This window comes from Phragmites australis, chromosome 15 (genome assembly GCF_958298935.1).
Source record: "Phragmites australis chromosome 15, lpPhrAust1.1, whole genome shotgun sequence".
Taxonomy (NCBI): Eukaryota; Viridiplantae; Streptophyta; class Magnoliopsida; order Poales; family Poaceae; genus Phragmites; species Phragmites australis.
In genome coordinates, this window is record NC_084935.1 from 10839175 (window position 1) to 10910960 (window position 71786).

General features: G+C 42.7%; 4 protein-coding genes across 5 annotated transcripts; 2 read left to right on the top strand and 2 right to left on the bottom strand.

Moving 5' to 3' along the window:
* Positions 1 to 23879: 23879 nt before the first annotated feature.
* Positions 23880 to 27817, bottom strand: LOC133892783 (uncharacterized). The gene is made up of 8 exons (XM_062333732.1): positions 27291 to 27817; positions 26543 to 26682; positions 26240 to 26339; positions 26045 to 26143; positions 25593 to 25940; positions 25133 to 25225; positions 24846 to 25052; positions 23880 to 24278 (listed from the first exon to the last, which is right to left on the bottom strand). The coding sequence occupies exons 1-8, from the start codon at positions 27693 to 27695 to the stop codon at positions 24015 to 24017; spliced, it is 1656 nt and encodes a 551-aa protein (XP_062189716.1). The 5' UTR covers positions 27696 to 27817; the 3' UTR covers positions 23880 to 24014.
* Positions 27818 to 39074: 11257 nt separating this feature from the next.
* LOC133892803 (probable (S)-ureidoglycine aminohydrolase) lies at positions 39075 to 44471 on the top strand. The gene is made up of 13 exons (XM_062333756.1): positions 39075 to 39254; positions 39398 to 39511; positions 40222 to 40309; positions 40387 to 40463; positions 40838 to 40877; positions 41108 to 41174; positions 42059 to 42144; positions 42467 to 42548; positions 42869 to 42925; positions 43255 to 43293; positions 43548 to 43618; positions 44019 to 44072; positions 44153 to 44471. The coding sequence occupies exons 1-13, from the start codon at positions 39194 to 39196 to the stop codon at positions 44223 to 44225; spliced, it is 909 nt and encodes a 302-aa protein (XP_062189740.1). The 5' UTR covers positions 39075 to 39193; the 3' UTR covers positions 44226 to 44471.
* Positions 44472 to 46084: 1613 nt separating this feature from the next.
* On the top strand, positions 46085 to 49149 carry LOC133892637 (putative casein kinase II subunit beta-4). Of its 2 annotated transcripts, none has more exons than XM_062333526.1 (5): positions 46085 to 46502; positions 47258 to 47476; positions 48012 to 48121; positions 48199 to 48361; positions 48714 to 49149. In XM_062333526.1, exons 1-5 carry the CDS (start codon positions 46298 to 46300, stop codon positions 48842 to 48844), a joined length of 828 nt encoding a protein of 275 aa, XP_062189510.1. In that variant the 5' UTR covers positions 46085 to 46297; the 3' UTR covers positions 48845 to 49149. The 2 variants fall into 2 exon arrangements, with proteins under 2 accessions (XP_062189510.1, XP_062189509.1); XM_062333525.1 differs by having other exon boundaries at positions 46086 to 46502; positions 48199 to 48364.
* A 1786-nt stretch (positions 49150 to 50935) lies between these two features.
* LOC133893176 (ATP synthase subunit delta', mitochondrial-like) lies at positions 50936 to 53359 on the bottom strand. Its single transcript, XM_062334148.1, has 2 exons — positions 52978 to 53359; positions 50936 to 51508 (listed from the first exon to the last, which is right to left on the bottom strand). Exons 1-2 carry the CDS (start codon positions 53236 to 53238, stop codon positions 51164 to 51166), a joined length of 606 nt encoding a protein of 201 aa, XP_062190132.1. The 5' UTR covers positions 53239 to 53359; the 3' UTR covers positions 50936 to 51163.
* Between the last annotated feature and the right edge of the window lie 18427 nt (positions 53360 to 71786).

The window sequence follows — 71786 nt, forward strand, 5'->3', positions numbered from 1 at the left end:
GGGGAATGGGACCGGACGGGCACGCCGGTTGTTCTGCGGCTGCCCGGTGGGCCCTCTCCACGGCGCCCGTTGCCAGGGTGTTTATGGTGACAGGTGACCGGGCGTGCGACGCATTTTCCACCCCCGGTCACTTCGCCCAGAAGAAATGATGACGCCTTTTCCAGTCATGGTGTCTTGGAACTTGTGCCCCCTCCTTCCCGTTCGGGGCATGTCTCGGCCGGCGGGTACTTAAAATAGCCGGCAACTCAGAAGCAAGGGGCACTTGACACACTTGAAAAAGACCCTCTCGAAGAAGACCAACAACGGCGCAAGAACACCAACCACACAACGAACCAGACCAACGAAGAGAGACACTGTGAGCAAGGCTGAACACAGTTCCAGCCGAAGAACAAGGAGCCTCAAGCTCTTAGTTAGGCCAACATTCTTGTAACCAGCAACATCCTTGAGGGACTTCCTCAGGACAGTTATAGCATCCATACAGGAGTAGGGTATTACGCCCCCGTGCGGCCCGAACCTGTCTAAATTCCGGTGCATTTACTTCTTCTTGCACTAGGTCGACACCCCCACCACCAGCCGTTGCATTCATTCCCATTTATTTCTCCGACGAACTTATTCAGGATCATCCCCCCGGCCGAATCTCTAAAAAGGGGTCTCTCGGGATCCCTGCGACAGGAGTTAATCCTCCGACAGTGACTGTTTGGATCCCTGGATTATGAAGTGCCTGGATTGTTGCTTTATGGTGTCAAATGTCTCTAATGCCCTTCATTTATTGATGTTGTCACCCCTGTTGTTTGTTGCTGCCGCTCAGTTCCTTTGGCACAGTTTTTTACGGCTCCCGCCCCTGTTTGGCACCCTTTTTTTGGCCGCTGCCACCAAGCCTTTTATGCTGATGCTGCCTACTGATGCTATGAGTCCTACTGCTAGTGTCGTGACATGCTAGCCATGTACAAAGAAAAATGTTCATGTAGCATGAATAAAAATTTAAATATTTGTCAATACAAATTAAAAGGTTCACATGGCATGAATTTAAATATTAAAAGGTCCATACAAAACTTAAAGTGCATGAATTTAAATGTTTGTCCATACAAATAGCTCTCACAATCATTCTACTCTCTCATGGCAAACAAAACATTAGCAATATTATCACGAAAGACATTCATGTCTCGAACTTCATCACCTAAATGACCATTAGAACCACTTTGTTGAGATGAAGATGCCGCCGGTATTGGCATGTAGTTTTCATCACGATCACACATGTCAAAGTCTGCATCCCTCATTGCACTTTCTTGGATGAAATTATAGAGGGCCATGCATGCAAGTATTATTTTGGATTGTTTTATCATAGGATAACTTGGTAAGTCCAACAAAATCCTCCACTTAATCTTCAAAACACCAAATGAACGCCCGATGACGTTGCGAAGGGTTTTCATAAGATGCGTGGGAAGAATCAGCCATCGTAGCTTATGAACTGACAGTGAGGGTCATCACTGCCGGCCAATGGCTTGAGCCGACAGTGATGCCCATCTCCATCATCACTGCCCGCTGAAGCCATTGGCCGGCAGTGATATATGGACATCACTACTAGCTGGTAGTATGAACCGGCAGTGATGTGTATAGTATAAAACAGTGGCCCTCCCCCAAGCCCGAGCATAACACGCGGCGCCAACGACCTTCCTCGCCCTCACCGACGCACCACCGCGAGCCATCTCTGTCCAATTCTATTGCTTTGTGAGCTTCACAGCGCCACTCCCAGTCTTTTGCGCGCGCTAGTTCGGTCATAGCCTGTCGTAGGCCCAGTGCTCTGCGCGCGTAGAGCACCACCGCGAGCTCGCCCACCTCGCCGACAAACTCCAGGCCATGAGCCACCTCTGACCCCCCCCCCCCCTCTTCCCTTCCACTCTTTCCCTCTGCAGCACGCCACAGCCCTCGGCCTAGTTCCACCGCCGGCCATGGTTGCCACCGCCCGTGCTTGCCGCCATGTATGCCACTGTCGATCCCTCAAATGAGTTCGCCTTAGTGCGTTGAGCATTTTGGTACCCCTCCCTGGCCAAGCTCCACCGCCATTCACCGCCTGCGACTGGTCCAAGTCGACCAACAACTCCAAAAAATCCAGAAAATATCGAATACAATATTAGTTGTATTGATAAATTGGCTGAAATAATATATAATTTGTAGAAAAATATCTAGAGCTCAGAAAAATATGAAACTAAGTTAGTTATTTTTTTTCATGATCTACATGATAAAAATACAAGCATGCATAAAATGTCCACTAAAGTCATACCTCGATTTCATTAAATATGGTGTAACTTGTTAATCAATAATTTAATATTGAAATATTCAAAATTGGTCAATCCAACTTTGTTAATCTTATTTTGTCTTGATCTGTACAGGAAAAATATATTTCAAGCATGAAATGTTTGTTTAGCACTAATTCTTTGTTAATCTTGATTAAGCCATTTAAACTTGATTAATTTATACAAAAATTAATAAAAATCATAAAATGTGAAACTATTTTTTTAGGTCTTCTCTATATATACCTTACACAGTAAAAAATACATTTTGCCATGTTGAGTACTTCCCTCGTGTGAGTTTGTTTGAACTACCTCATTTAATTTTGGATTTAAAAATAACAAGCACATAATTTGGTTAATTAAGTGGGAAAATGAACTTCAATTCATGTGATTCTTCCTCTAACCACATGCACTACATCTCTACCAAATTTCATGTCGTTTGGATCACATCGTATGACATTTCATTCATTCTCATTTCGATGCACTTTATTGCTCTTTAGAGAACAACATGCAGAGTGTCACGAGGTTGATACCGAGGGTGAATGTGCTCTTTAATTTTCATAAGTTATTGCTATATGTATGTCACGTATGTAAGGGTTGAATAATAATGAAAATTTCTAGAGATGGCACCAACAAACACTCATCAGAAGCGGACGCGAAATCATACAAAAGGCAGCTCTTCCAACCCAGGCCAATTGTCGGTAGGAGATGGTGAGGTAATTTATTTGTTGGTGATTGCAAAATCTTCTAGATATTATAAATATGGATTTACAATAATGATATAATTGTAGATGGATAGGAGATGGATGTACGATGCGAGTCATGTGAGCGTAGAGTACAAGAACGGCGTGAAGTATTTCCTGGTAGCAGCCACGGCGCACAAGTCAAATACACAGTCTCAATACATATGTTATTCATGCATCGATAGCGAGAACAATAAGCAGTTTTCCACCACCCAGCAGATACATTCTCACTTGATGCCAAGGGGGTTTATGCCTGGCTATACCCGTTGGACCGAGCACGGTGAAGCTGAGATCATACAGGAAGGGCAAACACATTTGCAGAGAAGATGAATACTTGTGCACCGATATGCCAGCTGATGAATACACCGATATACCACATGTCAGAGATACGTTGGTCGAAATGATCTAGAGCAGATGTCGGCCGACGCTGACGACGATGATCTGAAGCAGATGTTGCACAATGGGGAGGAGAACTTCACCAATGAAAGAGAGTTTCAAAAGTTCCAGTGTATGATATAGGACTCTAAAACACCATTGTTCCTAGGTTGAGAGAAGAAGCACACAAAGTTGTGTACCGTGCTTTCACTGCTACAATTGAAGGAAAACAACGGGTGGTCTGATACAAGCTTCACAGAGTTTTTACTGTTCTTGAAAAAATTGCTTTCATGCAAAATGTGCTGACAGAAAACACATACCAGGCCAAGCAGATTATATGTCCATTGGGGTTGTAAGTGCAGAAAATGCATGCATGTCCAAACGATTGCATGTTGTATCGCAGACAGCATGCAGACTTGGAATCGTGTCTTGTTTGTGGTGCAGCACGGTACAAACGTGACGGTGATGATATCGATAGTGAAGGAAAGAAGAAAAGTCCTCCCATTAAGGTGATGTGGTATTTTTCTATAATCCCCAATTGGGAGCGTTTATTCACGAATAAAAGGCATGTTGAACTGATGTGATGGCATGTCGAGGAGCGCAAGGATGATGGAATGCTGAGACACCCCACTGATTCTACGCAGAGGAGAAACATCGATAGGAAATATAAGAAGTCATTTGCAGAAGATGTGAGGAATATAAGATTTGGGTTGAGTATGGATGGGATGAATCTATTCAGCAATATGAGCAGTAGTCATAGCACTTGTCCTGTGACTCTATGTATCTACAACCTTTCTTCTTGGTTGTGTACAAAGTGAAAGTACATTATGATGTCAGTGCTGATACCAGGACCGAGGCAATCTGGCAACGATATCGATGTCTACTTGAACTATTAATGGAAGATCTTGTAATAATATGGAACGATGGTGTGCAGGTATGGGATGAATACAAACAAGAGAACTTCACCCTACGCGCCATGTTGCTCGTAACAATCCAAGATTGGCCAGTCTTTGGCAACCTATCGGACCAGACTGTCAAAAGCTGTTGTGCATGCATGCATTGCTTCGATGAAATAGAGAGCTTGTGGCTGAAGAACAGCTGAAAAATGTGTACCTAGGTCATCGTAAATTTCTTCGCAAGTATCACTCGTACCACAACAACAGGAGAGCTTTTGATGGAAAAGTTGAGACTCTATCACCTTCTAAGCATCCACTGGGAGTTTGACCTCACCGGATAATTCGGTGTGTGGTAGATGTGAGCACTAGAGCTTTTCAACGCAGAGGCAGAGAAAATTTCATTCACCAGAAGGTCCGGTGTGGGTGAGAGTGAGAACCAGACTAATTTTTCCAGAGAAGGGTGCAAATGTGAAAGTCTGGTGCGGTAGCCTCACCTGATGGTCCGGTGTGTGCACGGGTGATCACCGGAGGCTTCACTAGACAAATATTTCTAGAGAGATTGAAAAACTAAGTTACAGTGATGATGTACTCACCGGATGGTCTGGTGACGGGCGTGTGAACACCAGAGAATATCACCGAAGCCTTTCAGTTCTGAGGCAAATGTTGAAGTGTTCACCGGATTATCCGGTGTTGGGATTTTATGATCATCGGACTAATTTTTCCAGAGAGGAATGCAAACTGGGTCAGTGGAGTTGTACTCACTGGATGGTCTGATGTTGCACTAGTGTGATCGTCAGACCATTCGGTGTTCACATTTTTGTTACATATGATCTTTTTCAACTTGATTTCGATTTGGACTAACATTTGATGATGTTATATGGTTCTGCAGATGCATATTTGCTGGTATCATGGTGTGAAGGTGATGAATGCAACTTGGCGATCGACGGCGGGTGATCGAGGCTAAGCGGGTTGCTTGGTGCCGGGCGATCAAGGAGGCCGGGCGGAGTCAAGGATAATCCTAGTACTAAATGTATAGGTCAATCAAGACAAGAGATGAAGGTTGATAAAGGCGGCGTGTTAACAAAGTCAAGCAAATGGGATGTCGGTACAAGTGACAAGGCAACCTAAGGGATCGGGAGTAGGAGAGACTTGCCAGTGGTCAAGATCGTAAGATGGAGGACACGCGTCATCATCGAAGCACTTGCATCAGGTGGAAAGAAGTGGTGGCTAGTCACATTATGAGAAGCGTGCTAGGGTTTCACGGTTTGGCCTCAAAACCATGGGAGGACTGGAGGTCCACATGGTATCATCATGAAGCTTGCATCGAGCCAAAGCTAAGTCATGAAGGCACCACGGTTATCCGATGCATGGAGGAGAAAATTGACCAAAATTCCCCTGGTGGTAGGTAGGAGTGTACTACAAGAGAGGAGTATTTCGGGAACAACCAAGATAACTTAGGGGTCAAGTTTCCTAGGCTATAAATAGGGGTATGGCTGGTTGGTAAGAGCCCTCTTGAACCATCCATATGAGAGCATTGTGCTAGGGTTTTAAAGAGAGGGAGATGAGTGCTTAGCCTATGTAATATGTGAGAGTTTTGAGAGATAAATCTTTATAATCCGCCTAAAATAGGACTGACCTCTTTGAGTAATGAAGTTTAAGTTTTTGCATATGCTTGAATTCCCCTTCTTCTAGTTTCCTTCTATTGGTTCCCTTGTAAGTTTGTAAGTTCTTGGTGTTTTGTTGTTGATTTTTGTTTTTCTTTTTGAGCTGAAATTTAACATCTTGGGAAGTTGTTTTCTTTATGCTAGGGGCATAGAATTCACATACATATACATATGTGATGGGGTCTTGAATTCCCTTGCCTCTAGACCATCATCTTGGAGAGTTTACTTACCCTGTGATCTTGTCTATGTTTCGTCCATCTTCAAAGTTGCGAGCTTTTGCGCATAAAGATACATGGAATGGTTTTGAATAGAACTTTTGGTTCACATTCCATCCGTTGAGTCATATTGCCTTGAAACTTTGCATCTTGCTTTGTCTCTCTGAGTATTTTGTTTTCGCTCAAGGTTTGAGATGCGTTGGGTGATTAAAAATAGGAGAAGATTATCTATTTTGTAAGAAATTGTTGAGATGCCTATTCACTCCCCTCTAGTCGCCACTTTTGGTCCTACTATTGGTATCAGAGCCGGTTTAATCACTTGTTGACCTTAACCAGCTTTGTGATCCGTAAGCGACATGGAGAAAAGTGGGAAGATTCCCATTATTTGATGGCCATGATTTTTTGTACTGGAAGGTGCGCATGGAGGCTTATCTCTTAAGCCAAGGAAGTGCAATTTGGGAGGTAGTTGATTCCAACTACGAGATCCGTACTGTTCGCACGACTCAGGTTCAAATCGAATAGTATGAGGCCAACAACAAGGCTAGAACTATTTTGTTCACAAGCCTGAGATGGAATGAGTTTGACAGGGTTCAGCACCTTTGTACCGCCCGGGAGATTTGGACTACTCTGAGTGTCTTTTATGAAGGCACTAATCAGATTAAGGCTAGACGTCAAAGCACATACAACCAAGAATATCAAATGTTTATGCAAGGCCCCAGAGAGTTTTTGGATGCCATGTTTGCTCGCTTTGATGAAATTGTTAGCAATCTTTGATCAACTAGTGTTTTACCCTATTCTGACCACAAGAGAGTGATCAAGCTTCTCTATGCTCTGGATTGTAGCATATGGGAAGTGAAGATCTTGAGCATTAAAAAGTCATCAAGTTATGACACGTTAACTTGTGATGAACTCTTCAGCAAGCTCAAGTCCACCGAGATAGCTAAGGTGGCTCGGATTGGTCACGAAAACCCATTGTCTTATAACATAGCGTTGGTTTCCGGACCTAGCGGTGGCAACCAGTTTGGAGTTGGTGTTTCTTGTGCTAATACTTTATCTGGTGGTTTTATTTTGTCTTCCTTGGTCTCTATCACAGAGGAGCAGGTGGATGTGCTTGATGATAAAGATCTTGTATTGATCATGAAGAAATTCACTTGCTTCTACAACAACCATCGAGACCAGAGGAGGGGCAGTTCCTGTGCCTACTTTGAGTGTAGTGACACCACCCACTTCAAGGCAGACGGCCCCAAGCTCAAGAAGAAGGAAGACCGCGACTACGACTACGATAAGCACAAGAAGAAAAACAAGAAGCCATCCTTTAAGAAGAACCGTGACAAAATGGCTAAGAAGACAGCCAAGGCAGCTTCTATGGCGTTCATGGCAGCTCTCAGCAACATCGACACCTCTTCAAGCAAGGAGGAGAGCTCGGAGGAGGATGAACTGTGAGTGAAGAGCAAGAAGAAGCCAAGGATCTCACCAGCCTCTGCTTCATGGCAGATGACAACAACGATAGCGACTCCGAGCTTGATCCCTCCGAGGTATTACCTTCCTACGACCAGCTTTCCATCCAAGTCGATACCTTGAATGATGCTCTCGTTAGCCAGGATATGTTACTTAAGAAAGCTATGCGTGAGTTAAAGGAGCTTAGGCCTAAGTATGATTCTATTTCTTCTGAGCTTACATTGCTTAGGTCTAGGAGTGATGATGAGGAGTGATATTTGTTTGGTGGTTATGACAGAACTTGCCGAGCTTCAGGCTTTGCATGCTCAAGTTGCCAGTCGACTTGAGACTACTAAGAAGAAGTCTCTTGAGGAGGAGTCTAGGTCCACTCTCTTAGGTGCTTGCAAGAATTTCCCTTTGCTTGCAAAGGATATTGAACTAAATTGGAATCTAGATTGGATACTGATGCGAGTTCAAAGGATGTGCAGCCAAATTGCTCCACCTGCACCATCTTTCAGGATAAACTTAGCTGGGTTAGAGGGCAACTTGAGAACCTCTTGGTCAAGAATGAGTATCTCTTTTCTCTAGTGGAGAAATGCTCAGAGGGCAAAGGCAAAATTAACTTGATCTTGGCCAAGACCAAAATGTGTGCTGATAAGGTGGGTCTGGCTCTTGGGTTGGGTTTTGAGAGGGTGGCTTACAATGGGGAGAGTAAGACTGTGTTCACCACACCTACTACCCTAGAAGCTGAGAAGTCCAAAATAAGTACCACACCACAAACCATCAAGAAACCCATTCCACAACCCATAAAGAAAAAGTCTACATCACAACCCAAGAGAGCTCCACAGCCTAAGATGAGAGAGCCCCGAGTGACCGGCAGTTGAGTTCCCGAGAGATGTTACCACTGCACCTACTGCCAGAGAGAGGATTACTTATTTGGGTTTTGCTTCCACTGTAGGAGAGATGAGCGGTGTGAGTGGGAGTGAAGCACCCGGGACATGTACCGCCCCTCTGTAGGTATACATGAGCCTTTTCCTCGCTTGCACTCATGAGTCCCTAGTGCTTTTCAGTCTCTTCCTAGAGGTGTTGCCCGGCATGGATTCTACCATAGCTAATTTGGTTTTGGTTCACGTGTAAGAGGCTTTGAGTCATACCACTTTGGCAGACCACGCTCTCCTCGACGTGGTACTCGCCCTCAGCATTCTAGTGCTAGGATTGATTTGCATGCACCTGCTCTTACTACCTCATGGTGGATGACCAAGTACTGGATTCCCAAAAAGTTCATGACTAACCCTAGTACTGAGCCATCCACCTACTACTCTTCTTGCATGTAGGTGGTAGGCGGAGGCCTGGAGAACAAGTGGCTCATTGACTACGATTATTCGCGTCATATGACCGAAGATGCATCATGGTTCTCCAGCCTTACCCCGATGAAGCGGCACGAGTACATCACTTTCGAGGATGATCGGAAAGGAAGCGTGAAAGCCAAAGGTATGGTAAGGGTGAATGAGAGTTTTACTCTCAAGGATATGGTTTTGGTGGAGCATCTGGGATACAATCTTCTCTCTGTATTTCAGTTGCTAGATGATGACTTGGAAGTGCGTCTCAAATGTGATACTTCTCGAGTTCTTAATTCTTCTAGCACTTTGATTTACAAGATTTCCAGAGTTTGGAGAGTTTTTGGAGCTAATTTTTCTGAGTCTCTTGGTTCTTCTCATTGTTTGATTGCTCAACCTTCTTCTGAGCTTTGGATGTGGCATAGGAGACTAGGGCACATGAGCTTTGATTTGTTTACTCGTTTGAGTGCCCTAGGCTTGATCTGAGAATTTTCCAAGCTCAAGTTTGAGAAGGATATTGTTTGTGCTCTCTGTCGGCATGGCAAGATAGTTGCTACCTCCCACCCACTAGTCAATCTGGTGATGACTGAACAACCGGGAGAATTTCTCCATATGGACACTGGTGGTCCTTCCTGGGTTTGTTCGGTGGGTGGAAAGTGGCATGTACTTGTCATTGTTGATGATTTCTCTCACTACTCTTGGGTCTACTTTATTGTGAGCAAGGATGAAGTGTTCTCACGCTTTTGGAGCTTGGCTTTGAGATTGTTCAAGGAATTTTCTAGTGCATTGAAAGCAATTCACAGTGATAATAGCACCGAGTTCAAGAACTATCTCTTTGATGCTTTCTGTCTTGAGCATGGCATTGAGTACTAGTTTTCTACCCCACGCGTTCCTCAGCAGAATGACGTGATTGAGAGGAAAAATCGCACTTTGGTGGAGATGGCTAGGACGATGCTCGATGAGCATAGGACTCCTAGGAAGTTTTGGGCTGAGACCATTAGCACAGTGTTCTACATCTCCAATCAGGTTTTCTTGCGCTCGATTTTAAATTTAACTTCTTATGAGTTGTGCTTTGGAAGGCTGTCTAAGGTCTCACGCTTGAGAGTCTTTGGTTGTCAATGCTTCTTCCTAAAGCATGGCAATCTTGACAAGTTCGAGTTGCGTTCTTCCAATGGCATTTTCTTGTGTATTCTCTTCATGGTAATTCTTATAGGGTTTTTAATCTTGACACTAACACCATCATGGAGTCCTGTGATGTGACCTTTGATAAATCAACCCCTTGTGCTAGCCTTATCTTTGAGTCTGCAGGTGATCAGGAGATGAGTGAGAGCATCTTTGTAGATGGCAACCTTCTAGCTCTTGGTAAGGAAGAGGATGATCCACTACTCCCCTTGACCACACCTACTTCAAAGCTGGTACCTGCTTCTTTTACTCCAGCAAAGGGTCCTGTAGTGTCTATTTGCATTTAAGTTGCTTTTGAGCCTGCACCAACAGTGTTTGAGGGAGAGGTCCTCTCACAGCATGAGGCCCCTCAGCATATTCAGCGGTGTCACCCATCACACCAAATGATTGGTGATCTCAGTGAGGGGGTAACTCGTTCTAAACCTGCTCATCATACTCACTTTACTGATTCTGCATTTGTTGCTTCTTTCAAGCCCCATGATGTTGGACATGCTTTATCTGATTTAAATTGGATCAATCCATGCATACAGAGTTAGAAAATTTTGAGAGAAACCAAGTTTGGGTCCTCCTAAAACCACCTCCTAATGTTCATACCATTGGCACAAAATGGGTTTTCAAAAACAAACAGGGGGAGGATGGGCCTGTAGTGAGAAACAAGTCTAGGCTTGTGGCTTAAGGTTTCACTCAAGTAGAGGGGATAGACTTTGAAGAGACCTTTACACTAGTAGCTAGGTTAGAAGCCGTTAGGATTCTTCTTGTATTTGCAGCATCCCAAAATTTTAAGTTGTACCAAATGGATGTCAAAAATGCTTTTTTTTAAATGGTTTCATAGAAGAAGAGGTCTATATCAAGCAACTCCCAGGTTGTGAGCACCCCAAATACCCTCATAGAGTGTATAAGCATAGGAAGGCTTTGTATGGGCTTAAGCAAGCTTCTCGAGCTTAGTATGATAGGTTTAAGTCTTTCTTGCTATAGTATGGGTATGAGATGGGGTCTGTAGATAAAATTTTGTTCACTTTCAGGCATGTCAATGATTTCCTACTTGTTCAGATTTACGTGGATGTCATCATCTTTGATGGTTCTTCTCATGCTCTTGTGGTCAAGTTTGCAAAAACTATGAGCAGGGTATTTGAGATGTCGATGATGGGCAAGCTCAACTTCTGCTTTGGACTACAAATCAAGCAATGCAAGCAAGGTACATTCGTCCACCAGACGAAGTACACCAAGGATTTACTGAAGAAGTTCAACATAAGCAATGCGAAGCCCTTGGCCACACTGATGGCTACCTCGACAATGTTTGATCCGAATGAAGATGAAGAGGAGGTGGACCAGCGAGAGTACAGGAGCATGATTGGCTCCCTCCTGTACCTAACAGTGATAAGAACGAACATTCACTTCGTCGTTTGCTTGTATGCGCGCTTTCAAGCTTCACCAAGGACGTCTCACCGCCAAGCAGTGAAACACATACTCAGGTACCTCAAGCACACCTTAGAGTATGGTCTTTGGTATTCTGCCACTTCTTCTTCTTCTTCTTCTCTCTCTCTCTCTCTCTCTCTCTCTCTCTCTCTCTCTCTTCGAAGTTTTTCAGATGCGGATTTTGCTGATTGTAGAATTGCCAGGAAGAGTACTTCAGGTACCTGTCATTTCTTGGGTACTTCTCTTATATATTGGTCTTCTTGCAAACAGTCTAGTGTTGCGCAGTCTACTTCTAAAGCTGAATATGTAGCTGCTACTAGCTGTTGCTCACAGATTTTTTGGATGGTTGCTACCTTGAGAGATTTTGGGTTGGATTTCAAGAGTGTGCCACTTTTGTGTGATAACACTAGTGCTATCAGCTTAGCCAACAACTCAGTTCAGCATTCAAAAACCAAACACATAGATGTGAGATTCTACTTTTTGAGAGACCACAATGAAAAGGGAGACATTGAGTTGAGCTACATTGATACCCAACACCAGTTAGCCGACATATTCACTAAGCCTCTAGATGCAACCAGATTTTCCTATTTGAGAGGAGAGCTTGGAGTGTGCCGTCCCTATAACATTGTGTGAGGGGGAGTTGCCCTTGTAAATACTCTATCTTGCTTTTGAGCATTTGCATTGCATCTAATCATGTAAGATTAATCATAGTAATTGAGCTTTGACTTGTATGTTTTTAGCATTTTCTTGTGTTAGGCTTAAATTTGGACTAGTTGAGTAGTTGTGTGGAGCAATCTTTTAATCTTAGGCTCTTCTTGATGCTTTGACATGAAACATCTTGAGCAAGCTAGATTTCCCTAAGATGAAATTTGGTAATTTTATGAATCATGTAGGCTATAAAATTCTACTTTCTTGATCACCATGTTCGTAATTGCTTAGGCTTAGTCAATGCTTGTGTTAAGATTAGTTTGATGAATTTCTTGCTCTAGGACTTCTTGGTTCAAGGCAGTGGATTGGGGAATATTGCACTACGTTTTCTGTCTTTGTTAAATGTTAGGTCGTGATAGAACCTTGGGGGAACATGTGTTCCTTGTGTCCCAAATGCACTACTTAACTCGATCTTGTGACCATCTTGATAACTTGTGCAAATTGAATAATCATGAAAAATCAAGTCTCGTGTGCTAAAATGTGATCTAATACAGTTGTCTTGAAGCCTCAAGGTGTTTGTCATAGCCAGTCAAGCGACACTTTGCTTGAATAAGAGGCAACTTGAGGATAAATTGAAAAGGAGAGAAATATGCCTAAATGTTAATTCTTTTTAACCACTTGATCAATCTAAGTCTTGGTTTCATATGTGAGCGTTTGCAAAGCCTTGTGTCCTAAACTCTTGTTTGCCTAGTTTGAGGTTGAAATTGGCTAGTTCTTAATGCTTGTATTGCCTCGGCACGAGTGGATACTTATGTGGTTGTCACTTTGAACATGATTCAGCTATGTGAACTTCAACGCGCCAACCAATTCATCGGGTTTAGCTTGTAAAGCTTTATGTCCTTGTGTCACTATCTCTTTTTGAGCCTCTATGCAATTGTGAGCTCCACCTTCTCCGTTTCACTGCCCTTTGACAATTCTAGCTCTTGCAAATGCTTTGTGGTATACTTGTGAAAGCTCATTAGGATTGCATATTCATGCATTGCATAATATTTTATCCTTAATGTTTGCATTGCCAAAGGGGGAGAAATCAAGAAAACAAGTCTCAAAGGGGGAGAAACTGTAACATGTGCATTCATCAAGGGGGAGCGTAAGGAGAGTATCTTTTGGATTTTTGCGTTTTTATTTGCTTTTTGGTTAGTCTCTTCTTCTCTTCGAGCCTTTGAAATCTTCTTATGCCAAGTGACATGTTCTTGCTCTTTCTGGAGTTTTTGGTCACTTGGATAAGCTTCTTGTGCGATCTTCAAACCTTCCTTTGTTCTTTGTGATGTTGTTAATGCACTCATCAAGGGGGAGACTGAGAAACCAAGTTGAGATGTGCCTTGGTTTATCTTGTATGACGAGTGATTGACATTTGTGTGGCTTTTGTTGGTTAGCATATGCATAGTTATATAATGCAATGTTAATTTTGTCTAACTAAAGTTGAAAAGAATTAGAGCTTGTATTGTTGTCTCGGTGCAGGAAGCTTACACTCACCAAATAGTCAAGTGTGAGGGTTTTTGACCTCACCGGATAGTCCGATGTGTGGTAGATTTGAGCACCAAAGCTTTTCAGTGCAGAGGCAGAGAAAAATTCATTCACCGGAAGGTTTGATGTGGGTGAGAGTGAGCACCAGACTAATTTTTCCAGAAAATGGTGCAAATGTGAAAGTCTGGTGCGGTAGCCTCACCGGATGCTCCAATGTGCGCACGGGTGATCACCGGAGGCTTTACTAGACAAAGATTTACAGAGAGATTGAAAAACTAAGTTCCAGTGATGATGTATTCACCGGATGGTTTGGTGATGGGTGTGTAAACACCGGAGAGTGTCACCAGAGCCTTTCAGTTCTGAGGCAAATGTTGAGGTATTCACTGGATTGTCCAGTTTTGGGATTTTATGGTCACCGGACTAATTTTTCCAGAGAGGAATGCAAACCGGGTTACAGTGGAGTTGTACTCACTGGATGGTCCGGTGTTGCACTGGTGTGAACGCCGGACCATCTGGTGTTCATATTTTTGTTACTTCTGATCTTTTTTAACTTGATTTTGATTTGGACTAACATGTGATGATGTTATATGGTTATGAAGATGCATGTTTGCTGGTCTCATAGTGTGCAGATGATGGATGCAACTTGGCGGTCGACAACGGGTGATCAGGGCTAAGCGGGGTGCTTGGTGCCGAACGATCAGGGAGGCCGGACAGAGTCAAGGATGATACTAGCGGTACACATGGAGGTCAAACAAGGAAAAAGATGAAGGTTGATGAAGACGGCGTGTTGACAAAGTCAAGCAAAGGGGATGTCGGTGCAAGTGACAAGGCGGTCTGAGGGATTGAGAGCATGAGAGACTTGTTGGCGGTCAAGATCGCAAGACGGAGGACACGTGTCATCATCGGAGTGCTTGCTTTAGGTGGAAGAAAGTGGTGGCTAGTCACGTTGTGAGAAGCGTGTTAGGATTTTGTGGTTTGGTCTCAAAACCGTGGGAGGACTAGAGGTTCACGTGGCATCATCATGAAGCTTGCGTCGAGACGAAGCTAAGTCGTGAAGGCGTCGCGATCGTCTGATGGATGGAGCAGAAAATGGACTAAAATACCCCCGGTGGTAGGTAAGAGTGTAATACAAGAGATATGTATTTTGGAAACAGCTAAGAAAACTCAGGGGTCAAGTTGACTAGGCTATAAATAGAAGGTATGGATGGTTGGGAAGGGCTCCCCTTGAGCCATCCATATGAGAGCATTGTGCTAGAGTTTTAGATGAGAGGGAGAGTAGTGCTTAGCCTATCTAATAAGTGAGAGTTTTGAGAGATAAATTTTTGTAATCCGCTTAAAATAGGGCTGACCTCTTTGAGTAATAAAGTTTAAGTTTTTGCATATGCTTGAGTTCCCCCTTCTTCTAGTTTCTTCTATTGGTTCCCTTGCAAGTTTGCAAGTTCTTGGTGTTTTGTTGTTGATTTTTGTTTTTCTTGAGCTGAAACTTCAACACCTTGGGAAGTTATTTTTCTTGATGCTAGAGGCATAGAATTCACATACATATGTATATGAGATGGGGTCTTGAATTCTCTTGCCTCTAGACCATCATCTTGGAGAGTTTACTTGCCCGATGATCTTGTCTCTTCGTTCATCTTCAAAGTTATGCGCTTTTGGGCACAAAGACACATAGAATGGTTTTGAATATAACATATAGTTCATATTCCATATGTTGAGTCATATTGCCTTAAAACTTTCCATCTTACTTTATCTCTCTGAGTATTTTGCTTCTACTCAAGGCTTGAGGTGCGTTGGGTGATTACAAATAGGAGAAGGCCATCTATTTTGCAAGAAATTGTTGAGATGCCTATTCATCCCCCCCCCCCCTCTAGTCACCACTTTCGGTCCTACAGAAAGAGATACGGATTCTTAGCCCCATGTTTCTGCATTAGATGCACCCTTTCGAGAGGTTCATGGAAGTTCTGAAGAAATATGTTCGAAACCGAAATCGGCCGAAAGGTTGCATGGCTGAAGGCTGGGGAACCAAGGAGGTCATTGATTTCTGCATTGACTACATGAATCTCAAATCGATTAGTGTACCTATATCTCGCCATGAGAGGAGGCTATAGGTACACCCGTATGTCGAAGAACACTAGAAGATGTTACACACCAAAAATCCAGGGAAGTTTGATGTTTGGATCGTGCGAGAGCACCGAGATCATTTTGGTGCCTGGTTACATAGACAAGTGATGGATAAGCAGATAGAGTGTGCTTAGTTGAATGTGTTGGCTCACAGACCTCAACTGCAATCCTCACAATCCAAGGATATGATATAAATGGCTATATATTTTATATGAGAGCTCAGGGTAATAAGAGCGCCAGCCAAAATAGCGACATCCATATAGATGCCTACGACTACAATGGAAATAGGGAGACCTACTACGGATTCATAGAGGAGATCTAGGAGCTCAACTATAGTGTTAAAGGTTCCACTTTTTCAGTGTCAATGGGTCAGACTCCTAGGAGCATGAAAGATTGATAAGTACGGTATGACTATAGTAGACCACAAACTCGTTGAATACAACGAAGAACTATTCATACTTGCGAATGATGTTATGCAAGTCTTCTATGTAAAGAACCTGGACCTAGCTAACAAGGAGCGCCACATGGTTCTTCAAGAAAAAATAAGGATTATCGAAGTGAAGAATGTCGTTGAAGAGGAAGACTACAATCAATTCAACACGCTACCTCCTTTCGGAGAGGACATCGACCTATGTCCCATGGAAGACACCGACAAACCACCCTATATATGTCGTGATCATAATGAAGGGCGAATCGTTAAAACAGATTAAGTAGCTTTATTTTTCATATTAATGAAGGGCATGAACTACTATGTATGAATTTGTTTTAGATGCAATTATACCTTACTTATGTTATAGAAGCTTCAATTTGTAGGTTATGCTGGAATATGTCTTCATTATTGAGCATAATGATTTTTTATTTTTAATAAATTAGCAATAGCACAAGCACAATTGTTATGTATTACTATATATTAATGAATGTGTCTTTTCTATTGATTTACATTATGTAATGTTATCGGCATATTTCTTTTCAATTTTAATGATTTAAAATATTTATCTAATAAATTAATATAAATATATAGGAAGTTCCAATTATATTTTTTTAATTAATTCATGGGTCGGCAGTGAAGGTTCACTGCCAGCTCAAATGTGTGCCGATAGTGAAGATGGGTTTTTCACTATCAGCTGATGTTATGGGCCAGCAGTGAATCCCCCCTTCACTGCCGGCACACTTGTTGAGCCGGTAGTGAAGCACCCCCTATATAACCGATGCGCTGCCTCCATCCTCCGGACTTAGAAATATTTCCCCCTTCCGCCTAATTGCCTCCCGCACCGTCCTCAAGCGTTGGTGCCTCCACCTTGTCCTTGCCCACGCCACCGGAGGACCACGTGCCCGCACCGATGACCCCAAGCCCACCATCAACGCCCTCCTCGACATCATCATCATCATCCTCCTCCTCGACGCCATCATCATCCTCCTCCCTGACGCCATCTCCGTCCTGCTCCCCAACGTCGTTCCCATCCTCCTCCCCAACGCCGACCCTGTCCTCCTCCCCGACGTCGTCCTGTCCCTCTCCCCAAGGCCTTTGCCGAGGAGCAGCACCTAGTCACAGCCATCTACTCCCCCTCCATCGTCGTCACCCGCGCCGACGACCCTGCCGTCTTGTCCCCCTCCATCTCCTCCCCCTCGGTCTAGGTACTGTAACACCCTAGTTTTCAGAATTTACAATATTTTAAAATTTTCCAAGATTATTGAATAGCTTCACCAGTAGCATAGATTTAAAACTTATTTTCTTAATCAATCAATCAATCAATATAGGTTATTATTTTGTGTGCATTGCATGCTGAGTTTTGTTAGGAGCCAAGTAAATGCATTAGAGTTCTTTTTCTTTTTCTTTCTGTTTGGTGTTTTGAGTGAAAAATATTATGAAAAGTTTTTTACAAAACTCAATAGTGAATTAGTTAAGGATCTTAATGGTTGAAATTCAAAATCTTTGAATTCATCTTCTATTCAATCCTTGATCATACCTGATCCTTCTTCAGTTCAATTCAAATCTTATCCAAATCCTTGTTTAAAGCTAATCTCTCATGTTTCTCAAATTCTACCCAAATCCAAATTCGAATTCCTTATCTACTCCTATTCTTGTTCAACCTCATTTTTTGTTTCTCTTAAATTCACTCCAAGCTCAATTCAAGTTCAAACCCTATTCAAATTTCTTTGCAAGAGTTTCCTAAACCCTAGATATACCTAAAGTGTCTTTGGGTTCAATATTTCTCAAGTCTAAACCCTTAGCCAAGTCTTCTAGATGGCCCAATAAAGGATCCACGAAACCTGCAAATTTTCGCGGAGTCCTGGACAGCCTCATATTCCCATGAAGTTTCGGAGTTCAAAACAGTCTCAAATGCAAATCTTGACAATAACAAACTTGTAGGTATCGTCGAAAGCTTCGATTTGAACCTATGGAAGTCCCTTTTTGGATAATGGAGCTTGGAGTTATGGCCCCCGAAATCAGTACTGCGCAATAAGTCCGAGTTCAAACAGTTTATCTCATGGTGCATTTTTGGAAATCAAGATGATGTTTTCAGAAGTTCCAACGAATACCAAAGTTATAGATATTTTCGAGTACTATAATATAGAGTCTAGAAACGTCCTTGGAGGCTAGACGATGGAAATATCATCCTCGGAATAGAGAGCTGCAAAAAAGGAAACCGTAACCGATTCGAACTTGAATCCGATTCGTGTTTGGCTTGGACTGCACCTCAACCAGCCACCCTTAGCCCTATAAATATGAGTTGCACGCCCTCTCCTACCCCTATTCCATGCCACCGAGCCCTAGAAGTCGCTACTACCCTATCCGTGCGCTGCCGTTCGCAGGAGCCGTCGCCCATGATACGCTATGTCGTCTTCTCTGTGAATCCTCCTTCCTCGACCATCAAAGCAAGATGAGGACCCCTTCTTATCCTACCTTACTACTGTTTTAGCATCATACTAAGTCCCTAGCCAAACCCTAGCCCCGGCCAAAGCCCAATCTACGCCGCCATGGGCGTCGCCGTCGCGGACAGCTGTGTTGTAGCAGATTGGCATCGATGGTCATGGCCAACTAGTGCACCGTTCGCCAAGCCCTTTTACCGGTGCATGTACCATGATGTTTCCCACACCCTCACCAACCGGTTCGGCCAGTAGAGCAGCCGAACCACCAAAATCAAGGTCGACATACCTGCTGTCCAGTTTCTGGACGCATTCTGCGCGTGCACCGAATTTGCATTCGCGTTCCCTGTCAATCCAAAAGATGTATGGATGCACCAACCATGTCACGACGTGTCCCATCGAGTCTTCTACATGACCCTAGGAGCCCATCCCTGTTTGTGCAGCGACACGACTAGGACGCCATTGCCAACAACAGCATATCGCAACTGTCACCCATCTCATCTCCGTTGATCGTTCTTCCTCTCAATGGATGATCTACCAAAACCCATACCATAGCACTGTGTTCCCGAGATATATGAACATGTCTGTTCAAACGGTTTATCAACTTTAATAGCTAATCTCTAGAAACACGAGCATCTTCGTTGCTGCATCTGTTCACGGTCACCACCAAACCTAACAGTAGTCATCACTGTTTTGCCACTACCTCGGATAACCCCTTCCAAAACAAACTATACCGCCGAGTTAGTCTTTCCACGTTCTACGCTATGCTTCCCTCATTTCACTGAAACACCACTAAAGCCTGACATCGATGTCAGTGGCCACGTGTCCAATCGCCATCTCCAACAAAACCTGAACCACCGCCACTACATAGAGTTACCGGTAGTATCCTTAACCTAGAAGCGTAACTTTCGGCCTTTTTGATCCATCATAGGTGGTCGAGACTAGATTTTAGTGTATCCCTTCTTTAATCCAAGATGGTACTTGCATAGCATGCCAAGTCAGCGCCACATCATTCAACTTAGCCTAGTCAGCGAAGTCTGGTCTGCCACTTCTTGAATCTTGTGCAATGATGTTGTCAATCCTGATACAGTGATTGTGCAATAAAGCCTTTTCCCATAGGATGATAGTTCTGATAAATCAGGATTTCCTTTTCCATCTCCCGAAAGCTCATTCTCTTTTTATCTTAACTTCGATTTAGGCGATTCTTGCGTCTAAATATTTCTAAAATCATACATATCTAACCATAGTGTTTTTAAAGTGTTTTAATGATATTTGGTATGTTGTTCTTAGTGTTTTCCTTTGTGTTGTTTATCGGTAGTTCTCGCGATTAGTCAATAACATTCCAGAGCAGTTCGAGGGACTTCAAGACCAAGATTTTGACAATACTGAGCAGCATTGGGAAAAAGGCAAGTGTCCTTGATCATATTGAACCTATGTTTTAAATATTTTGTTTTATAAAATTGCATGCAATGTCTAGTAATTTGATGTGTAGTCACCTATGTTAGGGTTTACCTAGTTCTTCCTTTACATTCCTTGAAGCCTAAGTGGTAGTTGATATGAGTCTCTTGGGTAGAATTGCTTAGCCATGCTTTTGTGATGTTGGAAAGTGTCATATACATGTTCAGTGGATAAAAGAAATGGTGATGATGAACTTGTTAGTAACATGGAACCAAAGAGTTGGTTTGATTATGGTGGTTTATGTGATGGGCTTGTAGATATGTTCCAAGAAATTTGTTAGTTATTTTTCCTGTTGGTTTGATAATGGTGGTGGGCTTGTGGATAAGTTCCAAGCAGAGATGTTAGGTTTTGTTAGTTATTTCTCTGTTGGATAGTCTTTACCCAAATATCACATATAAGGACCAGTTCGTGGAGCGACAATCCAAGAGATACCGTACCAAACATGAGGCCGATATGGGTAAGGCTTAGCATATCAATTAAACACCTAGCTGGCATTCGTTGGAGTACCAGGACCTAATTGATGGACCATGTTTCATAGTGATTCTCCTGGCGGCATACCACTGGCGTGTGTTAAGTGTTTCGCGAACACGACAGCATGGAAATCACGACTCGTGGCTAAAAGTTGGACAACCTCTACAAAGTGTAAAAAAATTGTTATAACAGTCGTACTCACGGTTATGAGAGACTTGGATCCTCACATGATTAGTGGGTTGTGGTTATGGGTTTGGCTATGGTTTTGGTTATAGTACAGGGAATACTAAACGGTTATAGTATGCAAGGTGGAGAGCCTTTTTATGTCGGGTGTTGGACTGTATAGGTTACATTCACTTAATAATTGTTGAATACTTTTTGAGTCTAAATATGTTTTCATTACTCGCAGTTACGCAAATATACCCTTGTTAGCCTATTCTTGATATAAGCCTCCATATCATTATCTTTCTCACACTTGCTGAGCGCATCATGTGCTCATACTTGTTATTTTCCCTATACCATATGACATGTGTGCTGCTGCTCAATGAGTGAAGATGTTGAAGATTATCAAGACGAGGTTGTGACGTTCTAGGTGTGTGTGTCTTCTGGTTGGTTGCTTGCAATGTTGTTGGGCACCGTGCTTCTATTCTGCTACAGATATCTTCATAGAAGACAATATATGTCAATTGGTGTAAGAGTTTAACGTTTATTTAATAAAAGTATTACTTTTGTTACTTCACCTGTGACGTTCTTATGTGTGTTGAACATACTGGGCACACATAAGCTGCATCTGGTTTTGTCCATTAAAATCGAGTGTGACTGGTACGCCGACATGTCCTTGTAATCTGAGTTCAGGAATATATGCTATGCAAATTGATAAGAACAAATGCTATGAGAGTACACATATGGTATGCAAATTGATAAAAACAGATGCTATGCAAATTGATTTGATTTTCAAGTAAATTGAGAATGCTCGATGATGAACAAATGCTCGATGATGAACTGATAGTTTGAGATGCTCGATGATGAACTGATAGTTTGAGATACGCTGAGATTAGGCATATTTTGTTATTGTTGTGTTGGTTCTCCAGTTGGTTGCTAGTCTTTTTTATCCCTAGTATACGTGCTACTGTCAATTTGGAGGATCTTTACATTTTATTTCTAGATATTACAGCTGATTTAGCCTTTTAGCTATTGTCAGCACTTGTTTTTGCATCCTGTTCAGAACTTGTGCACTCTTATTTGGTACGGTAGTACTATCCATGATGATGCTTTTAGAACTCTGTCAGTTTCTAATTACTAACTGAGACCTTAGAAATTTGCCCAATCGATAATGTATCCAATAGAACAATTAGGGGGCATGACTTCTTTTATCCCGGGGTCAATTGTTATACAATTTTTTAGAGCACCTTTGCAGATGTTTTATTCCTACTATCAACTTCTTGAAATACACATGATGCCAGGATCTGTTTTTGATGCTTTGTCATCGTTTTGCTCCAAGATCATGTGTAATGAATTCTTATTTTGAGATGCTTGATGATGAATGAGATGCTCGATGGTGAACTGTTAATTTGAGATGCTCGATGATGAACTGTTAGTTTGAAACCAGGCTCTGAGCTAGTAATGCAATAAAGATTGCACCGTCTGCTGCCTTTGTCCGGCCTATATGTTGTCCAAGATTATACTGTCTGCCGTCTTTGAGATGACGTACATGCTATGAGTCCAAATCAATTGTTTAGATGGAGTCCAGTTCGGTTTAGATAAGTCTAGATCAGTTTATCTGTTAGTTAGAGGGGCTTGAGTTGATTTGATCTGTTAGCTGGAGTTGGTTTAGGTGTCTATCCCTCACGCCTACCCTCTTCCTTGCTGTGATGTGCTCTCTACCCACTCGGCTGCTTCTCCCTCACCCTCTGTTTTGATATGTGCTGCTCCCCTACGCCACTTCTCTGCTCCCCCTCTCTCCTGCGCTACCTTAGCCAGGCTTTACTAGTATCTATGCATTTTTTTCATAATGCTAGGATTAGTACCAATGAAAGAGTGTTATCTACTTTCCATTCAGGAAGCAGTATGATGTAAAAACTAACTTTTCAATACGCAATGAATATTCATGTATTGCATTTCCTACTAAATAAAAAGGTTTCATTCATTCCACTGACGAATCATTTCCTCTTGAAGTGTATGAAGCAGTCACCAGGTAACAATCTCTGCGGGTTCTATATTCTTACTTTCATACATGCATTCAACGTAGACGGAGACGCTGTCAAGTATAATGATGTTGAGGTATGGAATTACATATCGATGTCTTTTTTTTAATTTCTATATGTGTTCAAGGACTAATGCTTTTGATTCTTCAAACATAGTGCTCCGAATAACACACAAGTACATTACTCCCTTTGGAAATACATGTCATTCAAGAAAGATCGATGGGTTCTTCATGGGACATGTTATCAATTCAAACGACGAGTTCCATGAACTGATCGTGTCGTTCATGCATGAGAGACCTTCGGATGACACTATATCTTCTAGTAGAGAGTATGTGATAAGGAGGAAGTCTACCAAGAGGCTTAACAGCATATATTTCGCCAAATGATATAATATCAATGAATAACATTAATTATCATATATTAATGAAGGGCATAAATTACTTGTATTAATAAAGGTATCTTTATTATTATTTACATTAAATATGTGTCTCATTATATACATGTATTGAGAAAGAGTGAGAGACAAAGAGGGAGGACAGAGAGGAGAGGGAGGACATATTGAGATGGAGAGAGGGAGGAGAGAGAGGCAACATACTGCTAGATGAAATCTTAAGCTGGCAATTATGCTTTAGGAATCACTGTCAGCCGAAACCACCAGCTGACAATGATACTTAGGGTATTACTACCGGCTGAAACTTTCAGCAGACAGTGATAACCCCTTCACTGCCGATCCTTCAAACCAGCAATAATAGTCAGAAACTATCACTGTTCGTTACATACTGCCACCTCTAAAACCAACACTGAAGGAAATTTTGAAACCGACAATAATAGAGGTTTCCTGGACGATACACCAAATGCCATAATACCCAATGATCTCTCTCGCAAGACCATGTTGAGCAACAACTAGATATTAGTGTATTAGCTTTGCAACATATATAATGGAACAGTATCAGCGCAGCCGAACTTGTTTGTATCCCGCACAAAAATAGGAGCTACGCTTATTTACATATTTATTTTGCGATGGACGTGAAAGCATCAGAAACCCATGTGGTTGAATTTAACACCATCCACATCAAAGGATGGCACACGCTACAGGTGTTGATTTGCTCAGATTTACTGGTTTTTCAAAGGTTCAAGATAAAACTACCAGTACCATAAACATGAAGTCTAAAGTCCAGGGATTGATTCAAGGTTGTACTTCTCCAATGTCGTCAGGCTGTTCTCTGGCCCTGGCTGGGTTCTTGATTGCTCCAGTGCGTTCAGCGTCTGAAGGTATGAGTAGGAGGCATTGCGATTGGGAGGCGGACTCAGGTTGCTGATCTTGCTTGCCAGGAAGCGCCGGATGAGGCCTCGGAGGAATGGAGCCATAGTGTCTGGCTCATACTCCAGAAAGTACATGATTCCTCCCATGCACAGGCAGAAAAGAGCCACCTGCAATTTTGCCAAGTTAATGTTTTTGAAACATCAAGTATTCTTGTATACTGGATTAGTTGATCAAGGATGCAAAGAGAAGCAACACGAGCAAATGAAATCTTTACAAAGAGGAAGTTTAGATCTATATTCTATCCTTCAAAGTAAGTACCAGCATCAAAAGTTCCAACACCTAACTTTGCAGAGTGTCAACAGCATGACCAGAAACAATTACCATAGTCCACAGTTGTTTCCTAAAAACCAGTCAGCTCATACTTCTCACTCTGGACTATGACAGAAGAATTCAGAAATGAAGATCCAATTGGTTTGTTAAAAACAAGCCACAGCATATTGTGCTACTTCCTCACTTTCAAATGTGCTACTTCCTCAACATTATGTAATATAGGATCTTACCAGCCATCATGGCAAACAGCATATTGTGCTGCACCATAAAATTTTGGTTTCTTGTGGAAAGGAAATACTATCCACATTACCTCTTAGATTACTCTGAACGAAAGTAAATACGGAGTAACTAGAAAACATAGTGCAAGGAAGCGAAAGGGGAAAATGGGCAGTAAAGAAAATTACCTCAGCATTTTTAATATTTGGGAGGAGGTGGCGGTTGATCAATATATGCCACAGAGAATCTCCAGCACGTGGAAGTACATAGAGGGCTAGCTCAGCTCTTCTAACTTTCTTTTCCAAAAGAATCGAAAGACCCGACACTAAACCAGCAAACCAGTACACAAGTTTACGGTCTTTGATTGCAACTTTACGGTGCAAACAAATGGCAGCCTACCAATGATGCAGGAATGCTATTAAAATTATGAAATAGTTATGCGTGAAGGGATGCACTGCTGTTATGGATAAATTACCTGGAACAGGGTGACAAAAGCAGACAAAAAGGTGGTAGAGCGAACTGCACCCACAAGAGCACGCCAACAAGTTGCAGCTGGCGATTCCAAGAACTAGTGTTTGATCAAGAAATTTTATGTGTTAGATCACTGGAATAGAAGATGGATATACATGAGCATCCAGCAAGTAAGACTACAGGACAAAAGTTAGGACTTACGTAAGCATACAGCAAAATATAACTAAATAGAATTATGTAAACATATTTGCATTTAGCAAAACTGAAGCATGTTATGCAAGCACAGTACAAGGGTGGTGGCACAATATAATCTGACTTTATGTTGTGAAGTTAGATTCCTGTTTGAGGCATCAACTTATATTGGAGAGAAAAATATCTTCCTCAAATAAAAACAAGAACATATCAGGCTTCAGTGTAGCTACTGAATCTTCAAAAATAGAGGAATAAAGTGGCCAGCGAGTTACCTTTTGAAGACGTAGAACAACAAAGGGGACAAATGACAATGAGAAATACAGAGGGAATGTCTTCTTGAATGTTGATGAAACGACATTAACATTATGAGCCAAGCACGATGTTCTGTCAGGATGAATCACGGAACATGGAATAATGGATGGATTGTTTGTTAAATTTATCAAATTCGAATTCTTCTTGTTTGCTAAATAGGCTGAGAGGCCAATGAGATCCAAAGGACCACCTCTGCAGCATTCTCTGACAGCCTTGTAAACAGGTTCCGCCACTGGTCCTGTCTTAAGGATGAAGTCTTGGTACGACTTAGGTATGCTTTCAGGCCTCATAACAAAGGCATACATAACCTGGAAAAATAACCCAGGTGATTACACACAAGTATTTCCCTCCATAACGGAAACATCTTCATACTAAAGCAAGTTAAGAGTGTTAGGCAACTTCATTTTGTTACCTGGGCAGATGCCAGAGAAAAAAGTAAGGCATCTCCATGTCTCCAATGGCTTCCCCAGAAGTGAAATTTATTTTTAGACTTTGCAGAGTTATATGCACACTGCAATTACCAAGTAGTATTGCATCAATATTTCCTGTAAACTGGATCTTCTATCCAATTTTGCCACATAAACATAGAAACTATTCAGTAGTTGACCTGAGAGAGCCTTGCTAGAAGATATAGAGATAGAGTGCGCCTCCTACTTGAATCATCTAGTGCTAGTATCGCCAAGCCTGCCACCGAACCTGCTAATATTCTGCTCCATCATGTCCTTCAGTTGAGTCACGAATATGATTTGAGGGAAAAACTTGTAAAAGAATTTAGCCTAATATGGACCTACTAGCGACCACTCAAGGTCCAAGCACCAGTTAGATGTATACTCATAATGAAAATGCATTTCACTAGTTAATGATCTATATAGAAATGTAAGCAAAGGAGTATCAACATCCAGTTACTTACGCATTGTATGGTGTCTCTTTTTTCCGGAATCTCCTCAGGAAACATCGAAGTGCATGGTATGATCCGGTAAATCCTCCAAACAGTAGCCCTACCCGGCAAGCTTCCTCCCTTACTATAAGATCTTTCTCCGAAACAAGTTGCTGCATATTAGAATACTTGAATGAGTATATTTAATTGAAAATATGAATCAGTGCGGAAGGCAGAACAGTAGTGGTGGAACATTATTTGTTCGGAACGGAAGCGTGAGCAGCAGCGAGACAAGAGACAGACCAAATCAATGCATAGCAGGAAACATTCTGTAACCACATCAGTTAAAACAACCCAATTGAGCTCTGGCATATACTTAATATATGCTCCACAAACACCGCAACAGCTGGCTCAAATATTTTAACTTTGGTCAGTCCATTATCACTGATAATTCAATCTAATAAGCATTTAGAAAGCGATAGCTGTAACAGCTGAAGCAGCAGCGTGTAAACATGAATCTGGACTTTTGCTGAATTCCGACATTGCACTTCTTGCAGTGCACAATTCCATCAGCTAAGCAACATCGCTAATTCTGCTGTGCTCCAACGAACCAGGCAAACCAAAGACATCAACTTCGCAGACTCTAATCCCATGCTCCGAACTGAATTCTCGCAACCGATCGATCCCACCAAATCTAACCGAGCGGCAATTCAACAAAAAGAAAAGGAACAAATTCGACCCTTGCAAGTTGACGGGTAAGGTTCGGAGCGAGGAGGGGTACCTTGAGGTCGAGGAGCGAGGCATAGGACTTGCGGCGCGCGAGCTTGAAGGCGCGGAGGAGGATGCCGATGCCGACGCGGACGCCGTAGGAGAGTAGGAAGCTCTGGCACAGGTTCCCCGCCGCGTGCGCCGCGCACGACTCCCCCTCGTGCCCGCACCCCCACTCCCCATCCCCACCCTCCTCCCCCTCCTTCCCCTCGCCACCCTGGTGCCGGTGCAGCTCATCGATGGCCTCGCGCAGCCGCTCCTCCGCCTCCCGCAGCCGCCGCGCCGCCGCCTCCGACACCTGCGGCTGCTGCTGATGCGCCGCCGCCGGCGCGGGAGGAGGAATAGGCGCGGGGCGCAGCCCGAGGGTGGGCTCCGCGCCGGCGGAGAGGTCGAACGACGGCGTCGAGAGGAAGGGCATCGCCGGCGACTGGCCCCTTGGGCCTGAGCCTGGGCTTGGGCTCGGGTGGGTTCCCTTCGCTTCGGGGCCGCTCGCTCGCCTCTCTCCCCGTCGCGTGTCCGGCTCGCTTGGATTGACGGCTAATAAAGGGTAGCGCCGTGGTGGTGGTGCGTCGTGTCGTGCGTGTTACGGACGGGTACCGGCACGGCACGGGAATTGAATTGGGTTGCACGTACCGGGGCTGGAAAAGCGGCGGAGAATTTAAACATGGTCAAGATCACGAGATGACGTACTATCCTCTCGGATAATGAAGTCCATTGTAGTCAAAATATTTTAGGCGTAGATAGATTAAAACAAATTGAAGCGAGGATACCGCTAGGTGATTAAAACACGGAGCACTAATCTGGTACAAACATGTCATGTACGAAACAGTCATCCACTCGGCTTTAAAGAATAGCCATCCGCGCTAGCGGTATATGGTCTTGAGTTCACATTGTGTCCTTGATACGCAGCGTTCTTGGTCGTCTCATCAACTCTCATATCACTTTCCTACTATATTCTTCTTTCACCGGCCTAATCACTAGGACGTATGATCGCCCTCTATCGCACGCTGGTGGTTTTGAGCCATGTCGCCACTTTACACCCTTTTCTTTCTTCACTGCTGCACAATGGACTCAGCTAAATTGACTAACACACTGATCAAACACTTGATGAATTTACGATACTTTAGCACCGACCCTACGTAGGAGGTTCTCTCTACGTCCTAGCATTTGTATTGATTCCTATGTGAAAATCAAAGGGCCTATTTAGATCAGTTAGAATTTATAGAAGGTGTTTTTAAAAGCTCTAGTTGATTCAAACAGTTTATTTTTTTCTAGTTTATAATAATTTAACCACTCAGATTTTTATAATCTCATAAGCTACTTCAGCTAATGCATGTTAAAAAGACCCTTTTGCCTTTCACCTTCCTTATCCATACGCCTTTACATATCAACAATAAATATAAAGGTACTATAGACTATTAACACATAAAATCAACAATAAGTCAGCTTATAATCCAGGGATCTAAACAGTCCCTAGTTTTTTACTAGCTACCTTTTAACAATCTATAAGCTTTAAGCCAACTTTCTATAAGCTCTAGCTAATCCAAACATGATCAAATTTGTATTGAATGTCAATTAAAAGTATTAGATCCATAAAAAGTCCACCTCAATAGGTCGGGATCCGGTTTCTCACAATGGCAGAGCTCAAATCCTAGTTGTACATACTCATTGTTGCAGCTGAAAATTCAAATTCTTTTCGGAGTCTAGCATCATAACAAGTGCATTAACTACAAATTCAATTGAGCCGAGCTTAACCAAGTATCATCCATTGGTGTGTTTTCGGGAGGATGACATCTCCTTGTGAAAAGATGATCTATCAGCTGTTATCGTGAGAAACGAGATAATTAGATATTTGAGTTAATCCATATATTAGCTTAGTACTTAAGATTGATTGCAGCTTGCATTATGAAAGTAAAATTCTACCAATGGCCCATCTGTCATGCATACATTAGAAATGATTTAGAATAAAAATATGTCGAATAAGGATGAATGTAGTAGTTTAGATTTTACCTTAAGGGCCTACTCCTAGCAGCTATAGGAAAGGCTTAGCCCCAATTGTTTTCACCCCCAGTAAACTAGTCGACCAAGCAACTGTCCTATATTCAATTCCAACAGAGCTCACTGTATCAGGTAGCTACCCTTGGAACTTGCTATGTTGGTTAGCCAACTTGAGCCACTTCCATGCGGGGCCAGGTCAATGAGCCAACGGATGTTCGCTTTCCAACAATAAGGCTTATTTAATGTGAGGGCCAATCAAAAGCTAGGATTAAAATGGAGAGTTTTAACTAACATTTGAGCTTTTCCGTTTGGATAGGCTTTGTTTTAGTTTTTTTTTAAATTAGAAACTATTTAAACAGCTGTTTTTTTTTTAGTTTTTGGTGGCTTTTAGTTGGCTCAGGAAGCGACTGTGGCTGAAATATATGGAAAGCGATGTAAGTGATGATGAATCAGATTAAGATTCTTCCTCTCAACAAAAACTTCTTGATTTGATCAATGAACAACAAATAACCATAAAGAAACAATCTAAAAGACTTAAGAAATTCAATACATTTAATAACATTCATACTACCTTTGTTTCTAATTATAAATAATTGTTGAGTAAATTCGAATTGCTAAACAAGGAGCATGAAAAGCTTAAGATAAAATTTGAGTGCATTGAATCTCAACCTAAGATCCCTTTGATGCAATCTACCTCTCTATTTAGTTTCAATTCTAAGGTAGATGATTGCACTTCTTGTGATGATTTAATTAATTTATCTAGCTCACCCTTTTGCAATTAGATATATGTTGAGAATATTCTTATAGAACTATTTAATAAACTCATTGCATAAGAAAATGATGAGCTCAAGTAAGAAGTAGAGAAGTTCAAGAAGGACTTGGCAAGATCAAAAGGCAAAGAATATATCCAACTTTCTCAAGATAACCATGCTATCATGGTAAACAAGTTTGCGAAGGGGTCCACCGTGGCATGCTTAAAGTGTCATCAAGAAGGCCACAAGTCCTTACAATGTAAACAAGTAAAGAAGGAGACCAAAGAGAAGAAGAAGGCAACAAACATTTCCAACAAGACCTTTAACATCTACACCATGCTCAACTACAAGATCAAGGCCAAGAGCAACCACTACAAGCTCAAAAAGAAAAACGATGGTAAGGTTGTTGCACACAAGGTTAGGAGAAAGGAGCGGGAGTGAAACCAACCCATTTGAGTGCCTAAGGAAGTTATCACCAATATTAAAGGGCCTCAATCGGACTTGAAGCTCACAGATCGGCTCGGGGACTTAAAGACTTAGCTCACAAGATGAAGTGAAGGGTCAAGCAAAAAAGCCAAGTGTATAAGATAGGGCGCATTGATGAAGATCATGATCATCATATATCCAAATACCCATCCAAAGGTAATGAGGTAATGGTAGCTAGATTTTGGTTCATACTTTTTGAACCATTGTCTTGCCTACGATTGCATAAGATGGGAAAGGAAAAACCAAGAGAGGTAACAAAACTCGAGTTTACAACTTAACTATGAAAGATGTAGAGGAAGCAAGCGATGTGGCGGCAAGTATCCTTTCTATTACCTCCCACTACGGAATAGTACTTTTTGATTCTAGTGCATCACATTATTTTATATTAGAGAAATTTGTTGATAAGCATGCCATGTATCATAAATTACTTTCAGTAGAAATTGAAGTTGAAACCCCAGTAAGAAAGTGTAGTGAAAATGGTCATTTTAGGGTCTGTATATGATTTTGATGATTAATGACAATATAGTCAATGGGACTAACATGTTTAACTCGAGCTCCACCCTAGACTAGATATCATTCATGGAGCTTTCCAAGTTTAACTCAGTGAATGTTGTCCAAACTACCCTAGAAGCACTCCACTAGTCTTCTAGAGCATCTTGGTACCCTTTGTGTTTGAAGGCATCACCGGAGCCTTCGCCGACAGCCTCACGAAGGCACTGCCGACCAGACCCAGCGGTCTACCGCCGTTATAGCTGGTCTGACTGTCGGGATGGAAACTTAGCCAATTAGTTCCATTTCAGACTCCGTAGTTAGGAGTCAGACCTCCGTTTGGCCGGTCTAACCACCAGATCCACTCAGAGTCGTTTTCCTATCTGTCCACCCGTGGTCTGACCGCCACCCTACCCCCGGTCTGACCGCCAGCCACCTAGATCACAGTACCCTTAGGCTGTCTTATCCGATGTTTAAACCTCAGCCCAATCATCTGAGTGTTCTTTTACAAATATTTTCGTAACCACGCATCATATGAATTATTTTGTAGCATTTCGTCATACTTATTGCAATGCATTCTACTCTTTTAGTGATCATCAAGCCAGAGACTAGCGAGGTTTCGCGAGAACGTTTTGTGGGTTGATCCCATTTTGAAGTAGAGCAGCAAGGCAAGCATCTAAGCATATTTCACCTCATAATTTGGATCATATAGAGTCTAAATGATAAGTTACTGCTTATGTAAGATATGCATGTTAGAGTTCTAATGTCAGGTTATATGAGAAGAACCTATGTTGATGCATTACCTACTTTGAACTAATGATGATCTGTATCCTTGTAACCTAGGTTAACAATGTTGTTATCTAATTTAAAAGTTTTCTCTAATATGCTTAGCAATGCATAGGTCCTCAGTAGAAGTCGAGCAGTGGTTCAACCATTGTTCGCGAGCTTAGTGCTTATTTATTGTTCACAAAGATAATGATGATATTGGAAAATATGAGTTGTAAGGATGAGACGAGATGTGGGTTGTAAGACCCCGAACTCGGGATCTCCTATGCCTTTGGTATCACTTCCTTAATCAAGTAGCTGATACGCACAATATAACAGTTGTAATATCGTAGTCAAACTTCGTACATAAATTTTAAGATTCAGAGTATAAAAGGTTTACAGACCATATAATATAACAAAAACATGGCCGAACGGCCAACAAAACACAGTGGAAAAGCAAGGACACATAGCCACAAGCAGCTAGAGTGTGAACGCGACTTTTAAAACTATTGTTCATCCTCGCCTTCACCTCCTGCGAAGTTATCATCGGCTTCCTCATCTGAATGACAATAAGAGTGAGTATGGAAGGTACTCAGCAAGCCATATACTACTTCAAGGTGTTGATAGATGTATAAAGGGGGCAATTCAAGGATAAGACTTTACGGTTTAGTTCTAAGCATACGACAATTTATGTAGCTATCCAATTATATCATCTACGATTGACTTCAAAATAGTTTAAATAGTTCAAAACCAGGTAACAATCTATATCTGGGGGTCTTCGGTCCCGAGAGAGGCTACACCTTGCTCTATAGTCCCTATCATCACATTTGGTATACCTCTAGTACCACACAGCTCCTGACGGATTGAGCTAGTAACCACATCACACGGACATCTAGTCCACACACTCACTCATCAAGACACACGCACACGGAGTCTAGTCAACATGATTGCTGCTTTCGCATGTCCATGACCGTGGACATGACTATTCGAATAGGTTTACACTCTATAAAGGTTGTATACTGTACTCACGTGATATGCTCAGCCTCCAACCATTGCAAACAGAGGAGCGAATCATACCGAAACACTTTAATCACCTTTTCTGTCGGGCTTTTCTATAAGATTTACCCCCAAGTACTAGTGGTCTTGTACTAAACGTCAGGTTCCCTTTTTAAGAATTTGTCGGTCTTTGCACATTCAAAAGGAGGGCCACATAGTCACCTGACTGCTCGCTACTCCCAGCCTCCTAGTACGATGCCTAACTTAGTTCAGTGAAGAAAAGTTAAGTCCTGCCTATTTATGACGCATGGTTGCACAGGGTGGCTAGGCCTGATGGCGCAATGACTCGGTCCTTAAGTGGATGGAGCAGATGGACCATGCCAGGCTACATAGTATTGGGTTGTACAATACTTAGCCCTGCTCGAGTCGAGCTATCTAATTTGCAGGCTGCGAAGTTGGGCCGGGCCACTGGGGTGAGGCCTTTGGTGGCTGGGTTGACCTGGTAGGCTCGCTACTACCGGGCTGAGCCATGGCCTACTTGGCCAGGCCATGTGGCGTGCGGACGAAGAAGGGAGGCAACAGGGAAAGGTCAGGCTGGCGGCGAGTGATTCGACGGAGTTGCACTAATAAGCTCACTGGAGACGTGCTATCGTAGGAGTTCCACGACGGGAAGCTCACACCGGTGACCTAGGAGCTACGGGGAACTCAGCTAATGGCTCATTGACGACGGTCGGCAACGGGAGCGACACCAGATGGCGACCGAAGAAGACAGCGTTGGTGCGAGAAAATTGGGCAGCATCTCCCCTGCACTACGAGGTGCCAACTTGCAAGGAAAAAGGGCCTAGCACCCCTAGGCTTCATGGCACGATGTCCGAACCACATACACAGAGGCACATGCACACCGGTGGCGAGCATTTGCACGGCGGTGGAAACAAAAGCATGGCTACACGTGGCCACGCGCGAGAAGAAGGCATGGGGATAGCTACACGCTAACTAGGAGGGTTTGTGAGGGGTCTAGGATGCTCACTGAGAGCAAGAACGTTGACGGGTAGGGTGGCAGCCGGCGATTCGTGGAAGAGATGACTGCGGTGCGGCTCAGTCGAAGGCTCAGACGACCTCCCGTCGGGCTTCTGGTTGACGGAGAGTGGCATTGGGATGTCGTCATCCTCCTGGAGCTCCTTGGCAACATGTGGGTGGTGGACCGGTGATGGCGAGCTGCGGTAGCGAATGGCAATGGTGCAGCGGTGGGGTGGATTGGAAGAAAGAGGAGAGAGAGAGGACTGGTGGCTTTATTTATAGAGGGAGAGGGTGCAGTGAGGAGGTGCGACGCTTGCGTCATGCGGTCATCGGCAAGACGAGCAACGGTGAGGTGGTGAGGTGGCACCCACCTTTATTTCCGCGGCATGGCTGGGCTACGCTGGCCACACGCACAAGCAGCAGAAGTCGTGGGAGTCAGGCTCTCGGACTGCGGGAGAGAGAGAGAGAGAGGAGAGAGGGGGAAAGGAGCAGGAGAGCGTAGAGCGATGACGAGAGAGGCAAGTGGCTCATGTCAGCCGTCGCGATGGCGCGGGATAGCGAGGCGCGGTGACGCAGTGGAGGACGAAGGCAGCGGCGGGGGACCACGGGATAGGCGACACATGGTCGATGCAGCGCACGCGAGCGGGCTGACGTGCGTGGGAGCTGGGCTGGTAGCGCGATTGCAGCCCATGCACGAAAGAAGGAAGGGAGAAGGGAGTCGGGCTGGCTAGGCCGTGCAAATGAGGAATGAGAGGGGAAATAGGCCTAGGGAGAGAGAGAAAAAGGGAAAAGGGAAAAGAAAAAGGGAAATTGGTTTTGGGATGGATTCAAAAGAGATTATTTGAATTTGGATTTGAGTTTGGTCTTGGCATAAATTCAAATGGGGATATTTGAATTATGATTTGGATTTGGATCTTGAGATTTTGAGAATGATTTGAATCAAAATATTTGAATTCAAATTGGAATTGAGCTGACTAGAATCTAAGAATAGATCTCAAAATTGAGAGACATTCAATTTCAAATCTCCTCACAAAGAACCATAAAAACCATAAACCAATGAATACGAATCAATTTAATGTAGGGATTATTTTGGAAATAATTCTAGTGCATTTTGGAATACCTAGTCAACTTAATATATTTGAATATGTATTTTCCCTTGATTTTAGTTGAATTAATTAATCATTAAAAAGTTTTAATTAGAGTGAAATTTGCAATCAATTAACATTTTAAAACTCTGGATGTTACATGGGTGGTGGTGTTAGGGGTAGGTCGAGAGAGGAACCCGGATGCCATAGACCGCTTACATCGTTTAAGCATCGACCATTGTTGCAGTTGGCTCTAGCACTTTCCGTACTAACCACATATCTGATTATAGAAGGATGAGCCGAATACCTCGTGTAGCTATCACCCTTTAGCGTGCACATGTCGGGTGTCGTGGGCATAATAGGCTTATAGGGGTATCTAGTTTGCTCTGAGAGTAGTTCTAGATGACCCTCGCACCTAGAGACGTATGTTCGAATGATTGGAGCTTACTTGTGAAAGGTTGACACGAGTGCCCCCTTGTGTGGGCATGTGTGATCACGCAAGCCGAATGGTTCTCGAGTTGTGTGGGTAAAGATGTACCCCCTATAGGATATAAGAACAATTCGAATTGCCGCGCTCTCCGTCATGAGCATGCTTCTATCTATTTGCAGCAGTTGTACAGTACCAATGTAGAATGATGGTATGGCATGTTGGGAAATGGTTGGTGATGGCTATTGATGAGATAAGATGGTTCTGTTACAGATATGCTTGTGTTATGGATTTCAGAATAGAAGGGTATATGTGGTTAAGTGTAGATGCTCATACTTTTGTGTCAAAATTGATTTTGCATATGAATTTACTTAACCTTGTGGTCGATTCCTTACTAACTCATCTAAATACATAATACTTGGAGTCGGATTATTATATGTACCCATTATGAATTAAGTCTTGCGAGTACCTTCGTACCCACGCTGCTTATTTTCTTTTTAGGTGAAGTTAGGTGCTAGCTACTTATCTCCCACCGAGAGCGGTGTGGTGGTGAGCAGCAGCTATGTTACTCTAATCCCGATTGTTGGTCTTGTGGGCAAATGGCATCACCGGTTTTGTTTCTTTAGTTGTGTTTTCCACTGTGATGTATATATGTTTACGTTAGATGGAATCTTGTCTTTTGTTAAATGTATCAGTTTATAATCTTTTGAATCCTAGTAAATCTTGATGTTGTGATATTCATGTTGTTAAAGGTATGTGTGGGTAATAAATCTTGATGTTGTGACATTCATGTTGTTAAAGGTATGTGTGAGTAATAGTTTTCCTAGGAGTTACCAATGCACACATACAATAACTGCCGGAATTGGATTTGGGCTAATCATTGGTTGTTACGATCTTTGTGATGAGATATGGGTTAGCACACGGCATGTCGGAAGACATGCGTGGGCTAGCTCTCACCTTATCAAATGATAGCACTGGTGATTAATTCAAATACAATTTGGACGGGTCCCCACAGTTGCTATTGTTATACATGCCGGATGGTTTGATATTTGTACTGCTGTAAACGCCGGATCATTCGGTGTTAATAGTCTTTTTGAGCCGTTGGAGCAACGGCTAGTTCGTAAGGTTGAGACTATAAATACATCCCCACTCAACCATTTGAGAGTGCTGGAGTCTAGAGAAGCTCATAGACACTTGAGAAGACATCTAAGGCACCAAAATACTAAAAATGATCATTCAAGGCAATTAGCAGGGAGTGATTAGTGCTATTAGGCCTAGAAAGAGTTGTTGCTAGGTGTTGATGCCTAGAGAGAGGATTAAGGAGTGATCCTATCTTTTACCAAGTGGTACGTCGACACCTTGAAATTTTGGTGACTCGCGGCACTGTGAGCCTTATATAAATGAATGATTATAAGTCGGGAAACCACTCAAGTTTAAAATTCATGAAGATGGAATATTTTGGTTTCGCAATTGGTTATCTGTTCAATATGACCAAGAAATAAGAAAGGAAATATTGAAGGAAGCACACTCTAACCCTTACACTATTTATCCTGGAAGTACGAAAATGTACAAAGATTTAAAGGGGATATTTTGGTGGAATAACATGAAGAGATATTGACATATTCATTTTTGAATGCAATGTATGTCAACACGTAAAAGTTGAGCACCATAAACCCTGTGGTTATTTACAACCTTTAGAAATACCAGTATAGAAATGGAAATAAATTGGTATGGATTTTATCATTGGACTTCCTCATACATCAATTAGACATGACTCCATTTGTGTAATTGTCGATACATTTTGAGATTCACTGGGAGTGTCTAGTGAAAGATCTAGTCATGAAGTCGAATGGTTATTAAAAGAAATAACCTATCTCTTATTTACCTATATGGTGTGGTACGTGCATTAAAAATATCAATTAAGACTGTTCATAGGAAAGTTGTGATCTCATCGTGGTGGGTCACGATATGATATTAGTGATTTGACAATCTTTGTAGAGTTAATTAAAGAAATGATAGAAAATTGATGTTAGTATGAGACAAGCATATTTATGCATCAATGTTACTAGGGATATTATTTGCATGTAATTTTTTTCTTGATTAGTATTTTATACTCATCATTGCCTTCAATGTTAAACACAGAATCTGAAGGTCATTATCAATACACCGACAACTAGGAGGATGTGCGAGAAATTTTAGTGACACTAATAGTACCATGTTTAATGTTTTGTTTACACCAAAATAAGTTTTCTAAGCAGATACTATGTAAATTATGACTTCTCATATAAATAAAGCTTCTACTGGTTATTCTGTAAACCACTAACGCTATGTATAGGTTCTATTTTTGCCTTAACATGATTATGGTTTTTAATCTATAATTATGTGGTGGATATCGTATGGGCTTGTGTTTGGGGTATAATAGTTATAGTATTGATATTGGTAGACAAGGGCCTACGCCCACTGACTAGTCAAGTGTGGATATAGTTGTCGCTTGTCACACTAAGCTCACTGGTTAGTCAAGTGTGGATATAGTTGTCACTTGTCTACCCTGGTTTTGACTTCGGTCATGCCAGTTCGAGATTCACTAACCAATAGGTGCATAAAGGTCTTGTTGGTTTTGACCATGCCATTCACATCTCGGTATGTGAGACATATAGTGTCAAGCATGTCATTCTATGGGTAAAGTAATGCACTTCAATCAAATAGTCTTGAATGAGATTCACTCTTTACTTCAGAGTTATGAAGTGATGTCGCAGTAGTAAAGGGAACCGCCACTAGGTTATGTCCTGTGATGTCCAATCCAGTAGATGAATTTGATTAAAACTTGATGTTTTACAATCACACTCTTGCGAAAATCATGCACAAAGGTTATCCCTTGTATGACATTGAGAATACAGATAACATTGTGAACCATCCTTGACTCGTAACTCTAATGATTGCTATCGCGAAGCTTGATGAGTACCTTCGTGCTAATACATGTAAACCTCCTTGTTATAAAGGGTCAAGAGGTAGATCTGAACAGCGTTTTAACTCGAAATCGGGAGTGAGGGCTTTGTCGAGCCGAAAGTATGAAACCAGAAGGGAGAAGTCCAACAGGAGACATACTACCCGGAGGAGTACTAGGAAGGTCAACTCTGATGAGTTGAAGTTTAGAGTGAGAATGATGGAAACTTATCTCGACCCACGAGTTTGGCTGTGTCTGAATGCTATCTTTTGTACCTAATGACACCTAGTTCTAGAGCTATCTTAAAATATTTCTGTTGACTTCATCTACGTATTTACTATATTGTTTCTACTATATTAATTTCTGTAATTTCTAACTTTGGTAATTTCTGTTTACTGGAATGATTACCGTAGATATTCCATATAGGACCGTGACTAAAAAACAGATTTTTTTTCTTATTAGCTTATCTTTTATCATAGTATTGACTTTGTCGTGTAGCCATTTTTTTAAAGTACCAACATAGATACATACATCACAGTCACATCTTACAAAGACACATATGTGTATTTTATACACACTAGAGACATATTAGAGGACATTACACATGTATGTATCCTACTGGAGACAACCAATCACGGGCGGCTCCACGACAGGACGCACAACCATCGCGCCAGCGGCGCGTTCTCTGTCGTGTAGCCATCCAGATTCGAGTCCAACAGTTTTTATTTTTCAATCAGTTAACAAAAGCAAACGATCTGCCCAAAAAAATCCCGAAAAAGGCGATTCCAAAATGAAATCCGAGTCACCCAGTGGGGCCCACCACCAACCACAGTCCACGGGTGCGCTCATCCGCACGCTCCCCTTCCGCCCGCCTTGTTTCCTTCCCTCTCCGTGCCCCCAGCACCGCGCCTCCGCCTAACCACCCCTCTCAAAAATCGGCGACTTCCTCCGCGCACGATGACCCCTCCGACCCGCCTCCTCTTCCTCTCCATCCTCCTCATGGCGTCGCTACGATGCGGTAACCGCCCCGAAACCCTGACTCTCTCTCCCTCTCCCTCCCCCCCGCCCCCACCTTCCCCTGCGACATTGCAGCATCCACTTTACCAGCTCCCCCCGCTCTCGCCTCACGCGTCTAAGGTTTATCGCTTGATTGGATTGCAGGCGGCGGCAGCGGCGAGGGGTTCTGCTCGGTGGGGCCGTCGAGCGAGTGCTCCGGGGGGCAGCCGCTCTACTGGAAGGTCACCCACCCCACCCTCGCGCCAGCACACCTCCAAGGTGCGTAATCGCGGACCATCTCCGGCCTAGTGGCTGATTTTTGTAATGGCTGGTAGGGCATGTTGCTGCGTTGCGTGGAGCGGCGGTATCACTATCATTAAACGAGGAGTAAAGTTAAAAAATTTCCAGGTGTTATGGTCATAGTTGCAGACTTTGCAGTAAAACTTGGGCTTTATGTTCTGTCGCACACAAAAACTCAACCCAGTTTTTTGTCACTGGAATCCAATCGGTCGTCTAATGATGCCATGCTTTTGTAGGGGTTTTCGGTGGATGACATGACTTTAGTTGAGATATGCTAGTGGCTGCTCGAGAAATATTAGTTCTTATCCTCCACTCTTATGGCTTTTGGGACTCAGAATGCATCATCATTGCACTCTAGCTTTGTGGAATTCCTTGAACTGGATTGATTTAGGTGACTGTGGATTTATTAGTGATATGCGAAGAGCTGAGCTTATCTTGCTCCTGCAAAGCATTCTGAATAAGTGGACATTCTTTCTGATTTATGCTTCTATCTGTACACCTAGAACTAGAATGAAAAGTATGTTTGCTCGACAAATTCTGTGCTGTAATGATTATTTGTTAAGCTAATGCTTGTTGCTTCGATAAAGATGGATTTGTTAAGCTAATGCTTGTTGCTTCGATAAAGATGGATGCTCCTATTATTCAGTCCTGCTAACTTTGCTTACTTTGATTATTTTGTGGATCTCTAGATTTACCTGGCCTCACACGTAGTGTTTACAAGAGGGATCATGCTTTAATAACACCGGAAAGCCACGTATTCAGTCCTTTGCCTGATTGGTACAATATCCTTCCTCTTATACGTTCTATTCATTCTCTAAAGCCATGCTAATGCCATTCATTTGCCCTCTATTCAGGATTGACACATTAGGAGCATATTTAATCAGCCCAGCTATCGGCTCCCACTTCACTATGTACTTGGCAAACATGCAAGGTATGCTATTTGTCCCACTTGCAAAAGCATAGAAATATATGATCTCATATACATTTATATCTTGCTAAACTCATACCACAAAATACTGCACCCAGTAATATAAGCATTTTGTGGTCCAACATGGTCATGTAGCAACATGTCGATATAATCTGATTTATAATTATTCAACAAGTTCACACTGAGCTTCAAATATGGTTATCAACTTCTATGAAGCTAGATTTTGTTCTTTTACCAAACTATTGGAGTAGTTAGCAATAAGTTGAATATTTTGTTCACCCAGGCCAGGGGTGTGCACAACATTTTTGCATCTAGATCTAGAGTTGTTACTTGTTAGTGTAATGACACATTCTTAAATATTGTTTTGTGGAATGCAGATGGATCAAAATCAGCCCTGCCACCGAAAGATGTTGAAAGGTTGATTCCGTATCTCTCACTAGTCAGAATAGCAGCCATGCATACTTGAAGTTATTACCATTTTCAATATTACAAGAAATGGATCACTCTTAGCCCATAAGTGCCGCAATGTAATGCACACTAAGTTTAATAACTCGTTTGTCACCGTCATGCTCTATTTCCGATTGGGTATTATCACCATTCCATTAATTAATGAGATTTCCTCTACCCCTATTGTGAACTATTTCCAGGCTTGTTTTTGTACTGCAAGGGAGCATTTCATTGTCTGTGGGGAGTGGAACTACCCATTCTCTGTTGGTAAGACTAATAAAAAAATTAGTGTTTTCTTTTTTTCCCCTTTGTACTTTTAATCAAAGTGATTCTGTGTTTCCCTATACTCTACCTTTGTACATAACTCTCGAAGCATTTGGAGTTTAAAGAATGGTAATTCCATGACATGCTGGATTCCTAAGGACATCGATTTTGGTTTATTTATGCATAACTTCATGCCGCACTTGTTACTCCCATGAAGATGATATTAGTTGATTTGTCATAAAAATACTTGTCATGCAGCACACTTGTTACTCGCATGCAGCACTTGTTAGTCCCATCAGGGCAGCCTCATTCAGCTTTAGTCCACAATTTTGTTTCCTTGGAGCTTCTGCATCTGAAAAATGTTACTCAAGCTTTCGTGATCAATTATACTTGCTACTACTAAGGAAGAGTATTCGACCATCATCAGCCAATATACCATTATAGTATAATGTGACAACGTGATACAGCATTGGTCCAGTGGGGTCATGTATCTGGATTTATCTACTCCTGTTTTGGTTGTTATTTTGGCATAGTATTTAATTAGTAAAAATGTGTAATAAATCTTAAAAATATCCAGCTACTGAAATCCGAGGTTGATGTTAAACTATCAGTTCTATAAGAGATAAATTTCACAAAATTATACATGATAAACAGGGACGGCATGCAAAATTGTACAATATACAAATTCAACGTAGTTTTCATAATTTGGCATATCTGCGAATGAGTGAAACTAAGCCTATTGAATTTGCATTTCGCCTGCAGTAAACAATATAGTTATTTTCATAATATTGATTTTTTAAAAACCTTGTTCCTTGTTTGCCTACTCTATAGAAGTAGTGCTTGTTCTGTACTAATGTGGCTTTCTAAATCCTTTATGATGAGTGCAGGTTGACTCTTATGCCTATCTTCCTGCAAACATGAAGCATTCTATGATCTCAGATGAATTGACCACTCTTGTAATATTTGAGAGGAGGTACAATGGTTAAGTTGTTATGCTACAATTTTACTAACATAGAAATATAATTGGTTACCACTTTTGTTGACGTAACTGCTGTAATCTTGTTGCAATTCATATGTTGGTGAGGTGTAATCTAATCTTCAAGATTAAGTTTGCTGATAGGAATTGTTCAACTGTAGGTCAATTAATTAACATCTAAGAAATTTTGCTTTTTTCTTTTTTGTTGTGAACATGATTCTCTTAATACATCAGTTTTTTTAATTAATTATTGATTTCTCTGTCTATTTTGTTATCAAAATAATAACACCTAAGATCTTTCTCAATTATACTCCTTTAGGTACAGCACTATTGAGGATTACCATCCTGATCTGATTGTTGGTTCGACGGATAAGCAACCCCTTCTTGAAACCCCTGGAGAGGTATAACATGGCCCTACTTATTTCTGTGGATAATCATTTATCCACAATCTCTGTGCACCTAAATGACCTGGAATGCCTTCCATTTGGGAGCTTTGCTTTTTTAAATATACCATGCATGTTCAAGAGTCATTGGCTATTTAGTATTTATATAGCTTAACTGATTTAAGGCTGCCTTCCCTTACAGTTTACAATCTTGTCTAGTTTTGTATCCTCTTTCCAGCCAGCTTTGTAGATTCATGGATGATCAACACTTCTTTAACTGTTATGATCTCAGGTCCTCAGTGCTGACATGGATTTCTTGTCTCTCATTTCTTATTTAGGTATTTCAACTGAGGAAGCTGCTGCCAACTTCTCTGCCTTATGACTTCAATATTCATGTAAGTTTGGTTACTTTAGGCTCATTATCCATGTCAGTCCACTTAACACTGAGTGCCGATAACACGCTGCAAACCAAGCATCACGTGTAAACTCTTCCTTAGCAACCCTTAATTACTCGCTGAATTTAAATAGTAAACAATACTACTGTGTCTGCGTACCGGAGTGTTTGGTGTTGGATAAGTTGTGCTGTGTGATGCTCTTATGAATTGGGGAACACTGGTAGTGAGGTTGGAAACGTTAGTTGCTTGGGTCTTAATGTTGTTCATTGGCTATTTCTGATTCTCAAATGAAGCATACCTTTTATAATATCCTTCTCTCTCACTTTCAGATAATGGATTTTCAGCCTGGCGAATATCTCAATGTCAAGGTTTGTAGAACTTTTGTGTCTTTGGTTAGGAAAGTTTTGGACAATGCTTGTCTACTGGTCTAGCATGATGAATCATGATACAAACTGAGATCATACTTCAAAGTTTCTGCTTTAGCTTGTTTTGTATATCACGCAGCAGAAAACCTGCAGTGTTCATTATCAGTTTTGTTTGATGCATCCTTAGCGATGCCGTGGCACTATGCAGACATCACATTCTGAAATTTCCTTTTATCCTTTTGCTTTATTTTTGTCAGGAGGTTCATTACAATCAGCATGGACTGCTGCTTTTAGAGGGGCAAGGAATATACCGATTGGGGGACAACTGGTAAAGATGTGATCTTAAAGATTTTTTTAGGTCATTCTTTTTTCGGTTTAAGCTTTACTAGCTCGTGAAACCTTTGAATAGCAGCCTGGGTTCCCTATCGAGACTAAAGTTGCTTCATTAAATTTTGTTATGATATAATAATTTCTAGAAGATGACCCATTTACCTGGATCATATGCATAATTACCTGTATACAAGTTTGGCACTTTACTTCTTTCTATTTCCTTCACATGTTTGAGTGTATGCTTTACTAAAATGTTGCAAAATTATATGCACAAATATATATTTCCCATTCTTTTTCTTTTGAAGTTGTAACTTAAGTGCCACCTGTTCATCGATACATTCTGTAATATTTAATGAACCTCAATATGTTCTGAAGACTGCTCCTAATTGATAATACAGGTACCCGGTGCAAGCAGGCGACACCATTTGGATGGCGCCGTTTGTGCCCCAATGGTTAGTGTATGCCACCTTTGTGTTTATCATCCATGGACTCTTTCTGTAGCTAGCTCATTGCTGTTGCCTTGATGTTCCAGGTATGCTGCCCTTGGTAAAACCAAGACGAGATACTTGCTGTATAAAGATGTCAACAGGAATCCATTGATATGATCAAAGAAAACAAAGCATTCTCGATTGATACCAATGGCTCAAAAATAGAAGACGCCAGCTATGAAGATTTCTCTGGAAGATGTTCACAGGAAAAAATGTTTTGATTGCTGGCTGTGAAATTTCGTAGCAAATAAATGTAAAAATGTCAAATGTGCTTGGGAAATTCATGATGGCCCAATGGTGACATATGAGAGAACAATTTGAATTGTAAAACACCCTTCAGGGCTTCAGGTACCATCTTCTGTACGACACTTGCCTATGCTGTGGCCTTAGAAATCTCTCCTGGCTAATAATCGTAAAATAATGCATGATCCTAAAGAAAGAAACAGGTTCCCGATAAAAATTGAGTGTCTTTTTCTTTTAATTTCACGAAGCATCAGATATATTCGATCTATATAAGAAACAACATCCTGATATGTTTATGTTGCATTTGAACTGTAAACTACGAAGGCCAATTCCATTTTCAAAGAGGAAAATTGAAATCCTATTAACCAATCTGTGACAGAATATCTATGTTTGTCTTTTTGTGAATAGACGTAAATGATTATCTTGTGCTTACCATTTTTTTAAACTCGTGCTAACCTTCCCAAATGAGAGTCATTGCGAATCAAGCCATGCGAAATGCGAAAGGGGATGCGTACTTTTGTATTTACGTCTGTATCAGCCTTCGTTTTCCAGAGAACTTTGTATACGATTATTTCAGATCTTCCCAAAGATCCCTTAGTTGGTCTTTTCGCTGCGATCGAAAATTGCAATAAAGTGGGTTTTTTACATCCAAAACATTCTACAGTTCATGATTCGTGCGACAAGTCTTTTTCTTTTATTGCTTTCGAGATTTATTTAGTGCATATCAATAAGCACCACACCTACATATTTATTCTTATTCCCCACCCGTACAACACAAAACAGACCAATTTCGAAAAGAAAAAATAATCAGAAAAGTCTCCGAAATCTTTAGAATCAACCAAATCATTTTCCTCCAATGATTTCGATTGATGCTTGGCTAATCATCATTCCACCACGCAGCTAATCCTGACTAATTAAGGGTTTGCTTAGCAGAGTTTCAGCTTAAAATTTTTTGAAGTCAAGTATTCCTATCTTTAGAAATTCGTGAAACTAGAGTTGTAGGTACACTAAAGGTATTTGGGTGAGCTATCTTATTCCTATTTTAAACTAAAAATAGAAACTTAAACTACAATCTTAAAATCTGATATGAAGCTGAAAGCTGGAGTTTAACTAACAGGACCAAAACACAGGGAGCTTGTCTTAAAAAAAGGTTTTTTGGATTTATGCCATTATAAATATTATGGTTTAAAAATATGTCACTACACTTCCAATATTTAAAAAGATACCATTACAAATCTAATAAAAATTAAATATATACCATTACCTTAGTTTACATGTACATTTCGTAATAGCATAGATCCAATTTTACGTGATTTGTAATGGCACTGATCTAATTTTAAAAGATTAGTAATAATATGACCTAATTTCAGAAGATTCGTAATGACATAGATCTATTTGCAAAATAGATGCGTATTGGTATAGATCTCATTTCAGAAGATTCGTCATGATATGGATTCAATTTTAGAAGATTTATAATGGTATCTTTTTAAATACCAAAAGTGTAGTGATATATTTAAAAATCGTGATATTAATAATAGCATAAATTAAAAAACAAAAAAATAAACACAATCAGCCAGAGCTGTCCAAAGCTAATCAAATAATTAATTTATGTTAAACCAAATCATTGCAAAGCAAATCGCATCGCCCACGCTCAACAAAATATCTGGACCTGTACGACATTCCCATCCGCAGCAGCCTATAGCGCTAGCTGCTTTGATTCCGACCTCAAGTTTTTGCATCCCCACCCCTCCCTCCCCTCAAAATTCGCAGCGTGTCCTTTCCACGCTCTCGTGCTCCCCCTTCCTCCATTTCCTCTTCCCCGGCTCCTCCCCGCCCGCGCAAAACCTAACCCTAGCCAGCCTAGCTAGCTTTGGTCCGCGGCGCCAATGGCGCGCCCCGTGTGAGATTGAGAGAGGCCGCAGCGGGGGAAGCTCGTCGGGGGAGAGATGTATAAGCAGGGGGGAGGGGGCGGGGCGGGGCTGGACCGGAAGCGCATCAGCGACGCGCTCGACAAGCACCTCGAGAAGGCGGTCGCCGCGGCTTCGCCATCCACGTCGAGGGGGTCGGCGGGCGGCGGCGGCGGGCGCGACCACCACCGCCTCGTCGTGCCCTCCTCCGCGTCATCCATCCCCAAGGGCCGCGGCTCAGAAGGTGACGCCACAACGCGATCTCCCCCCTTCTTCGACGTGCCGTGTCGTGGGCCCTTGGCATGCTACGAACCTGTGGCTCCGTGTCGCGCTTTCATGAGGCTGGGGAGCTGCGTTGCTGGGTGGTGAAGCCGTGAAGGGTATAATTATTTGGTGCGACAGTAGGAGATTGTTTTGGGGGTTGAGGTTGCGAAGTGTTGATGCTCTTGCGGATGGGCTATTGATACATTTGAGCGAGTGTGGTTAGGAATGTTGTTCAGTTTTTTACCTCGACGTGTGTGAATGGTAGTGGGAGCTTGGTGCGAGGGTATTGATTTGCAAAACTTTTGGTTCCGGGTGTATTCATGTGCTTCTAGAGTGGGTGCTTGACGTGTAGATTTTCAATGGCGGTGGCTGTGATCAAGATGCAAGGTCACCTTCGGTTCTTTGTTTGATTCAACTTGGAGATATTCTTGGTTTTTAGTGTAATGTTTGTTTAGAACATGGCAGCTACAAGTTGAGATAAAGGAACTTACGGAATTGTTAGTGTTGTATGTTTTCGGACTTTTTCTTTAATGTCGAATGACTTAGAACATATCTACTTATTATTTGGCCCCTTTTTTATTATGCTATTCTCAATTGTCCAAGTTTTGCTTTCTGTGGCCTTTTCTACAGCTTTGTTTGGATTTCACTTAGGCGTGATGGATTGCATGTAGTGTTGTATTCGCATCATAATCCATGAACACTTATGGTTTCACGCTTGTATCCTTGAAATTGCAGGTGAGTCTGATTCTGATAGTGAAGCATCAGATGTTAGCGGCTCTGATGGAGAAGACACCTCATGGATTTCATGGTATTGCAACCTAAGAGGGAATGAATTCTTCTGTGAAGTCGATGATGATTACATTCAAGATGACTTCAACCTTTGTGGCCTTAGCAGCCAAGTTCCATATTATGACTATGCTCTCGATCTCATTTTAGATATCGAGTCCTCTCATGGTAAATTTTCTCCATAATAACTCATGCTCATAAAACATCACGGTCAATGTATTCAAGCCAAACATGTTCGTATGCTGTAATTGGATCTGATAACAAGCTTTGTTCTTAGGATCTAGGGTCCTCTAGTGAGATATTGTATCTGCTGTTCCGAACAAAGATCAAGCTAGGTTTTAGAAACAAAAAGGCCACTGGGTGGGTCCGTGGTTGTCTAGTTTCACCCGTTCCTGCAACTGTTTGAGGCACTTAGATGTCTTAATCTAGACTTATAAGATGCTCGAAATGCCACATTCACAATTCGAAATTAAGCTATGTTTCCAAGTCATGTTTTGAGAGCACAGTTAAGCTATATTTTCTGTCAGTCACTGAGAATGAGGGGAAATATATATCTGATTTTGATCTTCAATTCGAAATATGCTAGATTTTGAATGATTTTTCTATAGGCTTAAGCTTTTGGATTATATATGTATTCTGCACATTCCTTCTTACCACTTATTACCAATCCTTTTTTATGGTATTTGGTTATGTAATCGTGTAGGTGATATGTTCACTGAAGAACAAAATGAGCTTGTAGAATCAGCAGCAGAGATGTTGTATGGACTAATTCACGCACGATATGTTTTGACCAGTAAAGGACTTGCTGCAATGGTTGGTACCTGTTCTGCTTTACCTTTCTTTGCTACTGTTTGATGAAGTTTCATTTATGATATTTTTTTTTGGAGCAGCTGGAGAAGTATAAGAACTATGACTTTGGACGATGCCCACGAGTTTACTGCTGCGGCCAACCATGCCTACCGGTTGGGCAATCAGATATTCACCGCTCTAGTACTGTGAAGATATACTGCCCCAAGTGTGAAGACATCTACTATCCACGGTCCAAGTACCAAGGCAGTATCCTAACCATTCTCTTACTACATAAGATGTTCTGAATGCGTGTCTTTTAACTTAACTAGTTAAATTAAATATCTCGTTTAGTAAGGGTGCTTTTGTACTAAGCCGACTCTCGGGATAGGCTGCAAATGTTCTCGTAAGTTCCAACAGCAACATCACGTATGTTGATAGTCATGCACCTTTATTCAGTAGAACTAAGCACATAGCCCTTGTCTGCTGCTTTCAACTCCTAGATGATCTGTACGACTTGGTACATGAAGGCCACTAACTCACATCTGTTAACTGTGGTTCTGTAGTTGCAGAATATTGTCGTTTTGTTATATTTTGCTGTTTTCTTGACCTTGTTCAGATATCGACGGCGCATACTTTGGGACAACATTTCCCCATCTGTTCCTGATGACATACGAGCACCTCAAGCCTCAGAAGCCCTCGCAGTGCTACGTTCCTCGTGTGTTCGGCTTCAAGCTCCACAAGCCATGAACCTCGTGTACTTGGCTTTTAAGCTCCACAAGTCATGACCCTCGTGTATTTGGCTTTTAAGCTCCACAAGCCGCGCCTGGAAGCTAAGGAAACGGGAATTTTGCAGGTCTAGAGGCCCTTGAAGACTACGTGTAAGAGTGCTCTCGGCAAATAGGTAAAATACTAAGCATGCTGCCGCACGCTTGTACCTAGGCTGGGCAGACCTATTCGACATTTGAGTGTAGCTCTGAAGGACATCAATGTTGTATGTAACCTAATTCCTGTTGTTGTTTGATTAGTAAATCTGGACCTCTTACGGTGTAGAATGTGGGTGTTATTTGCACAGTAAAATGATTTGCTGTGCCGCCTAACATTGCATTGCATGGTTTTGCTGTGCCGCCTAACCTTGCATTGCATGGTTTTCCTTCAACTCGCAAGACGTTGAAGTCATGCTTGCAAGTAGAGGGACTGATTGAAGGCCATCAATTTGGTAAGCTCCTGCATATGGTCTTTGAACGGGGTGTTTTGTTGTGACGGGTGTGCCGTGTTCGTCGATTGAGTAGTCTTGTTTGGTGGGCTCCATTTGGTATTGGGGCGAATTTCTGAAAGCTCTTTCAAATTTTGACGTGGCAGTTAGAGGCGTCGTTTTGGATATAATTGGCATTCGTTAAGATATTCGTAATAACATATTACGTAGTGTTTGGTTAGATGTTTTGTAACATAATTCAACTATGGAGGGTAGTGTTTGGTTAGATGTTTTGTAACATAATTCAATTACGGAGGGTAAGCTATACTCTTACATGTGTTTGGTTTGCTTAGTCTGTTATCGATTAACAGGGGAATCGGAAACCAATTTCCCTCCAAATCGACTGATATCCCTGTTGCTCTCTCTCTCTCTCTCCTTACCCCCTCTCACTTACTCGGCCGATCACAACAGAAGCAACGGCAGTAGCCTTCTCCCCCTCCAAGCCCTCAAACTCACCTGGATCCACCAAAAGGAGGTCTCCAGGAGCTCATTTGTTGTTTCCCCAAGTCGGTTTCGCCATTCCTCACTGGAACTGAGCTCTATGACAACCTTCTTCTCCAACTTTGGCCGGCGACACCTCCTCGTCGTGAAATGCCACTACAGCACCTCCCCACACCATCCGAACCTCGAGTGAGCTCGCCTACGCATAGGTGAGTCTTGCCGACCCCTTCTCCTCCCCTCCCAGTGCCCTCCTTTGTCCCTGTGCGCCGGCGATGGAGCTCTGCCGCCGCCGCCATGGATGCCGCCCCGAGCTTCAGCTCCGTGCATGTCACCGGGACCAAGCAAAATGTTGTCTCCAGTATGCGCTGTCGCCTTCCACTGGCCGGGATTTTCGCCGGTGGCTTCCTCGTTGTTATATTGTCATACCGTTACATTGAAAAACCAAACAAATCTAGTTTTCACTCATTCACTTTCCATTTCCAGGGTATTGCGATACCATTACCATTTACGATTACAGTGCACTAACCAAACACTACCTTAGATCTTGCTGCGCATCGTAGCATAGTAACCACAAGTTGCTCCTAAGGCTGGCATTACACCAATGCCTAGCGAGAAATCCACAACGATTTCTTATAACTGCAGTAAGATCACATGTCTGACTAGACTCGCGAAACATGTCTCTGAACTACAAAGGTTGGTGGCCAGGTGGATGCCATGTGTAAATTTATACTGACAGGTGGGACCGGACTGTTGTGACAGTCATATTCAACAGATCGACTGACGTGGAGTTTCATGAAATGCCAGGCGGCCTGGCCAAAGCAAGGCTTAAGCATTTCTCAAGCTGGCTTTGGGCCGTGTCAGGAGAAAGCTCAATTTTATTCGGGCTCTGCAATGTCGTTTGTAGTTTGCATCACTCACAAATGACTGTTGTTTCGACAATCTTACATTCTTACTGCACAAAAGAATGAGCTTCCCAGTAAATGGATTTGTCGAAACATCACGAATCTCAAGAATTTGACTCGCCAGGAACCGTAACCTCACAGTTCACAAGGAGGAATAAAAAACCGTAGTTATACTGTTCTAAAAAAACATGACGGATGTCTGTACCATTTGCAATTTCATCTGACTCAAGCTTCAACTCAGAATGAAAACAGAAAGCAGCACTAGGTCTTGGAGCTCACAGACAAATATTCACTGGTACAAAAAGATATCCATGCAGGATACAAGTAAAAGAAGAAACGGATGTCTGTGTTTGAGATGGAGTATAATTTATTAAGATCATTCTCTTCATCCCAAGTCCATGGGTTTGCAAACTTCAACTCACATTCTAAAAATGAAGATGCAAAATACGAGACAGTTTAAGATGTCATCAATTAACCGGTCAATGCAGCATTAAGCGCACTGTGAACATCGACTCCGATCTGAGCCTCAGCCTTCTCCAAGTCAGTTGATGCTGATCCAAGCTTAGCGGTGAATTCAGTGAGACCCTTCTGGACCAAGCTTGGGTCAATCTGATCGAGAGGGACAGCCTCAACAGCCACAATATCAGCGATGGAGTTTGCATGGACGAATGCAAAGCCACTGCTCACAAAGTACTTGGTCACATCATTTCCCTCATGTACCGACATAACACCAGGCTTGAGTTCTGCGATTGTGGAAACATGGCCTGGCAAAACACCCATCTGACCAGTTGTAGCTGGTACAATTACCATGTCAACCTGAAAAAGGTTGAAAGGATGCCACATCAATGAAAAGCAACACAGGGTAATACAGTTCTCAGATAAATATATTGATGGGAGTAAAAAGAAGGCACGCTGACTTTATCATAACTTTACAAGAAAGCAATGTAAATCAGAAACCAATTCCTTCTCAGACAAATAGCAATGACAAAACATGACGGTACAGAACAAATCTCGAAACCTATATACAGCATAATGTAAAAGAATTACATTATAACATAAAGGTTCAGATGGCAAGCAAAAAAGCAGTGAAGATAGTGCTTAGGTCACCGTTCCATTCCACAGTAAGTTCAACTATCCCAAAAGAAGCAGTTTCAGAAAACTATCCACCATACAGCAAGATAAATATCAAGTAGTTGGTTGAATATCATGGTAAATACATGAGAATAGATGAAAGGACAAAGCCCTTGATGGCACCAAGTTACCTTTACTGACAAGAAACCAAGTTGCAAATATTAAACCAATATTTGGCCTATTCACCACAAGAAAAAGCATCACGAGAAAAAGCTAAAATTGTTGCACAAACAAAAAAGTCAACTGTCCACACAAAAAATTAAAAATAAGCGAGTAGCAGACCATACTAAGATGCAATTTTATAATGTGGAACTTCAGAATGATCTTCTCAATCATGGATACTCTACACCAGGGATATTGACATCAAAATGTAAATGCCATCAAGTAATAACCTATCTCAAGCTACAACAGCACCAAAACACAATTACGTGATAAGCACTTGAAAAAGTCTCGGTCACTTTTCCTCAACCCACTATTTCAACTCAGCCAGCAGATATAACACAGTAAACACCAATGTCGAAAAGGTGCAAAACACATCGTAGAGTTACATGCAAATATATTGTGCTAATCATAAATAAAACTTGACTTATACAAACATTAAACTGAGATAGAGATTTGTAAACTAACTTCCGACCAAAAGAAACTGTACGATGAACCTCAAATGAGACCCAAAATCCCCAGTCACGGAACACCAACAGACCCATTTACCAGACGGGTTACACCACATTGAACCATCCATGAAGGTCAGCAGCTCCAACCTGCCCGAGCCAGCCGAACATCACTAAAACAAGGAAAATACCTGATAATTATCTAACAACGTCGCCCAATGAGAAACTCCAGTAGGATCGCATGCAACGATTGAGCCTATCACAAACATTTGACCTCAATAATAACATCAGGTAATAGCATTCATCACACCCCTTACATCGAATCCACAATCCTTAACCGTAGCACGCTGACCCCAGCTGAACATTCCCATCAGCCCGGGCGAGCCAGATCACCGGAGGCGCAGCCCTCCCCCCAAATCCCCCCATCGCCCAAACCGACCCCCAGATCGCGTCAGACCCCAAACCTTAGGCAAGCCCGTACACACAGATCTGAGACCTACGGGGACGGGTAGGGAAGGGAAGGGCCAAGGGGGCGGGCGGGTATACCTCCTTGTTGGCGATCTCGGACTTGTAGGGGAGGACGAAGTTGACGGTGAGCTTGGTGGGGATGGCGGCCGGCGTGGGCGGGCGCGGCTGCATCAGGGACATGGGCGTCTTGGGGGCCTCGATGTTGGGGGCCACCTTCTTCCAGGCCTCCACGAACGTGGAGTCCTCCGACGCCTGCGCGGGCACCCCCGCCGTGGAGAGCGCCCGTCGGGCCGCGGCGGCGCGGGAGGCCAGGCGGCGGGCGGCGTGGCGCAGCATCATTTTTCGCTCTCCCTCCTCTCCGATTTGGCCCCGCGGATTGACGGGTGGCTGCGTGGAAGGAAGGATGCGACCTGGGGAATGGGTGGGTCAGCGACTCAGCGGGTGATCGGGGAGTTGGGGTTAGGGCGATATAAGAGACCCTCGTATTTCAGCTGTGCGTCTCTAGCGGTCGTCCCCTTAGATTGTGTTTGAAAAAATCTGAGTAGAAATATTTGAACACACTTATTAAACTATATAAGTATTTATGTATATATGTTGGATTAGAGTGGATAAAACAGCTGTGGATAAATTTTTTTATGCCCACGTATTTGTACCCATAGACAAATAATATAACCTAAATCTGTGCTCACGAGGGTTTTTACCCGTAAGCACGTAAGTAATATGTGCACATTGCCACCTCTACCAAAGGGGTGGAGGCGCTACCATTAGGCTAGGCTTGCTTAAGCTGAATCAGAGCGACTTTATATTTAGGTTGGGTTGGGTTGAGCTAGTCGCTCTAATTTATTCAACCAATATCATTTTCTATGTTTGGAAAACACATTTGACTTGTTTGGAGGCCTACAAATATTTTTTAAAGCATCTTTATCTGATTTCTCATAATGTGGTTTTTTGACCAATTGGTTGTACGGAAAACTGAGTATGGATGGGTATGGGTGTGGCGTATATGTGTATGAGTATGGTATGCATGTATAGTGGTGTATATGTGTCATCCTTATAATTAGGGAAAAAAGATTTTATGTTGTTACCGTAGCCTTGCAAACAATATTGAACACTTCCGTTACAGATCTGTTGAAATTATGATCACAACACAATAAACATTACTTGTAATTGTAAGTGTAATAATTGTTTCTATCTTGTTACTGCATCAGACAAGTGGGGGTATTTATAGGCTACCTTAACCACTTTTATAATTATTACATTTGTATCCCTTATCCACTTGAATATTTCTTTTAACACTAGATAATATTGTTAGGGTATTACAGTCATTATATACCTATAGTGCCCTATACAATCTAACCCTAACACGTGTCGTAGAGGGGCCCACACCGAGCCCTTCACCAGGGCTACTAACGATCTCCCTCTGACCATATTCTGGTCGGGTTCTGATTAACCTATAGGTTCCTTCTCGTACGAGTCTTGGCTCCTTCTCGTATAAGTCTCCGCTCTATCGCCGAAGGTCATTGTGCCGCCTCCCTTCTACCTCAGGGCTTTGTTGTACCCTTCATGATTCGGGTCTCGTCATGTCCCTTCGTCCTTCGATTCTTGCCCCCGGGCTTCATCTATTAGGCTTTGTTATATCTTCTCGAGCCTAACTCCTATAAAGCACAAAGAAAAACATCTTTACCTTTATATTAGCCTCATTACTCTGCCTTTTAGATTGACTGTTGTGACTGAAGTCAATAAACGAGGACCCATGTGTTACCATTCCCCCGACAAGACCCATTAAGACTCCGTATAGGGACCTAAGCACCCTGCAATGTAGGTCAGTGTACACACTTTACACATTCATAATAGAGAAGGTACCAGATGCACAAAGGCCAGACATCTCGCTTTGTCTATCTCAATATTTCTATGATGAATAGTCAATGCATGGCTATCGAAGGTTAGCAAGGCTATTGTGAACTCGATCAACAACCGATCATCTGCCCACGGTTTACATGCATCATTACGGGGAGTTGCCCATTCGGAAGACAAAGACATCAACATATCTATTCTCTCAGATAGGAGAAGAAGGAGATAGCATTCATCGACAAGAAACGGTGAGTTCCTTGGGGGATTCACCACGTACCTTTCCGATGACATTGGAGATAGCACTGATCTCAGTCCTCCCTCTGCGTCACCGACCTCCATCTCTGATCCACGGTCATTGTTGTCGCTGGTTCCATCCACGCCCTCACCGCGGTCGTGCGCCTCATGCACATCCCCTCGAATGCAACATCCAATCCGATGTGCATGGACCAGCTCGTCTTTTCCGCGCCGCCCTCCGCGCGGCTCACCATCGGCTCCACCAGCTTCGCCGCTTCTCACCACCGATCGTGGGGCTCGCATTGCGGATGGCGTCACCGGTCCTGCTTCCTCCGAAGCAGTGGCATCCTTACCACCGTCGTGGTGTTGCCCTGTCCACGGATCATTATATAGTCTTGTACATGGACCAGTAGCATAGCACCCGTCCACACTCGTGCCACCTAAGGAGATTATCGCAATAGCCGCAGTGATCGTCGCGCCGGCCGAAGCACCTTCGGTGCCCATACCCACAGGCGACGACGCTTCTCCGGGTCCTCTGCCAACAGAGATCGCCGTTGCTGTCCTAGCCTCCTCCACCGATCCACCGCCTTCGCCCCTACCGTCGGCTTTGTCGCACGGTGGCCGCGGCAGCAAATCGAAGGTCGGGTATCCGCCGCCAGTGGAACCCCATCGGCCTCGACCTCTCCTGACGGTTTCCTCCCTGAGCTCCGCTGCACTGAGGCCGAGGAAGAGCGGGCCGCCCTCCACGTGAAGCACGCCGCCTGTGTGTGAGCGAGAGTGGAAGGGGGTGGGGAGGAATAGGGCAACCCTACCCGCCCTTGCCTCGGCCAGGCGGGCCTCGCTGGCCGCATGGGCTCTGCCACGCCAGCCAACAGACCACACGCCACTGGGTTTTTTTATTTTTATATTTTTTGAGTTAAAATTTAAATAAATAGATTCCCGGTAAAGATATTTGCAAAACTAGGCTCTTGCAGCCCTCTGAGAGGGCGGTTACGGTTCCTAACCGCCCCCTGAGAGGGCGGTAGGCCTAACCGCCCCCTCAGAGGACGGCAAGAGGGGCTAACCGCCCTCTCAGGGGGCGGTTAGCCCCTAGCCGCCCTCTCAGGGGGCGGTTAGGGACATTTTTTCCTCTAAAAATATTTTTTTCCATTTTGTCCTCTAAAAATGTATTTTTTTGTAATTAAAGAAATAAAAAAGGAAGGGGTGTAAGGAAATTAAGAATTTAAATTTGGAGTAGGTTATGTAATAGCGGGAGAAAAAAATCAGTAATTAGTAGTTGCAGCATTTTACGTGGGTATGGGGTGCGAACGAGGACAAACATAGTATTAAATATAGGGTGAAAACATTGCAATATACTGTAACCGCGACGACACGATGAGAAAACAAAGGTGTCATGTACGGTTCGCACTAAGACCTACTTACTAGTGCGCCGATCCTAATCATAACATGTCTTAGGGAGGGAAAGTATGTCGGGTTACATTAGGTACTCTCTACTGCGTGCATCTAGGATACTTTCCCTTTCGAAGGGCATCGGGACCTGCCGCCTTAGCACGGCGGGCTCTCTCCCGCTTCCTTTCCCTCTTAGCCTCTCGAGCCTGAGCCACGGTACGGTCGTGCGCCGCCTTCCTCATGCGCTCTTCTTCCTCCCGCTTGAGGTGAAGTTCCTCTTGCTGTTGCTCGTACTCCCGACGTACGTATGCTTCCCTTCTCCACCTCATGTTCATATCAACCCACAGCTTCTGTGAGTCATTTTGCTCATTTTTGAGCCACTGAATAAAATCACAGAGCGGTGGAGGGGACTGAACAAATGGAATAAGATGAGCGGTTAGTAAAAGAGGGTGCGTAATCAGAAGAGATGAGACGGATATCTGTTACCGTACCGATCGATAACCAGTTGTTGCATGGCGAGGCTTGTCATACTCGTAGTTGGCACACATGAAGAAGTGCAGCCCATAGGTGTATGAGATGTCCTGCGACTCGCGGAGCTTACAAAGGTCACCACAGAAGCACATTAGTGGTTCGAGACCTTCAGGTATGGTAGTCCCCCAATGTTTCTTTGGTAGGCTCGATGGAGCTGAGGAAGACATTGCACTTGAGAGATATGAGAAATGAGCGATGCTTCACCGTAAGGAGGTTCGGCTATTTATAGTTGGGGGAGGCAGGAGCATTGGATTCGCTCGTGAAGAAAGGAGTGAGGGCATGGGCGTAGCTGGTGGGAGGAGCATCAGATTCCATCTTGAAGAATGGGAAAGTTGTGTCATTGCCCATGATCAGAGATTCCACGTTTATTGGTACCCGTGTTATCATTTACTGATTGGAAAAAGCTGGGTAGTGTTGTCACATCTTGTTTAAAGCCTGCGGCAGGAGGCATGTGTTGTCAAGTCATGGTTAAAGTTTAGTGCTGTGATCACTTCTTCATTGAACGTGTCTGAATATGAAATGCATTTACGAAATGCTAAGTCGACCATACAAAGTAAACGTGTCTTAATATATAGGAGTACATCACGAAGCGAAGATGCATATGTTAGTTACATAAAATGTAAAATGCTACTCATGCCTCCCTCGTTGTCGTCGCACGTGCGCCCCATCATGGTCCCGATGCCGCTGGTTAACCCTCACGTGACCCCTGGAGTAGGTGAGGGGGTCAGGTGGACTAACGTGTCTGGTAGGCCTAGTAGGGACCACCGGTGTTGAGGGCTCGTCCTGCATGGGCTGTGTCCGAAGCGGTGCACTGGAAACCTGGGACCGTTGAAGGACGTTGTAGTCAGGTGTGCCCCCGAAGAAGTCACGGACGATGTCGTATACGGTGTCGGGGCCAACCTCATCCTCCTGACTAGGGTAGGAGGACTGTGAAGGCTCGGCAAGCGTCCATGTGTACTGGCTGGAGGGGCCTATGAACAAATAATCACGTTAGATACGAACAATATGGTATTGAAAGTAGTAGTAAAAAATGTATAATTGTACCTGCGTGGTACGACGGTGCAGCAAAAGAAGGCCACGCTGATGTGTCATAGTACATTGCGGGCGGGGTAGGGCGTGGGGCCGCAGAAGACCGACCGGCCTCGTCACCGAAGTAACCTGAGCACAATATTAACTTATTTTGCTGAAAGTATTAGAAACTAGGAATAAGGGTTCCCGGAGTACCTGAGTGTGGACGCACAGGGCTCGATCTACGAGGCTGCGTCGAGACTTGTGCAGGCAGACCTAATGAATGTTTAATAATAATAAGTAAAGAATATTGTTCAACATTATTCAAAAGTATAATTCGTACCATGTTGCTCCGACCCTCCATGACGTGGTAGAAGGGGTCGTGTGGGTACGTCCTCCGCATCAGCGTCTGCTATCGACCGGGTGTACGGCACAAGCGTCCTGGTAACCAGGTGGCCTTGGCCACTAGTGAACATCGCCCACCCAAACAACCAAAGCAGAAAGGCCTCCATATGCCTTGAGACCGCGTATGCATTGGCGTGTGGGTGTATGTACGCCGGCTGCACATATGACTGGTGTCAGAAAGGATCATCACGACATACTTTGTTAGTATTCGATAGGTTGTATGTTACCGTACCTGGAACTGTAGGATCCACTTCTTCGTTGGCCCTCGTGCATCGGATAAGAACTCAGGCACGTAGGGGGGTGCGTCCGCCTTTCGCTCCACCGGGCCAAATCGCTGATGCATGTCGTTCATCCAGTCAGCTTGCATATCGATGACCCCAACCGCAGCTCCCGCGCAAGGAAGGCCTAAGAGGTAGGAGACGTCCTGCAGGGTCGGGGTCATCTCTCCGCATGGGTGGTGGAACATATGTGTCTCCGGCCTCCAACGGTCGACCAGTGCTGCTATCAGCGACCGATCGAAGTAGAAACGACAGGCCGCAACCTCGGGGTTCTCCGTCGATCGGGCCTCGACCAACCGGCAAAGCGGTAGGAGTCCGGCCGCTGCCAACCTATAAGTGTTGCAGTATATCAATAATATGTAACAACAACAGTGATATGACAATTTCGTATCAAATTTTCTAAGTACCTGTGGTTCCATCGCTCGTCTATCGTCAGCAGCTCTCCAGGGCCTTGTGGGCGAAACACTCCTAGCTCCGTCTGGTGCTCGGCGGATAAGAAGCTACAATGCTTCTTGTCCACGGCAGGGTCCAAAAGCTCGGGGGTCGGAGGGTGAGCCATCTCTGCATTTGAAAGACATGTACATTAATACATTGATAAATAAATACAACAACAATATACTTTGAATGCAAATTAACTATATGCGAAATTAACGAATATTAAAATGGTACAAAACTAGCACAACACACATGAAGCTCACCTAGACAACAGGTGCATCACTTCATTGCACTGACCTACTTTATTGCACTGACTGCATCGCTTAATCCTAGGGCCAGCCTCGGATTCATCCATATCGTTGCGAATCTAACGAGTTTGTCTTTGGCCCGGTGCGTGCTTCATCTTTCCCAAATCAGGCACATATATTCTTGCAGGCCCTGGGTTACTTGTAAAAGTGTCAACAATGCTGTAACCAAACAGCTCCTGGTTCCAGGTGTTCAGTGTTTGATCTTTCATGAAATACTGTGACACATATTGCTTGGGAAGCATATGGTGCTCCGCGCACGCAGCTATGACGTGTGTACAAGATTTATGGAGTAATTGTGGCTTCTGACAACTACATATGCATGTCCCACTCCTTAGCACACACTCTTGAACATGCCACTCACGTCTACCCTCCCTCCGACCCTTATCCCGACACAGGACACTGAACCTGTGCTCTGTAGTGCCCTTTTGATTTGCGCGATGCATGTGGGCCTTCTTATTTGCCTTCTCCAAATACTCACATAGCATCCGCCCATAAAGCATACGATTGTCCTCCATTACAACCTTAGCAGCTGCATACCGATCAATAAAGTACTTGCAGGTCCCATGCAAAATGCCTTCTACAATTCCAACTAGTGGTAGGGACCTCATTCCTCGCATGACCCAGTTATAAACCTCTTCAAGGTTTGTAGTCATTACTCCATACCTGGCACCACCACTGTAGTACAGCAGAGCCCATTTTTCATTCGACTCATTGCGTATCCACTGTAAGAAGCTCCTAATAGATGAGCCTGATCTCCTTACAATCTGCGGAGTATCGGTTGGGAGAGGACCGAAAGCTATTGGTTCATCACCGTTAGGTGCAGCCTCTGTAGTTTGTGTTAGAGTCAGTTTATCAAGTCTTGCCCATAAAGCATTGAACTTATATTGCTGGTTCTGACTGCACAACTTCTTGAAGAGCTTCATTAACTCTTTGTTTTTAAACTGTCTGTAGAAGTTCGCACCCATATGGCACATGCATCACCTGCTTTTGAGATCTGGCCACTGTACTGGTACACCCCGTCGCACGCTACCATGTTGCATATCCAGCAAAGCCTGCAATAATCCTGCATGTCTATCATGAATGAGACACACATTTGGTCGGTCAAGAACAATTGCATGCTTAACCCACTCTAGGAACCAATACCAGCTGTCCCCGTTCTCACTCTCCACGAAAGCAAACCCTAGTAGCAAGACTTGGTTGTTACCGTCGACCCCTATTGCAGACAAAATCTGCCCTTTGTACTTCCCAGTCAGGAATGTTCCATCTAGGCATATGATGGGTCGGTAATATCTAAATGCTTTGATAGTTGCAGCGAATGTAAAGAAAGCACGCTGCAACACTCTTTTTCCGCTGTACTCCACATCAGTAGAGGGGTAATGCTTGATATCATAGTAGCTACCTGGATTTCTTGCACAAATTGTGGCTAATTGACGAGGTAGATTGTGATACGAATCTTCATATGTACCGAACCTCATCTCAATAGCCTTTTGTTTCGCCCTCTATGTCTTCGCATAGTTTATTGTGTACTGGAACCTTTGCTCAATAGCACAGATTATTGATCGTGGCTCATACCTTAGGTTATCCACAATCTCTTCGTACATAACATTTGCAATGAAAGCAGAAGACAGGTTCCGGTGGGCGAACTCTATTTCCTCAATGTGACAATTATGTTCCTTAACTATTGAGCATTACCAGTAGTCTGCCCATTTCCCTCTGAATACGTGCACCCGCCAAGGGCATTGAGGCACCAAGCACTTCACATCATACTCTCCTTTACTTGATTTAACAACCTTGAATTGCCTACGAAGAGACAACGACCAGAATTTCACTGCATCAATAACTGCCTCTTTTGTAGGGTAGATAGCACCCTGTGACACCTCATTCTCAAGGTACTGCCACGGTGTCTGGCCAGCCTCGCTAACCATCAACTTCGAAAATTCATGATCCCGCCACTCTGCAGGAACTAGAGCATTACCCTCCTCATCAGAAGAATCCCCATCGACAAGACCTTCCTCCAACTCTTCATCCTCCAAATCCATATCTTCAATGATGCTAGGGATGTGCTCCCCTTCATTAGCTACACCCATCGGTTGCAGCTCTGGAACATCACCAACCTCCTCCCTGGACCCTACATTAGCCGCTTCTAACTCATCTTCCACTGCCTCACTTGGTCCTGCTACTGTTTCTGCAGAGTTCACCTTATTTTGATCTTTCAGGTACGCCTCAGCTAACAAAACAAGCGGCAGGCCATATTCACAGCATATATCTACATACTACCTCCAAGTTGATGTGGCTTCGATGGGAACAAGCTCACTAAAGTATCCATGACTAGCATGGCTCAGGACAGCTTTCAACTTCAGCTCATATTACTGTGGATCCAGTTGGAAAAACCGCATGAGCCATTTGCACACACCCACAATAGTCCTCTCATTAGCTTTACTAAGCTCCTTCATGACATGACGAAATCTAGACAGATCTACACCGTTGGGACCGTACCTAATTTCACCCTCACCATAATATATCTAAAAAATTAATTTATCTGCCATCCCTGGAAACACCCACAAACATAACCCATGATAAGAAAACAAACTATATTTCTGATTATCGGATAAAATAATTTTTAAATGCTACCCTAGGTTCGCAAATTATCATCTACTGTTGCCTCCTACGTCCGCAGGTACAAATAATATACTAAAAATAATATACTAAAAATAATATACTAAAAATAATATACTACAAATAACATACTGAAAATAATATACTAAAAATAATATTCTATATTGAACTGCTATCGTACCATTTTCTAACTAAATTTGATAATTTTCTAAATCCTAGGTCATAAATGTCTAAAATCTATGTCATATACTACTACTGCACTAATTAACAACAATAAAAAGGAAAAAAAAATTTACCCGAAATTTTCCTTCAAATCCGCGGCCCAAATGCAACAGGGCTTTGCCGACCTCTCTTCCTCCCCTCTCCTCTCCTCTCTTCTCCTCTCTCTTCTCAACTTTTCCTTTTTTTTCAGATTTTTATGATTTTTTGGCTAATTTTTGACCTTTTTATAGTAGAGGGTGCCGGACGGGCGGTGCGGCGCGGCGGGCGGGAAGGACCCCTTACCACCCCCTGAGAGGGCGGTAAGGACCTCTACCCACCCCGTTAGGGGGTGGTAAGCCTCCGGGCCGGGCGGGAAGGCCCTACCCGCCCTCTGAGGGGGCGGTTAGGACCCGTAACCGCCCTCTGAGAGGGCTGCAGCCCACTAAGAGGGCTGCAGGCGCCTAGTTTTGTAAATATCTTCACCGGGAATCTATTTATTTAAATTTTAACTAAAAAATATAAAAATAAAAAAACTCCACGCCACTCCAGTTCTTGACGGGCCACAACAGGCCACCGTTACCATGGGTCGCGCCAGGCCGCCGCTGCTTTGGGCCGCACTACTGTTGCGGGCCTCCAGGCCGAGCCTCCTACTGGCCATATGCGCATGTGGGCCACGCCGCCTCAACGGGTTGCAATAGGCCACCGCTACGGGCCCCACCGAGCCATGGACCGAGAAAATCGACTAAACCGAGCCGCCAATAGAACAGACTGGGCTACCCTGCGCCAAAACAAGCAGAAATGTCCCGATTACATAAAATGATGTGCAGTTTTACATAAAAGTCCTCAGTTTTTTTTACAAAACTGCACACTAGTAGCTAAATAAAATAAAAGGCTCTATTTTTATGATTTAGTCCTCTGACTATGTGTAATTTATGTTCTATTGTATTTACCTTATGTAAAAATGCTTTCCGAATCCTCAAGTTCTCAGGAATAGTATAGTGATGTATATTTTCTGCAATTCCTATGTATTACCTCAGTAATACTTCATATATCAATATAATTGTAGTTTAATATACGTGTTTCTTTTATTGCATCTATTTCTTTTATTTATTTATTCTACAATTTCTTATTTCTTTAAACATTAGCGTAAATAATTTGCAGTTATTTATAAAAAATGTTGTCATTGCCTTTTTATAATATTGGCGTAATACAAGGTAGTAGAGTCTATAATATTGCTTGCAACTATAGTGTCGTACACCTTAATTGGATGGAGTCCATGTTATAGCAGCAAGTTACTCATCTACTACTACAAGGTCTACACCTTTTTTGTGATTACCTTCAACGTATTTGCTAATATTTTACATGTACAGAGTCTATGTTATTGGCATTGACAACATGTCACATATTCCTTAAAAGTGGAGTCTAATACATTAGTAGAGAATATTTCACCTATCATGAAGGTCTACACCAATAATTATTCAACACTCATATTGATTTTAAATTTTGCATTATTATAACACTTTCATGGTATTTAATTTACTCTCATAGTAAATTAATTACGTTCATGGTATTTCATATAGGATATGGCTTATATAAACAACAAAGATTTTTAGGAACTTGCGGTAGATGGTAGCAACTATCTAACTTGGGCAATAGATGTCAAAATTTCTATGACATCTTGAGGTATTTTTTTCAGCAATAGAAGAACCTCTATGGCAACCAAATATGAAGCCTTATATTTCTTAAAGCAGCACCTTCATCCGGATCTTAAAAATGAGTATCTAATGGAAGAAGACCAACATGCTCTTTATATATCCCTTAAAGAGCATTATGATCAGCAAAAAGCTGTGATTCTGCCCAAAGCACTTCGTGAATAGTCTCTGTCAGAGGGTGAACTCCTCAAGTAGGGATCCGGAGGGACCCCTTTTGAGATTCGGCCGGAGGGATGATTCTGAATCCGTTTTGCGGGTGAAATAAATGGGCGTAAATGCGATGTAGGTGGAGTGGAAAGATCGGATGCGGAAAGTAGTAAATGCTCAGGGGATTTTTAGACAGGTTCGGGCCGCACTTGAGCGTAACACCCTACTCCCGTGTGTATGCTATAAATGCTCTGGGAATGTCTCTCTGAGTGTTTGCTGGGTTACAAGAATATTTATCTAGTCTAGAGCTTCGTGCTCCTTGTTCTTCAGTGCTCGTCTGGCTCGTCTATGCTTCACTTGACTACTGTCCTTCACCTCCGAACTGGGTCCTCACTTCTTTTTTCTCTCCGGGGTGCCCGCCCGGCTTAAATACCCGCTGGGGCGGTAGCGTGCCTAGAAAGAGATGGCGCGAGTTCCAAGGCATCATAAATGGAAAGCAACCATCATAGGCTGTTGCGCGAGGTGACGGGGAGGGTTGAAAACGCGCCCCGTCCGGTCTTGTATGTCATCATGCCATTCTTCAACGGGCGCCGCGGGGAGGGCCCATCGGGCAGCCACCGAGCAGCCCGATATGCCCGCCCCGTCAAAGCAGGCCTGACACAGCAGGACGGCAGGCGGGGCGTCTTGGGCTTCACGATGTTATCCCGAGGCGCGCCGGATGTCCCGCGATGGGACCCGTGCATTAAATGTCCCCACGTCTCTGTGACAGGGACTGACAGAAAGCGTAGGGGGAGCAGTTGGAAGTGACAGGCCACGCGCCCTCTTAAATGCAACAAGCGAGCGGCCTAAAGGCCGAAGACTAGTAGCGGCTCACCAGGTTGATCATCTGGCCTTACAGAACCCTTCCCAGCTGGCTCTGCCACCTCCATCTCCGCCACATATGGATCATTACATTCCCAAAGGAGGCGGAGCTAGGCATGTGGTACTCGTCATAACTGGGGGAGGAAGCTCCGACGGCTCCTCTAAACGACAGTGATGAGACTACGCACGGGGGGTGAACCACGGGGTCTCTCACCAGTTGACACCTCACCGCTGGACCTCTATGGGGGCCACTTGCGAAGCACTTCTCAGGCCCTCAGGGAACCGAGTGCTCGGAGGCCACTGTTCGCCGCCCCGAGCACTCTCTCCCGGATATTGCCCTTCCTTGGTCCTCGGGGAACCGAGTGCTCGGGGGCCACTATTCACGGCCCCGAGCACTCTCTCCCGGAACTGGCTGTTCGGGTCTTCGGGGAACCGAGTGCTCGGGGGCCACTGTTCGCAGCCCCGAGCACTCTCTCCCGGAACTGACTTCCCTTGGATCCTCGGGGGACTCGGGTGCTCAGGGGCTATTGTTCGCAGCCTCGAGCACCCTCTTCTCGGTACTTAGCTTTCCTTGTCGTCGGGGGACTTGAGTGCTCGGGGGCCACTGTTCGCAGCCCCGAGCACTCTCTTCCCGGCACTTGGTCTTCTCGGGTCATCGGGGAACTCGGGTACTCGGGGACCACTGTTCATGGCCCCGAGCACCCTCTCCCGGGACTTAATCCCCGGGGGAGGACGCCACGTGGCACTCTGTTGACCTGGCCTCGGGACTTAGGGACCCCTGGTTCCTGTGTCACCGACAGCCTCTCATTCATTTTAGGATTTCAAATCCATGACAGACTATAACTCAGCTGTTCGTAAGATCTGCTCCAAGTTGCGCTTCTGTGATCAACCTGTATCGAACGCAGACGTAATCAAGAAGACTTTATACTTTCTTACTAACAAATAGGGTATTGCAACAGTAATATTGTGCCCAACATTACAACAAGTGTTCTGAATGAAGAACCATTATCAACACCCAATGGGTGCAACTCCACTACCTAAAGTAAATTCCAACATTCATAATAAGAACAAATTTTGTGATCACAATGAAAATAAGTAGCAATTCCATGCATTCAACAAGGGCAAAGGCAAATTCAAGAAACAAAACCATAAGGACAATTCTCAAATTTGTCAAATGTGTGGTTGTATGAATCATCATACTAATAAATATCGCACCCCAAAGCATTTGGTTGATTTATACCTGAAATCTATTGGCAAAGGAAAATAAGTTCAAGGAGAAAATTTGAAACTCACTTTAACATACAACCTGAAGTCAATATGGAAACTAGTTATTCTCAAGATGTTCCTCAAGAGCATAACGATAACATGATCTAGCAAAAGCAGGATGACTCCATGAATGAAGACAGCATGCTTGTGGAATATACTTCCCAAGACATGTACGGAGACATGAATTATTTTCTCCGTCAATCCCAATAGAATATTATTAGCCATAATATGTCATACTAAGTGTTGTAATATTTGTCATTATGTAAGATATTGTATCACACATTGATGCTCAATAATATAAGTATGTATTATATAAATATAAATCAATTTTTTAATATTGATTTTCTATATATAGATTGTACGAAACATAAACAGATGAAGGAGGGAATTTTTTAGTGGACAGTTGTACCACTAACATTATATTAAGGGAAACTAAATATTTCCATACTCTTTAAAAGATACAAAGAAATATTATGACCATCGCAGGACACGATGCTTTCGCTGTTGGTTCTGGCAGAGCCACAATCATTCTCCCAATGAGTACTCAAATAGTAATCGAGGACGCACTTTTATATCCTGACTCAACTTGTACCTTGTTGAGTTATAAAGATATCCGTCAAAATAATTTTCACATAGTATGAGGAACCATCTAAATTGTATTCTAATTAATTATTAAGCTGATCATTTGCACTATCATGACCACAATGATTAACTAGAATCAAACCCTGGTAGTCTCGGTAAGTGTTTTATGCCCAAGATTGCTACACGAGCCTTTACAACATGTTTCATCATATCAAGACATAACAAAGAGCGAGTAATGAAATTATATTACAGGTCTTTAAGTTGTTACAGATTTTCATCCATTTACAGGAACGTACGCTAAGAGGACAAAAGCACCATTGCACCTCCTAGCCGGTTAGAGATACTACGCAATGGAATATAAGGTCTATTAACAACAAACGATAGGTGAAGCCAATTGCCCTGAGGCACCACCCCGAAATGACATCACCTGAGTAGATAACACTACTCTCGCCCATCACCAACATCGGCGGGCGTGAAGTAACTGAAAACTATCTCTTCCTCACCTGCAATACTCATTAAAGCAACGTGAGTACGAAGATACTCGCAAGACTTAATCCATAATGGGTACCTATAATAACCCGACTCTAAGAATAATGCATTTGAGGATGAAGTAGCAAGGAATCGACTATAAGGTTAAGTGAATTTATATGCAAAAGCAAAAAAATTAACCACGTGTACCCTCCTATTCTAAGATCATCAACATAAACATATCTGTAACTTAAACCACTCGAAACATCATCAACCATCGTTATCCATTTCCTAATATACCACCATAACCACATTCGAAACTCTACGACTGATACGGATATACATAAGTGTGCTCCATGATTAAGAGCACGGCAATTCGAATTATTCTTACACCCTACAGGGGGTACTTCTTTACCCACGCAACATGAGACCATCCTTTGTACAACCCGTCGGTTGCAAGCGATAATTCATGCGACAACCTTTTCCAAATTAACCCTAACCATTTGAACATACGGCTATAGGTGCTTTGAACATACGGCTATAGGTGCGGAGGTCATCTAGAACTACTCCCCGAGCAAACTAGATACCTCTACAAGCCCATAGCCTATAACACCATAGACTCGTACACCAAAAGATCACAACAACATAAGATATCTATCTCAAATGTCTCATATACGGATCTGTGGTAGTACGGACAAGTGCTTAATCCAACGATACCAACGGACGGTGCTTAAACGATTCAGGCGAGCCTATAGCATCCGAGACTGCCTTCTCAATCCATCTCTATCATCCGCCCAAATCTTGCCTCATCCTCACATTCTCATCACCCCAACTCATCATGAACTTTGTGAACAATTAATAAGCAGCTCGCGAACGATGGTTGAACCACCTCTCGACTTCAACCAAGGATCTATGCATTACTAAGATGTGTGGATAAATTTTAAGTCAGACATTGATATTATCAAACCTAGGTTACAAGGATGGAGAACATCAATAATTAAAGGTAGGAAATAATGCATCAACATTGGTTCTGTCCTCGTAACCCGACATTGACTCTTTAACATGCATAACATATATAAAGCGATAACTTATCAACTTAGACTCCACATGATCCAAATTACAAGGTGAAATATGCTTAGATGCTTGCATTGGTGCTCAGCTTCACAATCAACAGCAATAAACTCCGGATCACCCTCGATCACGCCCGCGTCATGCTCTGGCTCTTTGTTCACTACAGAAGAGTGCATGTAATATGATGATCATGAATGAGGTGCAATGAGGTATGCTACAAGAATCATCTGAATTCAAGTGCAAAAGCTCATGGTATAAATGATTTACTTAAGGTCTGTTCAAAACAGATCTTAATTAAGCTAGCTATCAAGATTAAATGGACTTGAATAGTTTAAACAGCACTTTCGTATCAAAGTATATTTTTAATAAATATAAATGATCATAAAATAAATTGTCCAAGTAGTTTCATAATTTTAGAACATTGCATTAATTAAATGTGATTTAATTAAGCTGAAACACATTTAATTAATTAATTAATTAATATAAAGTATTTCTTAAGTTCCAACATTTTTAACATATATTTCATACTCATACGAAGCTAACGCAACTAGTTTCATGCTTTTTGGAGTTAGTATAAATTAATTATAAAATATACAAGCTATCGGCAAAGTAAACAAATAAAGAAAAAAATCTGACAAACAGTAACTTCGGAAGTTCCAGGTCTGGATCTGAAGTTTTGACCTGTCGGAAGTTCTCGGTTGTGCTCGGAATGAGCTTCTCGGGTTGGAGCTTATGTTTCAGTTGGAAGTTCCGAGTTTTGATCGAAGGTTCCAATATTCACCGGTGACCTCTTTGGCGACGATTTCGGCGGCTTTTGGGGTGGGAATTTTGGACCTAGAGAATCACTTTTACCTTCTCTACCGCGTAGGATAACATTCATAAGCCGAAACCCGCCCTAGATAGGCTGCCTCCAAGTAATGGTGGTGGCGACCATGCTTGAGCTCCTTTGAGTTCAATGCCGGTAGATCCGACTATGGGAATGAAATGGGAGGGGGTTGGGGTGCTCACCATGTCGTAGCAAGCTTGTGGCTCGGTTGTAAGTGTTGAGGAAGGGCTAGATCTTGAGATGATGTCGGAGAGGTGGTGGCCGGCTTGAGGAAGAAGGTGTGGCCAAATGGTTTGAGCTCGACGGGGAAGACGACCTTCAGTGGGCTACGGTGGGGGAGTGCACCTAGGGCCTCCTCCTTGGCCCTTGCTCCTTCTTGTTTCTCCTTCTCCTTCTGCTTCTCCTCCTCCTCTCTCCTTTCTCTCTTGGTTCGGTTGGGAATAGAGTGAGGCAGGGAAGGGGATCAATACATTAGATGGGAGGGAATAGGGAGAGAGGTGAGGGAATGATAGGTGGGCCCACATGGAGTTTTCTTTTTCTACTAATTATTTTCTCTCCTCTTGTTAAAAACAAACAATAATCTAAACAGACTCTTAAAATTACGCCGGTTTTTGCGGTGATTCTATGAGCCACAAAGAACCCATTTTAGCTATCTCCATTTACATGCAGAAGGTATAAATAATCATAGAACTCTTCGAAAAGAGCTACTTTTAAATTTTCATGAATTATTAGAGCTTCAAGATGACTTCAAAAAATTATGGAAAAATCACCTAAATTCATCCTATCTGGTGTACTTGACGTAGGAATTTGTTTCCACCTTAGGTTGAATAGCAAGAATTAAAGTTTCTTAACAAACCATCACTTCCACTTAACTTCAACATTTGAAAATAATTACATAAGCATGTTGCCAATGCATAACTATGATGACATGATGCTTTTGATTCTCATGGATGCACAATGACACGTCTACAAGATTTGGGATATGAGACATAGAAATTCATAATGACAACAATGATGAATATCTCTTCATCACAAAAAATAACGAATATGACAAGCAAGTGCTTGAGTGAATTCCTTCTTTATCAGGATCGTACATACATACATCAAACCCGTTTCACATATTGCGTTCAAGATGATTTTTCAAAATCTTGATAAATTCAAGATCTCATTGACTTGGTCATCCTGGTATTGGGATGATGAGAAAAAATATCAACAATTATGTTGGTCACAATATAAATATTAGAAAATTCTCAAAATCCTCAAATTTTGTGTGCATTGCATGTACCACAAGAAAATTAATTTTAAGGCACTCTTACCTTAAAATTAAAAATAAATCACTAACTTTTCTTAAACACATTCAAAGTGATATATGTGATCATATTCAGCCATTATCTGGATCGTTCAAATACTTTTTTGGTGCTCATAGATGTATCTACTAGATGTACACATGTATGTCTATTGTCGACAAGAAACCATGCATTTGCAAGAATAATCGCTTAAATTATCAAATTAAGAGAAAATTATCTTGATAACAGGATAAAATCCATTAAAAAAGATAATGCAACTGAATTTACTTCACGGGCTTCCAATGATAATTGCATGGTCTTAGGCATTACCTTGGATCACTCAATACCTTATGTGCACACTTAAAACGGTCTAGTTGAACCTCTTATTAAAAGAGTAAAATTAATTGCAATACAATTATGTAATAATTGTAATTTACCAACCACATGTTGGGCTCATGCGATATTACACGTCGTCGACTTGATTCAAATAAGACCAATTGTATATTATACGGCTTCCTCGTTGCAGTCAGTACGTGGAAATCAACAAAGTATTTCTCATCTGCAAAAATTCAGTTGCGCTATATACGTACCTTAGGGATCTATGTGGGGTATTGAAAGGACAATGATGTCGCCTAGAGGAAGGGTGAATAGGCATTTTACAAAAATTCGTCCCCTTTTACCGTTGGCCTAAACTTGCAGCGGAATATATTAACATATTTTTCACAAGTGAAAAACCTAAATATGCTAAGCTCAACTAGTGCACAATCACCCTAAATAAGTGTGAAAATTACAATCCTAAGGTGACAAAAATTACTATAATCTAGCGAGAGATGCAATAAAACTTAAATTGGAAAAGGCTGAAAACACTATTCATATACCTGAAATTACTGTTCACCGGATACTCCGATGAAGGCCGGAGTCTCCGGGTTGTGCAGGTCCGGAATCTCCGGTAAAATCCGGATTCTGTATAGAACTAAGCTCGAAACTAAATATAAAGGATGGATAGAGAGTTCTAGCTCAAACCAAGTGATATCGTGTGCAAGAATCAAGCATGACAAAGTATGTATAAAGATGAATATGCTCATGCAAAGCAAAACTTTCACCTCATTTCTCAAAGGCAAACATTCAAATTCTCCCCTAATTGACATCTTCCCCCTATAAGCAAATTATCCTCCATAAGCAAAGTCCTCTTACAAAATATAGCATCTAATCCAAATTCTCCCCCAATTGACATCAATGCCAAAATGGAATCATCGAAACGAATTCTCCCCCAATTGACATCAAATTGGTAAGAATTATGGAGGACTTGGTAAAAGAGATTTTTTTCTAAAAATCATTCGAAGCACATTAGCTCTATCCCACAAAAGTAATCATCGAGAGCTAGTGCAAGACCATGTATAGTGTAAACTCCT

Coding starts and splice junctions, on each gene's coding strand:
- LOC133892783 (XM_062333732.1), bottom strand. CDS start 27,695: ATGCCCTTCCTCTCGACGCCGTCGTTCGACCTCTCCGCCGGCGCGGAG. Junction 25,226..25,592: donor TTGTTCTACGTCTTCAAAAG/GTAACTCGCTGG, acceptor ATCAAACACTAG/TTCTTGGAATCGCCAGCTGC. Junction 25,053..25,132: donor CTTTTGTCACCCTGTTCCAG/GTAATTTATCCA, acceptor CATCATTGGTAG/GCTGCCATTTGTTTGCACCG.
- LOC133892803 (XM_062333756.1), top strand. CDS start 39,194: ATGACCCCTCCGACCCGCCTCCTCTTCCTCTCCATCCTCCTCATGGCG. Junction 39,512..40,221: donor CGCGCCAGCACACCTCCAAG/GTGCGTAATCGC, acceptor GTGGATCTCTAG/ATTTACCTGGCCTCACACGT. Junction 42,549..42,868: donor TTCTTGAAACCCCTGGAGAG/GTATAACATGGC, acceptor TTTCTTATTTAG/GTATTTCAACTGAGGAAGCT.
- LOC133892637 (XM_062333525.1), top strand. CDS start 46,298: ATGTATAAGCAGGGGGGAGGGGGCGGGGCGGGGCTGGACCGGAAGCGC. Junction 46,503..47,257: donor CAAGGGCCGCGGCTCAGAAG/GTGACGCCACAA, acceptor TTGAAATTGCAG/GTGAGTCTGATTCTGATAGT. Junction 48,122..48,198: donor GTAAAGGACTTGCTGCAATG/GTTGGTACCTGT, acceptor TTTTTGGAGCAG/CTGGAGAAGTATAAGAACTA.
- LOC133893176 (XM_062334148.1), bottom strand. CDS start 53,238: ATGATGCTGCGCCACGCCGCCCGCCGCCTGGCCTCCCGCGCCGCCGCG. Junction 51,509..52,977: donor CCGAGATCGCCAACAAGGAG/GTATACCCGCCC, acceptor AACCTTTTTCAG/GTTGACATGGTAATTGTACC.